The 72,089-nt window shown below is 39.1% G+C and overlaps 2 protein-coding genes across 4 annotated transcripts; both read left to right on the top strand.

Annotated features, from left to right (window-relative positions):
• Positions 1–30,886: 30,886 nt before the first annotated feature.
• Mmp8 (matrix metallopeptidase 8) lies at positions 30,887–41,341 on the top strand. Its single transcript, XM_047517589.1, has 10 exons — positions 30,887–31,063; positions 32,439–32,683; positions 33,340–33,488; positions 33,575–33,700; positions 36,700–36,861; positions 38,388–38,505; positions 39,206–39,339; positions 40,048–40,201; positions 40,907–41,010; positions 41,174–41,341. The coding sequence occupies exons 1-10, from the start codon at positions 30,953–30,955 to the stop codon at positions 41,281–41,283; spliced, it is 1,413 nt and encodes a 470-aa protein (XP_047373545.1). The 5' UTR covers positions 30,887–30,952; the 3' UTR covers positions 41,284–41,341.
• A 5,010-nt stretch (positions 41,342–46,351) lies between these two features.
• Positions 46,352–55,150, top strand: Mmp27 (matrix metallopeptidase 27). Of its 3 annotated transcripts, XM_047517555.1 has the most exons (11): positions 46,352–46,398; positions 46,853–46,983; positions 47,777–48,015; positions 49,142–49,290; positions 49,383–49,514; positions 50,213–50,374; positions 50,553–50,673; positions 51,920–52,050; positions 52,853–53,012; positions 53,582–53,685; positions 54,618–55,150. In XM_047517555.1, exons 2-11 carry the CDS (start codon positions 46,882–46,884, stop codon positions 54,854–54,856), a joined length of 1,539 nt encoding a protein of 512 aa, XP_047373511.1. In that variant the 5' UTR covers positions 46,352–46,398; positions 46,853–46,881; the 3' UTR covers positions 54,857–55,150. The 3 variants fall into 3 exon arrangements, with proteins under 3 accessions (XP_047373511.1, XP_047373512.1, XP_047373513.1); XM_047517556.1 differs by lacking the exon at positions 51,920–52,050 and having other exon boundaries at positions 50,553–50,669; XM_047517557.1 differs by lacking the exons at positions 50,553–50,673; positions 51,920–52,050.
• Positions 55,151–72,089: the final 16,939 nt, after the last annotated feature.

Here is a 72,089-nt window from a genome sequence, read left to right as displayed (position 1 = left end):
AAAAGTCACAGAGGAGCCCAACAATAGTAGCATGGATGGGGCAATAGTGTCAGAAATCTGACCAAAGTGTCCCTTAGGACGATTTTGGTACAGATTGACTTAATAAAGAGAGTTCAGTGACTCACCAACTAGCAAGAAAACCTTAGAGTAGCTTTTGGTTGTGGTTTGATCAATTTCTTCAGCTGTTCTTTTGTCTCTGCCTTCTGAGTGGTGGCTAGATTTCCTCCTAGTGGCCCACCAGCCACAGGCCTACCTTTTTGCCGCTCATTACCTCTATGCACCAAATGATACTTTTCCACCTTCCCCTGACTGGGCTATCTTTGATCATGGAGCCACAATCACTGTAGAAACAAGACTGGTTAGACCCCTAGAGGTGGAGACAAGCTTAATTCTCTCCCCAATCATGTGGTCACTAGTCAGTTGATAAGAAGAGAGTTGACCCTGAGGCAGTATCAATGCTTTCAACCAAGAACAACTGTGTGGTGAGGAAGGAGAACAGTGTGCAAAAGGAATCTTGGGGAAATGTTGGGAAAGCACTCATAAAGTGCTTTCTCCTGTGTTTCCATGCTTGATTAATGGTCCTTAAGAATGCTCTTATTTGACTGGGGTGAGATTAAGGATAAAAAAGAACTTCCATAAATGTATAGGCACCATAAAGTGCTTTATATGTACAATTCATTTGGTCTTCATAACAACCATGATAAATAGCAATCTGTTTATATTACAGAATCTTAGCCTCAGAAGGATGATTTCCCCAAGATCAGCAACCATTGAGCAGTAGCACCAAGATTCTCCTGCAGAACTCTCTGAATTCAAAGATCTTATTCTTCTTGAGACTCACTTAACAGAACATAAATCAGCCTAAAGTAGCTTAACTTTGCCTCTGTTTATTTTCTAGTTAATGTCTTTGCCTTCAAGGGCACAAAAGTTTGATGGTATTTTGGTTCTCTGAGATTATGGAGTTATCTCCCCAGGATGTTTCTCATTCTCAGTCCTTGATATGTGAAAATGTCTGAGGACAGTTAGCACTAAGACAAAACATAGTCTGACTCAGAATCCTGACACTGACTCAGGATTCACCTCCAGAGTTATCAGAAAAGTGCTGAATTCATAGCACTTTTCACATGTTTGGAGACATTAAACTAAAATATTAAGTGTACTCCTTTAGACACCTGAAGCTGGAGAAATCTGATTCTTATGGTCCTACCATCCCATCCACATTATGTGACCTCCCCAGGCTTGTTCCCTCTTCAGTGTCCCTGGTTTAGACAGCAACACCACTTTCTTCTTGAGTCTTCATCTTGAATTCTCAGTCATCTTTGACCTTTTTATTTTCCTCAGTTGCTGTAGCCTGTGCCATGTCTAGAAAGTGAAAAAATAAGGGGCACAGCATGAGAGGAGCAGAGTGGACAAGAAGAAATATATGAGAAGTGTTACTCAGTCCTTATAGTTGTCTCTCTAAGAGTCTGTGCTCACATTGTCTCTATTCTCTCCAACTTTCTTCTTTTTCTTTACCTATGAAAAACTAACCATCTCTCAAAGCCTGGATCATTTTTCACCTTGCCCATGAAGCCCACATAAAATTAACTTCTGACCCAGGTTTAACAAGTTATGGAATCAATTCTGGCATAACCAAGTTCTTAGAGCTGAAGATGTTGAATTAATATCTGTTCAGAACAGGGACTGGGACAGAACTGGAGTCAAGACACTGTTCCAGATTCAGGTGCCAACAAGAAGTGACAGTTGAATGAGCAAAACATACATTCAAAAGGGATAAAAGCAGAGTTCAGTCATAATTGAGTCAAGCAGGTGAGGTTTGAAAATGAGTCAGTGGCAATCCCAGGAAGTGGGAGGAATACTGAGAACCATCTGAGGTGAGCAGGCTGGGAAATCCAGGCAGGGAGGCAAGCAGCATCCAGTTGGGAGGTAAGGGACCCACAGGTAAGAGGGTGGATGGTTTGAGTGAAAATCTGAGTATTTGTGAGTGACAGGTCATTGCTGATCTAGTATCAAAACAGGAATCTCTGAACAGGAACCAAAGCAGAAAATAAGTAACCCAATCTGCCATCTCTGCATACTTTGGGATTCAGCTAATGACCTTTGAATAGGCTTGTAATCTGTATGAAAAATCAAACTGTTTTCTCCTCTATACCCACAATACTACTGACGCCAGACTTATTGGGTTTTTCCCACATCAATCAATTCTCCCACTCAACCAATACCAATTAGATGTCATATAATTCAATTCTGACACTAACTACCTGGAATTAGTATAGACCCTGCAGGTTAAGAGTCCAGTCACATCAGATTGCTCCCCTCACTCAGATACCAGGTGCATATTGGGGCCACCTGATCTTCTGACAGGCCATCTATAAATTAGGGTCCTGCAACACTCCTTATGATTGATAATTTACCAGAACAGCTGACAATACTCAGGGGAACATTTACTTATGTTTACAAGTTTATTGTCACAAAGGATGCAAATGAAGAAGCACATACATGGATCAAGGTATGTGGGAAGGGCACAGAGCTTCCACCCCTTCTTGGCACGCCGCCCTCCCACTACCTGCAAAGAGTCACCTTATTAGAACACAATATGCTCTTATCAACCAGAAAATTCCACGGGATTGGGAGCTCTGTATCAGGAGCTAGGTCAGCAACCAAATATTGACTCATTTTCACCCATATCTACAATGGTATCAGGAACCCTATCTCAGGAACCAGGGCAGAGGCCAAACATTAGAACAGAAAATTCCTTAGCATATGTATCACCCAGAACACTTCAAGGGATTAGGAGCTCTGTGTTAGGAACTGGGGACAGAGACCAATGTGTATATTTTTTCTTATTTCATGAAATCCTACATCAGAACAAGATCAACATTAAAGGCAAATTGATGAGGATTTACAGAAAGAGATAAGGTGGATATTTCAGTGGTTCCTACCTGTGGTCAATTTTGGTTCAGAAATTTGGGAATATGCATGTACAAGAAAGGAACAAAGTTCAAGCCTGGGAGAGTTGGAGGGATGCTGAGAGTTAGAGGGATATGATCTATCAAAATTATAAATGCATTCTGCTGTCATGTACAACAGATTAGAACAAATTTAAAAATTTAAAAATAAAGTTAATAGATAACCAATTTTTTAAAAAAGGCATGGATGGTGATAGTAAAACAGAAAAGAAAGTAAATAAATACAACTTGCATGAGCTTAGAAGAGAATTTTTCCATAGTAAAATTTCCAAATAAGAATGGAACCTAGAGGATAACATTGAGATCCTATGCAGAGGATCCTGATAATACCCAGACTCAAACCTACAGCTATTGAAATAATGTATGTGTGTTTTAATCTGCTAAATTTGTGGTACTTTTCTGCTTAGCAATGGACACCTAACAAAATGAGTGATCTCCTTACATGAAGTCGCAGTCACAACAACTATCCATGTAATTCAGGGCCAAATGCAAATCTGTTTAAGACAGTCTGGAAGCAGAAATGCTCCCTCCCCTCGTGGGGCTCACAGTCTGGCAAGAATACCCTTGACAGAGAGAGACATTACTGTGTCTAAGGTGGGCTTTAAGACTACATTTTGAAATGAGGAAAACAGGCCATCAAGGTTCCCACTTGATTCTCCTATCTCACTGTATTTTACTCTTTTGTTTATTAAGGCACAAAGTAGCACTTGCAGTCATTAATAAAGTTATGCATAACAAATTTGGGGGTGTGTTCCAAATTTCCCTTTCCTGAACTTGACAAACATTAGGTAACATGAATTTAAAATGCTTTTAAGAGATAAATAGATCAGAACAAAACATACACACACACCACAAAAGGAGAGACAAAGTCAGAGGTAGAGAAAAAGAGAAAGAGAAGGAAAAAAGAAACATAGTGGTAAGAACAAGAGTGAGTAATATGTGAACCATGTTTTATTTTTTTAAATTTTTTAATTCTTTTTAGATATACATAACAGTAGAGTACATTTTGACATACATACATGGATTTCATTCTTGAGGTTGTACATGATGTAGTTTCACTGGTGGTGTATTCATATGTGAACATAGGAAATTAATGTCCAATTCATTCCACTGTCATTCCTATTCCTATCCCCCTTCCCTTTCCTTCATTCCCCTTTGTCTAATCTACTGAACTTCTATTCCCCCCACTCTTGCTGTGTGTTAGCCTCCTCATTTAGACAGAACATCTGGCTTTTGGTTTTTTAGGATTGGCTTATTTAACTTAGCACAATAGTTTCCAGATCCATCCATTTACCAGAAAAAGTCATAAAGTCATTCTTTTTTATGGACTGAGTAATATTCCATTGTGTATCTATACCATATTTTCTTTATGCATTCATCTGTTGACAGGCACCTAGATTGGTTCCATAGCCTAGCTATTGTGAATTGAGCTGTTATGAATATTGATGTGGCTGTCTCACTGTAGTATACGGCTTTTAAATTCTTTGGATATATACCAAGGAATAGAAAAGCTGGGTCAAATGGAGGTTCCATTACAAGTTGTCTGAGGAATCCCTATACTGCTTTCCAGAGTGGTTGCACCAATTTGCAGTCTCACCAACAATGTATGAATGTACCTTTTTCCCCACATCTCCAACATTTAATGTTACCTGTATTCTTGATAATTGCCATTCTGACTGGAATGAGATGGAATCTCAGTGTAGTTTTAATTTGCATTTCTCTAGTTGCTAGAGGTATTGAACATTTTTTCATATGTTTGTTGCCATTCATATTTCTTCTTTTGAGAAGTGTCTGCTCAGTTCCTTTGCTCATTTATTGATTGGGTTATTTGTTTTGGGTGTTTTTTTTTTGGGGGGGTTAAGTATTTTGAGTTTTTGATATATCATCTTGCAGATAAATGTGAACCACATTTGAAATGCAGGAAGATGATCCAGGTAAGAATAGACCTAAGAAGGGGCAGTCTTCAAGTTCATGGAGGAAGAGGGAGGGACAAGTTCAGCAAAGAGGGAAAGGATCAGGATGACATGCAGGACTGCATTAGGAAGGTACATTAGGAAGTCCCAGCTAGGAAGCAGCCTGGAAATCAGGTAGGGGAGACTCACCTGGAGAGCAGTTTCACCTTGAACCCTGGAAGCAGAAGATGTGGCAGGGGGATTTTGATGCCCCAATTACCAGGAACAGAAAGAGTTTGAACTGGTCACCCAGGAAGCAAGCTCCGACTGCTCTCTAAGTGGAGAAACAACTTTTGGCATGAAACAGTTTTCTGGAGTTGGATGGCGTTCTACCTCCTCCACACCAACATTCCTCGATTAATTCATTCATTCAGCAGACATCCACGAGGGTCTGCTGAAGAGCAGGTACCCTGCAGGGTCACAGAACTCTACAGACATGGCTCCACTCTTGCAGTGTGTATATTCTCCAGAGGGAGAGGGAGAGGTGAGCAGCCTGTGTGATATGATGATGAGTGTTGCGACCGCGGTGGAGGAAGCAGAGAGCTGTGGGACACCCAGGAACCCTCCGTCCCCAAGGGGAGTAAGGACCTACCTGGAGAAGCAAAGGGCAACACCTTAGGAGGCCAGAGGCAGGGAAGTGGTACATACGAGGAGACAAGGGTTTTGGAGGGTTTGGGACCTTGTGTTCATCAGCGCTTTTCAGACCATTTGCATGAAGCTCTAAGTTTCTTGAATGTCCAATAAATCACAGACCATACTTTTGTAGAATACAGTAAAAAGAAATCAGTAAGAAAATGAAAAGACAATCTTGTTTCTAAATTATAGGGTTCAGTAGACATAAGTCACTGTGTCAGACTGCTGCAAGAGCTCTGAGTACTCAATCTCCATCTTTTCCCCCTGCCTTTTTAGTACATAAGTAAAGTAGGCATTACGGGGCTGAGGAGCAGGAATCGGAGAACTCCACGGCCAGAAGTTGTCTCTGCACATAGCTGGCATTCAGGTTGCCGAAAGTGAGGTTTAGAAATCAATCATGCACCTGACTGAATCGTAGAAATGAAATCCTCACAGCACCTAACAACAGTTGGGATGTTATTCTGGTAGAGACGTTGGAATCCTAGCAACTGGAACAGGGATGGGAAAGCTGGGACAGGAGTTGGGAAAAACTAACCTTCCCTCACTCTCCCTCTTTCAAAGGACTTTTATTATTGCAAATCTTATCACTACTTGCCATAAACCTTTAGTTTGATTTTACTTTCCAATAAACATAAAACAGGAAAACAAACCACAAAAGCTATTGTCCACCCCCTTTCTTCCTTCCTTGCCGCTCACCTCCTCAGGCTTCAGGCTTCAGCTCAGGAGCTACCTTCTTTGAGATGCCCTCTCTATTTTCCTGATTCTGTTGGATATCCAGCTCAAGTGCTCCCAAAACTTACCACACTACACTGTAACTATTGCCTTAAATTTATCCTTCAACAATCTGCAACTTCCTTGAGTTGTGTATCATTCTTAGTCAAGGATGCAATAATTAATACAAAGTGGATGCTTAATTGGTTGTTGAATGAATGGATAAATTTATCCCTAAGCCTAGGGAGGAAGTATGTCTGAACTTGGAGTGAAGAATGAGTTGTCAGGCCACAGTTCTGGAGAGAGAGGGCATCCAAGTAACTCCATGAGCAATGGCAGGAAGGTACTAGAAGACATGCTGTATTCAGGAATTTTGGAGGACATGTTTAGTAGTCAAGAAAAGGGTAAGCAATCTGGATGTGTTTTTGAGAGAAAATTATGAAGAATTCAACTTATTAAGTTGAAGCAGGCCAGAGAACCCCACCCAGAAGATTCTTACCATAATTAAGCATAAACCCCCACCATATTTGTGGCATGTAAGTTCCTCTTCTTATCAGAGAGCTTTTTGCACAGAACATCGGCTATCAGCAAAAATCTGCAGAAGGAATTGTGGCTTGTAGCTTCCTCTTTGTTTATAAATGCCCACTTTGCAGAAAAAAATTGAGAAACTCCTGTCCTCTAGAAGATGGAAAGAAATGTGCTTGTCATATGAACCTCCTAGACTACCCCCACCACTGGGAAGAAAGTTCAAAGATCTTCTATACTCATTGTTCAGAGGAAGAAATCTTAGGCGTGAGCCACCTCTGAATCCTGTAGTCAATAAAATTGCTTCCCGAAAATTCCTCAGGTGTCCAGCCTTTTCTGTCTTACTTCAAAGTCACCACATGAAATTTTATTCAGTAAGTGAAACAATTGAGTTAAATGTCTCCATAAGTTAAAAAGTCTCCATTGTCTGACTTTAAATGTGTAATGATTTATTTGCCACCTTAATTGATTCACTAATCATTTGATGATAGCATCAAATTTGATTTGGAAGCAGGAAGGATGTAAACTGAAAATAAAGAAGGTACTCAGTCAGCTAACAAGCACCACAAACTACCCTTTACTACACGTACACTGCCTTTCCTCAGCAACTCAACAAACATTATTTCACTAAGTGTGGCAGCAAAGGGGTGACCTGGTCATTCAAAGATTCAAATAAGGGAGATTGTCCGGTTATTTATTGCTACATAACAGCAATGACAAAACACACGCATATACACACATTCCAAAATTTAGTGACTTAAAACCAGACGCACCCATGGTTGTGTGGGTAGACTGTTTATAGCTGTGCAGTTCTTGCTCAGGCGCACTTGGGGGCTGCATTCAGAAGATTACTGGGGATGGAGTCATCACCGGCTTCTTGCCTGTCTGACACTTGCTGGAATGGACACAGCCTCATCCCCTGAGCACAGCATCTCCATGCTGGCTTGGGCTTTCTCACGGTGTGTGGTCTCAGCAAAGTCAGACATCCTCTATGGAGGAGACTCAGTGCTCCAAAAGTAAGTGTTCTGAGACTCAAAGTGGAGGCTGCCAATCTGCCACTTTACTTTTGCTAGTTTTAGTGGTCAAAATACTCACAGAATACACCCATATTTAAGAGGAAAGAGCTATTTTTTCAAAGGAGGGGTGATGAATGATAGAAATTTGAGGTCATTTTTTATTTGTCCTAGAGATATTTAAGGATTCATATCAACTTGATTCCTACAAGGTCAGTAGGAGACACAGTTCTCTGGGGACAGTTTTCCCTAGACCATGGACTTGGCAAGTGGCAGACCAGTGGATATCTAGACACTGACATATAGTGATTTTATCAGTATAGACTTCCCAGCATTATTATCAACTGAACCATGGTTGTGCATGTTATGTGACTTATCTTGAAAATATAACATTTCATCAATTATTCTTAGAATCACTTTTAGCTTATGACGATGACAATGATGCACAAATACTTGATCACATGACAATTCCTTGGACAAGGTTTCTAAATTTATACAGGGGGATGATTCAATGTGTGGTTTACCAAGTGGATTCTGCTAAAAATGTTTCTTCTTAAAGTTGTTTTATCGCCTCACAGAGAAGCAATTTCCTCAGGAAATTTACTTTAAGAAGCTGAAATCCACTTCAAGTGATCTTTCCCTGTCCCTTGAATCATTTCTTTTTCCCAAGATTTAATAAAGAGATGGCGGGTATACTGAGGATTGAACTAGGGCACTCGGCCCCATCCCCAGCCCTATTTTATATTTTATTTAGAGATAGGGTCTCACTGAGTTGCTTAGTGCCTCACTTTTGCTGAGGCTGACTTTGAACTCGAGATTCTCCTGCCTCAGCCTCATGAGCTGCTGGGATTTCAGGTGTGTGCCACCACGACTGGCTTAAAGCAATTTTTAAAAATGTATTTTTCAAGTCTAAGACAAATCAGCACTCACTGAGCAATGGGACAAGCATTGAATTAGATCAACATTATACACTTTTTCATTTAACACTCTTGAAACACATTTTTGGAAGATATTATTGTTTTTATTCCTATTTTCCAGGAAAAAAAAAACTGAGCAATAAACCATAGTAATTGTTATAAAAAATAAATCTCTTCGGTGATTCCTCAGTACATTCCAAGATAATCCCCACTGCATCTTGGCATCCATGAACTTCCAAACTCACATCTCAAAATGCCTTATAAGATGGCATCCTTCCTCCACTAACCTTCAATTAATAGATAGGTAAATAAACAAGTACACCAGAACCTCTCATTCTTTCAATGTGTCTCGAACTTTGTTTTCCTGTCCTTATTCATACTTTGTGCTCACCTATACCTCTGCCTCAGTTTGTATACCTGTCTCATTTTTCCTTCTAAATGAAATTTATTTTTATATGATAGATTCTGCTCACTGCAGTGCTTTGTACAAACTAGATGTTCTACGTGGGGAAGGCTAAATTGAATTGGAATGAACTCAACAGGTAGATCATTAATGACTTCATGCAAAAGTGTCTAGAGTTCTTTGAAATAACTGGAGATGAATGCATAGTCAAATTTGAATAAGGCAATATTTAAATCTACAGAATTGTAATATCACCCAACAAAATGACAAAGTTATGATTTTACTATTTATATTATGAAATATATAGGCAAGAATATGTTGGTTAATGATTTCTTTTGATTTTTCTGTCAAAGAGTCAAAAAGTTTACCTAGACATCACTCACTCATTCAGCAAAGGAATGACTGAATGGAAACCCTAGGAGTGTCTCCTGCCTACCAAAATAGCAAAACAGAAGCAATGCTATTCCTGGGAAGAATTAGAGGTTGCTGCCAGCATCGAAGACTTAAAACAAGCAGCATGAAGCCAGGAAGATACTAATGCTATGGTTTTGGACTTTCAGAAGCATGAGACAAAATAAACCTCTTTTTTTTATATCAATTACCCAGTCTTGGGTATCTTGTTATAACAACAGAAAATGGACCAAGACATCCTTGCAGAATTGTACGTTGGTTTGGTAAATCTGGCTATCTTCTCCATAGCACCAGATAATCACCCTCTTTTCCCCATGAGCAGTTGTCAATTTGAGCTGATTTGAGCTAAACTGCTATCTCCTCAATTTTAATAAGTTTAAGAAATTGCAGGAATCTACTACCAAACAAACAAACAAAAACACTAGGCGACCTTAATCATTGCATAGCTGCTGACATACATATGCAAATATCTCCTCATTGGAGGGTGATAGAAATGAATGCAGTGTGAACTGAGTTAATAGGAAATTCCTGAAATCCCTGGGCAGGTGCCAAAATATCTTCATTAGAGTAACCATCCATCCTAATTGTTGAGACATTTCAGTTTGCAAATAGTCTAAATTTAATCCTGTGGACTACTAAGATCATGTGTCCAATTATGAGTACACTAAGTGAATTTCCCTAAAGCATAGACAATGTCATCCAGCATTACACTTTGAGCAAATTCTTGACCCCAAATACAACTTCATGGTAAATGAACATGTAGAAAATGAAATTTGAGCTTTTCATTGGAGTGGAACAAAAGTAAATGCCATCAATTCTCAGTACTCATACTACATTTCAAAGCTACTTCTAAGTCTATATCAAGAAAATTAAAGAACATTGTATCTTCTTAGGCTTGAAGATCTGTGAATCAACACTTAAGAAAGATCTGTCCCCTGTCCACCTGTCTTTCTCTATCTTCCCTTAACAACTCAGTCAAGATGTCTGCACATTCACAGATTTGTATTTCGCATCTAGCTACTTGGTTTGTAATTCAAAGACCTGAGTCCCAGACACTCCACTACTTGCTGGCTGTGTGATCTCAGGGTAGCCATTTAAGTGGTATGAGGGATAATGGAGTCTCCAAGTGTCAAAGGGAACTGATAATTTCTGCCCCAGTTGCTCTATAGGGTTGCTGAAAAAACAGCATGAGATCATGTATGTAAAAGGTGTCAATCCCTGCTCATGTTTAATATTGCTCATTTTATCCAGTGCATCATTGACCAAGAGTTGACTGAGCAAACAAATACCATCAGAGCAAATTGGTTGTTATTCCAAAAGATTAGAGGCAGAGGTGTGAGTAATCCAGAAAAAATAAGAATAAAATGCATAAGAAGCACATGCTTTGCATCATGTAAAAATTTCTCTATGTTAAAAGTAGAGGCAAATTTAGCAAAAGAGAAAATAATCTGATTTGTAATCTGAATCTGATTCACAGAAAAAGGATCTCAAGACAAGATAAATTTACTTTAGAAACACACAAATAAGCAAGTCATAGTCTGAGGATTGCAGCCTTACTAACATCTCATAGGGACTTCCTGAGCAGCTTGCATCTCAGACCCAGGTGCAGAAGAGCTGGAGGCTGGGAAGACTCATCCTGACTGGAATGAACACTATCAGCCTCTCTGGTTTGACCTTTTTGGAAGAGCTGCTCTTGAGAAAGAATGTTGGTTATATGAAGGCTATGATCCTTGTCTGTTATCAGTGTGCCATAAATCTGCCCATGTTATTGTTTCATAAATTACACAAAAGAAGAAATACATTGGCATACAAATGAATAAACAATATAGTCAAATCTAAGGCAAAATGATCTTAGGTCATATCAATGCTTATAGATGTTTCACTCAAAACATCCATTCATCTTACTGACAGACTAAATAATTATTCACCTTGAAAAGGGCAAAATAAATTAATTATAATATACAGATAAAGTATTTTTGCAAACAACTGAAACCGAAGTAGCCAACTTTTCATTTGTTCCTTCATTCAGCCAGCAGTTATAACTTATCTCCTAAGTACCAGGCAGAAAAAAGATGAAGAAAAGAAAAGGATAGAGCTATAGCTTGAAGAGGAAGTATGATCCAGAAAGTTTCTTCTAGGAATAAGGAGGTCAGAGATCAGAAAGGAAAAACAGAGGTAAGTTCCAATGAAAAGAGGTTGTTTAATGATGCAGTAAAGGGGAAAAAAAGTTACTAATCAATGAAGTAAAGTCCCAGAGCAAGTAAAAATATCGACAACAAAATCTTCTATCACAGTGCCAATTCCAGCTAAAACCAAGCCACAGGAACCTGCAGGAACCCTGAGGAGGAAATTGGTTATATAAATGTGGGGGTGGAGGAATACAAACATCTCCTTTCTCAGATGAATTTGTAAGAGAAATCCCCTAACGGGTGAGACAATAGAGGGAGGAAGGAGTCTCAGGGGATTTACACTCTGGACAGAAACTAGTGTGACTCAATGGAAGTCAGTCTTTTGGGTCTGTCTAGTTTGGGCTGTGTCTAGTAGGAGTCCTGTTGGCATCTACAGTGGTGAATCCCAGCATCCTAGACGCAAGCAGCTCCATCCTCAGCACTTCCCGGTGGGATTATTGGGCTTGAGTGGGAGCCCACTCTGAGGGCCCAAGCTCTACCGTAGGGCAGCACTCCTTCACTAAATGATGATCAGAGCTGGGCCATAGTTAAAGAAGTGAAAACAGATTTTAGGAACCATTGCAATAGGGAAAGAGATGTTGGTATAGACCTGGATTCAGTACCAAAGAGCATGAGCAAGTGGAGACTGATAGCCAAGGAGCAGTGAGGGGATCAGTGCATGGAAAATTATTAAAAGGAAGCACAAGAGAAACGGGGGGTTCTGACTAAACCTCAGGCAGTTTTCTTGCTAGTGAAACTTGGTAAGATTTTTGCTGAAGGCAGAGCAGAGCAATTAGATACCAAGGGCAGATGAATGGGTGCATCCGCAAACATAAATATCAATATTTCTCATTAATGTTTTACTGGCCACTACAGACTTTTTCCTCCTGGAAAAAAAAGTTGTAAAACAGAAGTAATAATTCTTTCCTTGAGGAAAGAATGACAAGGAGTCTTAGAGGATTACATGAAATAGGTGAAAAGTGCTCCATTAATGAAAGTCAATATATGATAATATTTACTTTTCTTATATCAGATAGACAAGGCAGAGTAGGGGAAATTTTTAATGATTGGCTACCCAAAGCATATATTAATATAACTAATATTTAAAAACATATCTTAACATTAATTACTATTAGAATATATCTAATATTAAGAAAATGACTGAATTATTTCTGGTCAAGAAGATGGGGATAGAAGCACTGAGACTAGGAGGCCAAACCTATACTTGCTTATGTATTCTGAGTCTAATGAAACCTGGGATGCTATACATTATACAAGGAGAGGCAAGGAGAAAGATTACCATTTATGGTCTGCCTTCCGCATTCCAGTCTTTATGATACATACTTTACAAGTAAGTAACTTCCCCCAAATTTCAACCAAAGTAAGTATAGTTACAAATGCCACGTATTTTCATTTTTCCCTCCTGGTCCTCTCCCCTGTGTCACTACACATTAAGTGTGATTTCTTTTCTTAAGTAACCCCTTTCTCCAAGAGGACTTCATTGACAAAGTCTAAAACCATATCATGAAGAAAAGACCTGATAAGAACTGTAGGATGCAAATGTGGCATCACACCTGGGATGCCATGGTAAATTTTCCCCCTGGTCACACGGGAATGTGTCAGGTAATCTTGCCAATTCTTAGGTCTTATGAAACTCACCAACGAAGAGCAAGACCGAGAATGTGAGCAGGCCTAGAGAGAACAGGACATCACGAAGGCTACCAGAAATCTGAGATCATACTGACCAGGAGACCAGGGCATAACAACTACCTCCAAGTCTTACCTGCAGTGTGATCTTGATTAGTTACTTAACCTCCTTGAACAACCTTCCTACTGTTTTGGGAATGAAGTCCACCTCTATTATCTACCTGCTGAGTACCATAAGGATGAAACATACAAAGTATGCAAAGTCACAGAGAACACATCTGGGCACAGTGGGTGTTCACCAACTGTTGATTATCATGTGAGAACCGTTAACCAAGAAATAACTTTGGTGAAACGATGTGTACTATGCTTTGTCCCTCAAGGGTTCGTGTGTTGAAGATTTGGTCCTCAGAGTAGCAATGTCGAGATGAGGGGAACTTTAAGAGGTGGATCCTAGCGGGAGATCACTGGGGATGCTGTCCCCATAAAGGATTAAGTAGTTCTTGTGGAATCCCATTGGTTCTCATGAGAGAAAGTTATAGAAAAAGCAAAACTGGTCCTCCACCTCTCTTGGACTTCCTGTCTTGGTATATCATCTCTCCTACTTGCACACAGTCCTGCCATGAGGCCACCCACCACGAGGTAATGAGGCAGAGGGTGGAGGGGCTTTCACCAGCATTGGCACTATGATGTTTGGACTTTCATCCTCCAAAACTGTGAGCTGAATAAACTTCTTTGAAGTTTCCCTGTCTTGGGAATTTTGTTATAGCAATAGAAAATGAACTAATACAACACAAGATGGAGTTTTTTTTTTTTTTTTTTTTAAGAAAAAAAAAGTGTCAAATTATTAATGCTTCCAATCAAAGACCATTGGCCAGATCTTCTAAAAATAATTAGAATATGAACTCAAATAACCCTCAAAATAAGAAGGAAACTTGAAATGGAGTATCTGAGCATAAAAGCATAAGAGAATATTAAATGGTTTATGTAGTATTGAAAATGTGGTGTTGGAGGTTATATGAGGGTTTCCACACTGCCACCAGTGAAAAAAGGCAAGAACAAGAAAGGACTGAACTTTATTTGACTATTTAAGGAAATAGCCAACTCTCCAGAATGCACTAATATACTGAGACCAGCAATTATCCCAGAGTCTAGGGCAGAGAGAAGAGGAAGGAACAAAGTTGGAAGGCTATTTTCCCCTCAATGGGATATAAGGAAAGCAGGAGCTCCCACAGAAAAGTAACTTGCACTTGAAGAGCAAATCAGACTCAAGACGTGTTTTGAGCTATTTGAAAAACACATTAATTCCACATATTGGGCAAGATTCCATTTCCAGCTTTCTTTTTTGATTTATTGCTCTCTCTTTTTTTTCCTCAAGAATGACAAAACTTCAACTCAGAAAGAATGTTATAACATATCATATTGTGAGTTCTGCATCCCTAAAAGAATTTCAAGATTATACTTGGCAATAAAGCAAAATTTAATTCAAAATTCATTGCCATTTGAAACAAGAACTTGTTGATAGGCTATTTGACAGATACCACAATCTAATCCAGTTTAATTGAAATGCAATGGAATTCTGAGTGCAACAATCTTAGACTGGGGGACAGAAAACAGTGGTTTTAATTACAGTTCTACTTGCCACTGACTGCATGACCTAAGCAAGTAATGAATCATCTATACCCTTTACCTTATTCAATTGAAAGATGCAGGCTTTGTACTAGATTGGAGATTTCAAATCTATGCTTCTCTAGCCCTTCCAGTTCCCTATATATCTGGTGCTAAGGGGAGAGAAACCAGGACTCAAGATGACCATTTCCACTCTACTTTAATCAGAGCAAATCTTTAATTTGATCTTTAACAAGGACATACACAAAAGTTTTTTGTCTGAGCAAAGTGTAATCCACTTTTAAAAAATTAGTTGTCAATAACTTCTAGGTGTCTTATTGCATGAGTCTTTAGTAAGATGATTTCATCTGCAATTTCTTGCTCAATCCCAATAAACAGAGTGGTGGTGGGTTCCTGATTCAGCAGAAGTCCCCTTTACCGTCACTGAGGCTGCAGAATGACTTGGTGATCCCTCGCAGGAAGCAGCAGAAGTGCTGACATGGTGGGCACTTCATACCCAGTGGAGTTCTTCCTAGTGCTGAGGCAGGGGGATGTCTCTGCCTCACCTTGGTAGAAAACAGCCTGTATTCCACCTGTCCTGAAAATACCTCCTTTCATGAATTCCCCTGTCTCAGCAAGCCTCAGAAAGTGATTTAATTTTTCCTGGAAAATTCATTTACTACAGCTTTTCTGTTCAAATTCATGTCATAGTACACTTAGATGAGCTAGTTGTGGATAAACATTAAATTAACAGAGGAGAAGGAGTTCTTATCTAACAAGTATTGAAAGTCCACACAAGCATCCCTATTGTATACAGGGTAATGTTGAGGTCACTGAATGGAGGACAGAGACTTTATTAAGCCTGTGAAATTCTGCTTAATTAAACTGATTTGGTAGAAGTTGGAGAGACACTTGGCAAAAAGGAGAGAGTGGAAGAATCCAGCATGACTGCTCCATCTCTGGTGTAACCATGTCATGCTCTCGAGGAAAGAGATATGTGCAGCAGACAGAACCAGTCATCAGGCTTGGCAAAACTCAAGCCAGTGGTGACACAGAAGATGACCATATGGATTCATTCCATTCTCTATTTTCATACCTATCTATTCAAATTCACGTGATCTGAAAATTACACCCACATTTGCACAGACATTATTCTTTCCAATGAGATGAACTCTTAAAAGTAAGTGGATTCAGAGACAAATGTGTAAAGATTAAAGGGAGTCTGTAGATCTGACAAATGTCAGGGAACAGGCATGAAGTTAACGAAGCCTGGGAAATGTGGGGTCGGAAGAACTGTCTCCTCTCGCCAACGTCCTCCATGGATGTCTCTGTCTTCTATGTAACCACAGCATTTGTGCAAACCTCTCACAAAACAAACCTAAGAAATGATAAATAATTTACCAGCCCACTTCCTACCTTAAGTAATTGGAACACCAAATGTATTAAGCAAATATCTGTGGACTACATGAATGAATGAATCAATAAATGTTGTCTCTGTGTGGATCAAGTTGTTATCAAATTGTTAAAGAAAAAAATGGCTCCCTCCTAAAGAGGAGAAAGTTCTGGGGTTTGCTGGAGGGAAAGACAGAGGAGACAGAAAGCCAAGTCCTGGTGTCCCTGGGGAGCCCAGCCTTACCATCTTCTCCACCAAGACACCAGATCTGTGATATAAAACTGGAACATCTTGAATGTCCCACCCCAGTCACCATCTGACTGCAGTGACAAGAGATATGCAAAATACCAGTCAAACTGTCCAGCTGAGGTCCCATTGCCATAAAATCATGGTAGATAATCCTTATTACTTTGAAGCACTAAGTTTTTTAAGGGTTCATTAGTCGTGATAGGTAATTGAAACACCCTTGAGAAACTAAATATATAGAGGGAAGACAGTCAAACAAACAGAAATAGACATTCCATGAGAAAGGCTAAGCAAGATCTGCACTGCTCCTAGAATCTACATGGAAGATCCTTCCCCCACATCCAGGATAATAAAGCCCACAATTAAGAGAAAGAATGGCAGAGAGCATCAGTCTGGTCCTCATAGAATATATAAAGAAAAAATACAACTGGGTCTCTAACACAAGAAGTTTGCTTTTCCTGAAAATTTATGAGAATTAATCATCACTTGCAGCTATGCAAAAGGAAATAAAGACTGTCAAGACTTAAGAGTGCTGGTAGAAATGTTCTCCCACTCCTTCCTCCCCCTCACTATCTGGAGAGATGAACTACAGTGGATCAAAGTACAAAATTCTTGAATTTTGTCATATCAAATCGCATTCCATAACAAATCCTGGCATTGTATACAGTACATCAAGCATTCAGCCCTTTGAAATATTCAGGTGTTTGACTTTCGTATGCATGAAATATAAAGGACCATGACCCTACCATAGAAATAACATGAATAATTTAAATTCATTAGATAAGCTAAGGATCTCAAAACAGACTTATACCACATGTACATCCTGAAAATAAGGAGGATTTGTGTTTATGTGAAGTTTTAAACTGCCTTTTGTGAGATAGCAATATGTGTATTTGTGCAAGTATGCTCTGGTTTTATGTTTAAATGAATTGATATTCTGGAGTAGTTAAATGAACAAATGCAGAATCCTTTGTCTAGAGCCAACCTGGTTGAGAACTCAGAGGTACATTCCAACCAGAGGACAGGATTTATAGGCAGTGTGCATCCCTTCCTGCCCATGCTCTCCTGCAGGGTGCCCACCTGTGCTCCTGTACAGTTGAAGTGATCTGATTACAGTAAGGAGGAATGGCTGTCTTGGGTGCACCTCACTTTGGAATAAAACTCTCGATCTACTTCCTGTGAAGTGAACATCTTTGGGAAATCCTGCCTGATGTCTCAAGTCCCTGGTGAACACCCTCATAGCTGATTTTTGGTTGTAGGCAATAAGTCCTGGGTGGTGGAGGAGACTCAGTTGCTGTATGAATGTGGCATCTACGGCTCCTCTGTTTTTCCTGAAAGAATGAAGAATGTTCTCTTAACCATTGCCAATGAGTTTTGGAAGTGAAGACTGACCCTTAGAATGTCAGGGTCATTCATCACCAGTGGAAAGAGAATTACCTTTTAAAGCTGTTCCCAAATTGTGATGACACTTCTCCCTCCTTCCACGAAAGAATGCAGCCAAGCCAGAGCCATTCAGCTCCTTATCTGTGCTCATCTGCTGCTTGGCCTTGAACGCATTGAGTTTTTAAAAGAGACAAAAACAGAGGCAGCAAAAGAACCCAAGGACATTCAAAAAGGAGAAAAATGAAGCATTTCTCCGGGACTGGGCAGAGAATGAATCCCAAAAAAGACTTGGAATCAGATTTTTGTGGTTGACAATATCTTAAAGTTGGTCTAGTCTGCTCCACTCTCCCATAACCTCATTAAATCAAGACACTTTACAATTAAAATTATCATTTTCATGCCAATGAAGCACCTATCCATAATGGTTTTAGGCAGCTACTGAGTTTTTGTATATTGAGGTAAATACAATACCTACTCTCAGATTTATTATGAGGATTAAATGAATTGGCACATGCAAAGCACTTAGAACAGTGATGGACTGTGGAGAATGCTATGACACTGTTAAAGTGTTATTTATTGTCATTATATCGATCCTATAATATATGATTTCTAATTACTTGAGGAAAATATGCAGTCCATGGATGCAGATTACCCCAAAGAGATAATTCATGACTTCACTGGGAGTTGACAAAAAGTTGATGCTGTTTTCAAAATGAAGATAAAGACCATCCAGCTTCTCCAGTTTGCTACCAAATGGTAATATAAAATTAGCATACACACTGTTACTTAGGTGTGAGAGAAAATTATACGCATGAAAATTTATAGTTTTTGGAGAATTCTTATGGAAAACCATTATCTATTTCTCTAATATTATCCTTATCTTAGTTTTATTTCCAGCATTTTTCAATTTTTTTTCCCTGAAGAGGGACAGTACAAATTGGATCCTAATACAAAGCAGATTTTGGCTTTCCTGAAAACTAACAGCTGGTTCAACTGTTGTCCAAAATAACTGATAGTTGACTATCAGAAAGGAGAAAGGGAAAAAAAAAAAATATTCTAATGAGGTCAAGGAAGGTATTTTTTCTGAGTAACCAGACATTTCAGTGTCTTATTTTAGTGTCTTGACAACATGATACTGAGACATATAAATATGATCTTATTTAACCTCAATCTATACATAGTTTATAATAACTAGAATGCATTACTTCATGAATTTACACAAAGTAATTTTAAGCAAGCACTAAGGATTTTCATAAAGACTTTCATAAAGAAATGTTTTTTAACCACAGTCCAAGACCCTAGCCTGGACATTTGTCATATATGGGACGCATGTCTCAGTTCGCTTAAGAACACAAGAGTACTTAGGCTCACCCAAGGAAAAACTGTACAAAAACACTGTGTGGTCCTAACATGTATATAACAACTCTGTCTAATATCAAATAAAATAGATATTTAAATTCAGTATAAAAAATAAGGCAACTTGTATTTGCATATCGTTTGCATACAGAAAAGGTACATACAACACACTAAGTAACTAGAACAAAAAACAAGGAAAAAAGAAAATTACCAGGTCAGAATAGTCCAGGCCCTAACCCTTCCCAGGGTGACCATTATCCTACCTTCCAACATCATAAATGAGCTTTACCTCTTTTAGTACTTAAAATAAATGGAATTATGCAGGCTATGCCTTTGTGTCTGACTTTTTCACTCAATGTCAGGTTTATGACATTTATCCACATATTTGATGTCATTTGTGATAATTCTCTTTGTGGTAGAGTTTTCTGCTCAATGAATAACTCCCACAATTTATCTATCCAGCCCAATGTTGGAGAATAGTTCAGTAGCTTCCACATTGGGACAATCAAAAACAGTGCTTCCATAAACATCATTGAGCATATCGTTGGGACAATCAAAAACAGTGCTTCCATAAACATCATTGAGTATATTGAGTATATACCCAGGAGTGGAACTATAGGGTCTTCATATATACATATGTTAAGCTTTAATAGATATGGCCAGATGGCTTTCCCCAAATGACTATACTTACTTTTCATGGAATTTTAAGGCGATTATTTTTGTTATAATAAACACATTTTCAAATATTATATCTCTAGTTTAAAATGGGAATTACACAAATTTACAAAGCAGTTTTGTGGGGAGGTAGGATTTTTTTAAAGAAGTTTGAGTACTCCCCACTCTCAAGGAATATGCATCATGTAAGGAGGGCTGGTCATTCACCCTCCTCATTGTTTTCATTTTATTTGAGGCTTAGGTCAAATGAGGAAGAGATTTATTGAGTACTGGTAAGGGGTCCTGGAGTGAGCACTGGCTCAAGAAGTTTGAAGAGCATCTCTTAAGGGTGTTTCAACTCATTTGTATGCACAAAATCCAACAAAGCCTCTGACCACCAAGCCTACTTGGTTTTGTTTGGGGTTCTGAGGTGGTGGGCGAGTCATCAGTTCTTAACTCAAGAGGTTGAAGGGTGGTGTGAGCCCCTCTTCCTGGACTGGACAGACACACTGTTAGCACTGCTCCAACCCCAGGGATTCCCTGCAGCCTCATTCTGCACACCATGATCATTGACAAAAGTGAGGTGCTCCATCCTGGTCCTTTAGGGAGGAGTCCTATGAGACACCTTCAACAAAAACTGACTTCCTGGAGGGCTCCCTTCTCTTCTGAGGGTACTTCTGCCCTCACCAAGTCCCTCCACTTACCAAGTAACCTTTGATCTCTGCTTTGATTGTTGCATTAATGAGTTAGAACTTATTCACAGTCTGGTGTCAACAGATGATGACAAATCCTTGCTGTAAACTTGCTGCTGTTGAAGTAATTATTGGAATGGTAGAAATCCAGGCAGTAACAAAGAGGATGATGAAATGATATTTCCCCTTTGAGACTGTAGAGATGGAGAATCCTGCAATCCTTCCAAATATATTTACACAGGCTGCCCACCTTGCATGAGGAGTTGAGAGATGTGGCTGGGCCACAACCTCCCTTCATCCTGGAAGAGCTTCTTCCTTCCCTTTTCAGGGAACTTCCCTCACTCCACTCCATCCTCGTCATTCTAGTGGAATTGGCTAATCACGGCACTTAAACGCTGACCACTGCTGATTCTGGGGAATCTCATGACAAGGCAGGTTGATCATCTTTCCTTGAGAATTTTCAAACTCAGGAAAGAGGGACAAGAACTGTCAAAAAGACTATGGAACATCCATGTTCCCACCACGTAGGAGACACTCTGATTTCTCCATGGTTGGTGCATACCATAGCTTTTTCAGTTTAGAAAACAGACGTGGCTGGATGTGGCTTTGTTAATGTGCTGCCCTGTGATCTCTAACAAGGAGTGCTTCCCACTCAGAAATAACAAGGATTACCCAAAAGTTTGTCTACCACTTGCTAAATGACTGCCAACAAAATGATTTAATATAAACTTGGAATAAAAATTCTTTCTCAATATTTGCATGCCATTTCAGTATGTTACTACATACTTTCCAACAAGCTTAGAAATATATTAGGGAATACTAAACTGAGGTCTCCAGGGGACAATCATTGTTTCTGGGGATAAGGGTTGGGGGAAGGTCATTTTCTCTGTTCAGAGAGACACATTCGAAGCTGTGATGTCATAAAATATATTTTTTTCTTGGCTCTTAACTCCCTCTCCATGCTCCCCATACTGCCTGGATTTCTACCATTCCAATAATTACTTCAACAGCAGCAGACCATGGAAACAAGAATTTCTCTTCCCCAAGGTGGGCCATAGAAATATTCCCCCCACCTATCTGTCTTGGAGTGGGCCACAAAGAAATTTTCTGTTGTACCCTGGCCTGACCTTAGGTCATAAGACGGTACTCATTCCTGAAGGATGCTGCCTGGGGCCCTGGAGGAAGGCCCACTGTGCCCAGAGGATAAAAATAATCTGAATAGACAGGACTTGCTGGGTTTTTTGCGCCCACTGTACTAGCAGCCAGGCCTATGCAATGAAAACGCCATGAAAAAACAGAGCTTCCATGTAACTGGGCATCTGAAGGTTCCTGGAGGATGGTGTTCCCACAAAAGGTAGGGAAACACTACTCCCCTTCCCCTGTGCCTCGCCCTATGTGTCTCTTCATCTGTGACCTTTGTAATAACGGTCATAATAAACCTGTAAAGTGGAGAGGAAAGGAAAGAAAAAAGAAAAAGTAGTAATATCTCCTTTATGACCAGCAGGGGTCGTCCAATGACCAGAAAATGTCCTGTGAAGACACAGGCAGAACTCCCTCATAACCCTAACTTAAAACGGAAATCACAGAGATTGACCTCCCAGGAGTGATGTTCTCTGGGTAAACGGAGAAAACCTCAGGGCCAACTCCAGGGCTCTGCTATGAGCTGGGGAGTGTGGAACAATGGAGTCAGTAGGGGCTGGAATAGAAGAGGGAAGACACCTAAGCGGGGAAACCGCCTTTTAAGGTCAGATGCTACTGATCTGAGTTTGGAGACGCAGGATACAGAATCCAACCTCCAATCAGGCTTCAAGTACAGAATATTAAAAACACTGCCCTTGTGTTTCAAAGGTTGTTACAACATATGTTTCTAAAATTTTTAAAGTTTAGACAGCCAGGTTTTCTGCAATGATTCTTCCATTCTTCCTACAACTCTGAGCTTTCTTTTCTCTTCAATTTCTGCCATAAAAACTGGCGTCTTCATCCAATCTTTGTCTCTTGTTTCCCAAATCATCCTCTGCAAGGATCTTCAAGAGGAGGTATTAGTAATCAACATTACTGAGAGTACTGTGGTGTGCTGTGCCTGAAGCTCTCATTCAACATGTGCATGTCTGAGAACCCTCGAAAGGAATCCATGTGATGTAGATGCCATTTTAAGGCTGGTGAAACCAAGCTTCACAGAGAGCAAAAGAGCCCTGTTTTCCTGATACTCACACTGTGAGTGACTGCAAATTTCAGTCCAAAGGGGGGAAAGGTTATTAAAATTCAACCATTGCAACCACCTGAAGCCCAATCTCATTCTAGGGTACCTCCATTAGCTGGTCACCTTGCTGTACTTACATGTTGCTGGATGAGGACTTACAAGTCCCCATTCTGTCTTTGGTCAACTCTGACCATACAAGCATTCTGTCTTATCATTAGCTGGAAAAAAGCATCTGGTAACTAGTCTTTATTTTCATTGACTGGTACATTTTTCTTTTTCTAGTGGATCAATACAAGTGTATTTTCTTTTTATAACAGTTCTTCATACATTTGCAGTTATTCCAAATCCCTCAATTCCTGTTTTCATCACACCAAGATCTCTCAGAAGTCTTCATTTTATTTTTAAAGGTGGTGTCACTTTCAATCCTTCCTCTGAGTGAATCGCATTTGTCCATGTTCTTTCTAACATGTAGAACCCAGAACACAGGGAGACTGACCAGAAGTCTATCACCTCTGTTCACAAAATACTTGTTATGGTTTAGATATAAGATGTCCCCAAAAAGTTCATGTATGAGACAATGCAAGACTTTTGAAGGTGAAATGATTGGGTTATGAAAGTCTTAACCTAATCGATACATTAATCTATTGATAGGGATTAACTGAATGTAACTGTAGGCAGGTAGGGTGTGTCTGGAGGAGGTGGGTCATTCAGGGCAGGCCTTTGGGTTTATATTTTGTCCCAGGTGAACTGAATATCTCTCTCTCTCTCTCTCTCTCTCTCTCTCTCTCTCTCTCTCTCTTTCCTTAAATTTCTCCCTCCACCACACTCTTCTGATGTCCTGCATCATCTTGAGCCAAGAGCAATGGAGTAGCTATTGATGAACTGAGACCTCTGAAACCATAAACCCCAAATAAAGTTTTCCTCTAAAATTTTTCTCCTCTGGTCTTTTGATCACAGCAGCAAAGAAGTTGACTAAAACAATACTATATTTATATAGATGCCCATATTCTAAAAAACAAATTGTTATTTTTTTCCTACTATTTACATATTTTCTCTTCAGTTTCTGGAAATTATATTTTTACTAGGTCCTTATAATCAGATAAAAAGTGCATGAAAATTGAAAAACTCTGTGTGATCGCTCATAACCAAAAAAAAAAAAAAAAAAACTTCTTATCAATGGTAGTTTCAGTGGTAGACATGGCAGGATTTAACCTCCCAAAACCATAACTGACTTTTCTTATGACATCTTGTACCAATGGTGCTTTACAAATTATGGAGAGCACACCAGGCTGGGTTGCAATGATAAAATTGTCTTTATGTTCATCCCTTGTTGAAGAATTTACCACCAAATTTTTAGCTAGTCACCTCTATATTTTTATGAAAACACACAAGCAAATAAATTTAGATGTATACATTATTAAAAAGTGAAATGCTAATGTCATTGCCTTCTTATGAATGGTTAAGTATTTTTTAAACTACTTGGCTATCCCAATACAGTGTTTAAGAAGTTGGAAAATATAATTAAACAGCATAACAGCAAACAGCAGAGTGGTGGCTGAGTTAATGTTTCTGCTTTCTCAGGAACTCTTAGATTATTATATGAAAATAATCTGGATTAAGGATGCATAAAATGTCATAAAATGTCAATTCAAAGTTACCCAAGTTATTTTATAGGCATTAAAAATACCTTGCATGATAATTCTCAAATTTCATAAATGCACAAAATCTATTTGCACAGATCTACATTAAATTTTAATGTGGCTAAACTTTGTTTGAATGTATGCCAAGATAGAAGTAACAAAGATTAACTTATTTTGAAAATCACCAATTTGATCTTTCCTATTTCTGACCGCATCTAATGAAGAGTCTTCATCAAGACTTCCTGCTTGACTTCCTGAATAAGATTGAATGTCTGCACTTGACTTTCAGACCTTCTACTGACCCAAGGCAAGTTATGTCTTTTTCAGGGTTTCACTTGAGGATACTGAGCCAATGCCTAAAACAATGATCATAGTATTTACATCCTACAGCAGAAGACAGAGAATGCAACTTAAGGAACATTTATTGCTCATGAAGGGAGAGGAGTCATGAGAATGTTAAAAGGATCAAGAGAGGTGGAAGTAGGCATTAGGCATTATATGCTTAAGTATCACAAAAGGAATCAGTGCTGCAGCCCTTTTGAATCTCAGACAAGACCAGCTCTGAGATGGTAAAAATCTCAGCTGAATCAAGAGGACATCTAAACAAAATAGACACCTGTGCCCACCTGAAATCCAGATAAGTGGCACCCTGAATGTATGATTTGAATGTGTCCCCTCAAAAAGCATGTGTTGGAAACTTAAAACCCAATGCAATAGTGTTGGTAAGTGAGGCCTAATGGAAGAAATGTAGATCATGAGGACTCCACTAATGAATTAATATTGATTATATAAGGGCTTGAGACTGCAAGATTGATCTCTTGCTCTTGACCACCTCTCTTTGTCCTCCCGCCATGGGATGAACTGCTATCACCAAAGGACTTTTGTGGTATCTTTAGGATATTTTATATTTAAAAAACAAAACTAAGTCAAAAACTTTCAGTAGAGCCAAGAGAGAATAGTATCCAGCAGGGGCCTACAGGTGTGTTGCTGGACTTAGATGAGTGCTCATGGACACCAACAGTTCCCTGCAGAGTCGCAGCTGGCCACACGGGGGTAAAGAGCAGGTGTGTAGTGTGAGGAAGTGGAGTCACTGGGTTGGTCTTCCAAGAAGTGTGACTGTCACTCAAATGGCTAGCAGGGTAGAGAGAGAGGGCTCTGGGTTTCCTTTGTTTCATTTTAATGGAAATAGCCTATGGACAGAAGGGAATGAGTCACTGAGGGAAAAGAGTGGAGTGAATGCACATGGAAAATAGATTCTGGTGTCAAGGTGGGGAGAGAGATTCTTGGATATCACACTTGGCAGCATAATTGCAACCACCGCATAATCATCACACTTTTCAGTCCAAAAAATTGGTTTATAATCTTTGTATAATCATCACATTTAATAATTCTGTTCCTCATGCTTCCTGAAAGGTAAACCAAGCAGCAACGTGCTCGCCAGGAGCACATGGATGTGCATGTGCCTCCTGCACTGTGAACCTAGTCTAGAATCCTCAGTGTATGTGCATTATCCATGTATTTCCGCCCACTTGTGTGATTTTTTGAAGAGCACTGCAGAACTAACAGCAAACAAATCTTCTATGAGCAGTGTGAGGAAGGCAGTTTGGATCACAAAACCAATGACAGCAACACAGAACCTTCCAACACTGAGGATTAAATTTTACTTCACAACATAGTAGTAAATTTTCTAAAGTGAAACATTTTGACTACAATGCACACATCAATATCTAATGTGTTAACTTTTTTTGTTCTCCAGACCAGAAAAATGTTTGCTCAACTGTCATGAAGAACTCATGTTCAGCAATCTGGACCCTTCAATTTTAAAATATATTCTCAAGTGTTCTGTGCATCCCGATCCTGCACTCAGGACAGTTTAGTAATAAATGATTTTTATGTAATACCAGTACATTTTTTAAAAAGCCTCATATAACAGTAACACCCCCACTTTTTGGCAAAAAAAAAAAAGTGTCATAAAATCTCTGACAATTAGGCAGTGAAATATACACAGACTCACAGAAGGCTTATCAGGAGGGTGGAATAAGCAAAATTAGAGAATATGGGAATTTATCTAAAGTAGGAGGTACTATGCTGTCTTGCTATAACTGGACACAAGATTACAAAATTGAAAGTGGAGAAGATTTAGAAAAGACACTGACTCAAGAAAAATTCAAAATACAACATGCCAGTCACCGAACTGGCCTCATTGAGAAGATGGTTTTGGCAAATCCAGTCAGCAATTTCCTATCCCAGAAACACAGAGCAGACTAGAATGGAAACACCTATCATTCCATGATCTGTAGTTGTGGGTCTCTGTTGTACTGGTTTGTGAACAGTTATTAACTAACAGTGGGTGGTTTTGTTCATTCTGTCTTATCCTCAATAAATACCCTCCAGCTGGAAGGTGAGGAGAAGTGAGGGAAGAAATATAGATGTTTTGGGCAGAGTCCTCACTGAATGGACTGGACCCTCAAAGTTAGAGGGTAGACTGTGCCTACCTTCTAACATGCAGGATATCACAGTTGCCCAGCCTGCCTGTTGTCAGGCTCATCTGCCTGTTGAGCTCATTACCACGGCTTCCACCATTCTTCTGCACTTCCTTCAAGTTCCACTTGTCATCTCAAGAGAACTCTTCCTGTTTCCTAGTATAGATTCCCCGTGTGTTTCTGGGATGAATGGCTGCTCCTTGGAGACATGTAGAATGACAACCCAGGTTTCTTTCTGTCCTCCTTGACCTCATTTCTTCACTATCCATCTCGAAGCTTGGGACCAGGTCCCTGAGACCTTTCACCTCATCTCCTACCTCACCCTTTATTCATACTTATAGCCTTTCCCCACCCCAGTAATCCTAGATACTATGACCAGGTTAGCTTTATCAACTCAGCTTAGATTGCGACTTGGCCCAGAAACTAATGAAGGTTGCTCATTGCCGACCTTTTGACATTTAATTCCTGCCTCTCCACCACCTGACTGTAGCCTACCATTCCAGCTCACTTCCCCTGCTATATTCTATGTGGATTCTCCCAGAATTGTGTTATTCCCCACATTTAACCCAAGGTTTCTCATCTCATTGCCTTTGCCATGTGTTTCTTCCAGTCTCACCACCATTCACTTCAATTTCAATAACAAAATTCAATCTGCCTTTCAAAGCTCACCTCAAGGGTCCCTTCTTTCATGAAGGCTCTACTGATTTCCCCAGTAGGAGATGAGTATTCCTTCTTTTAAACCATAAAGCCTAGATTTTTAAAAATTCTCTTGTTATTTACTCTTTATCTTTCCTTACAATTGAGGTTCTCAGCTCATTCTCAGTACCAAGTGGGATACTCTTTAAAATATGTGTGCCATGCCCCACCTCAGACCCTCTGACTCAGTAGCTAGAGTAGAGTTGTCATAGTTCTGCCCGCTCTAGCAAAATACCATAGACTGTGTGGCTTACAAATCACAGAAATTTCTTCTTCTCTCACAGTTCTGGAGGCTGGAAGTTCAATATCAGACTTCTTAATATATCCTCACATGATGGAAAGGGGCAAGAGAGCTCACTGGGGTCCCTTGTACAAGAGCACTGATTCCACTCTTCAGGATTCCACTCTCCTAATGTAATTAGCTCCCAAAGACTCACCTCCTAATACCATCACCTTAACAGCTAGGACTTCAGTAGATGAATTTGGGGTAGAGAGATTCAACATTTGGTCCCTAAAAGAAGACTACTTATTTGTGTTGTTAATCTAGATTCTGATAGAGAGTCAAGGTTGAGAACCCTATTTTGAAATGTCCTTGAGAGAACAAAGGGAATTACTAGGAATGGTAAATGGAAAGGTAGGTTTGAACCATATCTCTGAAGCTCAAATTCTTTATTTTTAAAATGTAGATAAGATTCCCTATTTCCCTGGGCAGTTAATGCAGTTGAAGGGAGATAGTAAGATATTGAACATCTAAGACAGATTCCTATAGAGTATAGACACTTAATACATGTTTCCCTCACTTGATAGGAGAGACTGCCAGCCTGACAGGGTGTTCAATACTTAATGGTTTGTGAGATTTGTACTCTGTGTAAAGAGAGTAAGTCACACACTCAAGTTCCCAAGTTAAACTGAGCACCGAGCAGTAAAGGAAACTCATGGAAGTTACTTCACCATATGGTGGCTTAACCTTGAAGTACACTTCTTTTTAGAAAAGAGGAACTTTCAACATCGTTAACTCATTCACAGAATGGACACATGAGCTAACACAGATATAACTCAACCGTGTTCATAATACAAAGGGGACACCACATTGGAGAGCTTACACAGAGCTTTTCCAGAGATGATTGCCTCTAATTCTCCTGATGCCCTAGGAGGGAGTTGCTAAGATACCAGTTTTACAGATGTAAAAGATAAGTCTCAAAAGGATTTAGATTTACCAGAAAGTTACACAAGAAGTAGCAAGACTACAGTTGAAACCCAGTTACTTTAATTTCAACTTCAATGCTCTTCATCCTTCATCACACGTGGCCCCAACAATTATCCTGTTAACTTGTTCAGAATGTGTAGACATCTATCCTGTACATAAGAGCTCAAAAAAGCATGAAGCAGAAGACATTTTGCCTTGGTTTATGTGAATCAAATGAGAGTGGAATGAGCCTGAGCTTCACTGGGTAAACTTCAGTGGCTAGTGCACATCTGTACTCCCTCCTACTGGATCACGTCACCCACTGGCAAATTCTCACTCATCCTTTGAGATTCAAGCACATGTCCACTCTAGCTCGTTGGAGCCACTCTTTATTTTGTATCTAAAGAGAAAATAGACTATATCTATGCACCCAGTTTCATCTTTTCAGGACTAAGAAGTAAAACTGAGCTATAAAAATTCAGTTTGCTATTCTGCTGTGCAACGGTATATCAGATGATAAGAACAGCCTGCTGTCTTCAGGGCAGGGGTGGGAGGGAGCTGTGTCACTCAGCTTCTGGTTGCTATGACTAAAATACCTTGAAAGAACAACTTAGAGGAGAAGCAGCTTATTTTGGCTCATGTTCGGTCCATGGTTAGCCAACCATGGTTAGCTCTGGGCCTGAGATGAGGCAGAATATCATGGCAGAAGGGTGTGATGGAGGAAAGCTGCTCAGCTCATGTCAGCCAGGGAGAAGAGAGAGGAACCAGGGACAAGATACCCTCCAAGGTTCCCAGTGACCTACTTTCTCCAGCTATGCCCCATCTCTTAGTTACCACCCAGTAGCTTATTCAAATTATTAATCCATCAAATGGATTAATCCACTGATGAGGTTACATCTCTCATAATCTCTTTCACCTCTGAACATTGCTGTTGCCTAACACCTGAGGTTTTGTGATCCATTTTTAGATCCAAAGCATAACAATGACCTAGTATTAAGGAGATAGAACTTTCCTGATGGCCTTGCATGTTTTCTATTTAAAACTAAATTTCCTCTGTCTTCTTCACTAACTTTGAAACTGATGCTACAGGAAACAGTCTTCATTTTAAAAATTTGTTAACTTGTTTTTTCTAGTTAGAAAACTATTTAAAAGACAAATAATCCCTAAGTTCACAAGGAGGTATAAATGACTGACAGTTGATCTTTTGGTGAGACAGCCTAAGAGAACTCTGGGTCTCAGGCACAAGAAACAGTGAGTCATCTAAGACTCTCTGGACTTGATTTCATCTGTAGGATGGAGATAATAACAGTGTCTTCTTCCCCAGGCTGAGTGAAGATGGACTGAGGTAATGTGTATACAGTATGTATGTCTGGGGTATTGTAAATATTTATCAAGTATCAGCAGCAGCAGCAGCAGCAGCAGCAGCAGCAACAGCAGATTTCTCCTTCTATCATTTCTATGGGAAATCCAGCTCACAGATTGGGAATTTTCTATTACGTTTATGCCAAAGCCACATCCTCTAAAAGTTGCTCTGGGACCTCCATACAAAGCCTACTTTGAGACAACACATTCAGGTACACAGACTCCCCACAAATAGCTAACACAGGTAAGTACAGAGATTCTGTTGTGCTTCTTAATCCCAATATGCCTATCACTAATCTAATAATATCCCCCTGAATAAACTAATATGGCCTCAGCATCTTACATAGACAGAAAATGTAAACAATAACTTCAGGATTAGTCTCTTGATCCTTTTTCTTGACCAATTTTGCAAGAGTAACTAACTAAAAATCCCCAAAGCAGAGCAGCAAATTATACTGTCATTTTTCTGTTGAAAGCCTCACCCATTTTGAGGTACTAAATCACATTTTTAAATTGCAAAAATTGTCAGAGTGTAATTAACCTGTGTTGCTTCATATTCCTGATGCAGCAATTGTTTAGGACATAGCTTTATAAGGGACCAAAAGAGAGCAGTGAGTGACACGTGATGCTGAGAACTTCAGTGTACCCATCAGACCCTACCCAGAGGGGCAGAAGGGAAGGTCAGAAGTAGAGTTGAAGAAAAGGTCATGCTGGGTTGGAAGACATTTCCATTTCTGTTCTTACTCCACATGCAGCTCACCAAGGCCTTTCCTGTACCTTCTGAATACTCAGAAGAGAAAAATGCAAAAATGGTTCAGGTAAATTAACTACTGATTAAGTGGGTGGTTGATTTACTGATTATTAGGAAATTGCTCAGGTTGATTTCTCTTTAGTCTAAACAGCCTGAAAGAAATGATTCAAGTGATTTGCTTGAGGTTCCACATCTCCTCCTCCTAGTGATTTGAAGAGTTCCAATCTGGCAAGGGACTCTAAAATCTAGACAGGAAAACAAACTGGGCTCTTCAACTTGAGAAAATAGTGCAGCTGCCTCCAACTGAAAATTCATTTAAAAGGGGTGGTTAAACAATGATTTTCTTTCTTACCTAAGATTTTTGTCTTCCACTATTTCCGTAATCCAGGTAGTACATGTCTGCTGCTTCCGATATGGACGTTTCTTTGCATCCCAAAGTAGATGTAGAAGAAAGCATGAGGATTATAATGGACTAGAAGTAGCACATGGTGCAATCAGATTTCCCAGCAGCAACTGCAGAACACTTATAAATTCTTGGAAGCATTTTAAAAGCAAAACCAATAGCTTTTCCCCCATTGCTTTGCAGTATGAAAGTCAGGACAAATGTTAATAAATCTAAGGGAATGTTAGGTATGTGTTTCTCACACACATTTTTCTTAGCATTACAGTTATAAAATAGCATTGTTTTTGTTGTCTTTTTGTGGGGTGGGGTGTATTTCTTACAAAGGTAACTGTGACCCTGGGGTTAATGTCTAAAATCTACCCATTGCTTACTTTGTACAAGGCACCTGCTAAGTTTGTAATAGCCCTGTGGGGGGAAATTATTATTCCCATTTCAGAAACAAAAGTAAATCTTAAATCAGATAAGTAATGTGTCCAAGCCTCACAAATTAATCCATGGCAGAGCTAAGATTCACCCAACATATTTGGATTTCTTTTGTAATGATCAATTCTCACTTGAGAGGCAACATGGTGAGTTGGGACCTGCATTGTGCCTAACTTCTCTGCGTCTTTGCTTCTTTGTTAAACCTCATCTCCAGTAGTGAAAAAAGGATTAAAATGGAAAATCTGCACTGGTGCAATTAATGCCTCAACAGAAGCCAAAAAAAAAAAAAAAAAAAAAAGCTAGATCTGATTTTTTTAAATAAAAGTAAGAAGGCAGTTTCCTGACTATAGTAACACTTTGCATGTGTGTGACTGAGTCCTGGTCCCTTGTGAGACACTGATTTTTATGCCTGGACATTTGTGCACTAAACGGAGGGAACATTCTTTCTAATAAGCATTGTTCCCTCAAAGTCCATCCATGAATATGAGTTACTATTCCTGTGGCTGTCAGACTATGGGTTCTGGTTGAGCTCTGTATTAATTTAGAAAGGATTGCAAAATGCCCAGAAAACTGAAGGCAATTTCACAGCAAAGACCCATATGCTTATTTTGTCCAGAATTACCTAGAAAAGTTCTACCAACTACCAACCGACCAAAATCGGTCTGCAAGGAAGAACAACAGTAGCATAATTGTTGAAAAGCTGAAAGAAATGCAGCGATTTTTCGGGTTGAAAGTGACGGGGAAACCAAGTGCAGAAACTCTGGAGATGATGGAAAAGCCCCGCTGTGGAGTGCCTGATAGTGGTGACTTTATGTTGACCCCTGGAAACCCCAAGTGGAAACACACTGAACTGACTTACAGGTGATACTTCTAGAACTTCAGAATTCACTCACCCAGCACCTAAGATATGCCAGGCACAAATGGGTAAATATCCCTGCCCTTGCAAGAAATAAACAGTGGATGAGTCAGGTATGAAATGGGAACAAGCATGAGAATGGCAGGGTAGGGATCCATGGATCTTTACTCCGAAGCCTACCATTTTTGTCTTCCTTCTCCAACAATTTAAAGAGGGCTATGGCAATGTGAGGCTGTCTCTTGAGGTACTGACTTTAGGACCAAAAGATAAAAAGTCTTAATCATTGCCAGAGAGGATCTGCCCTGACCTTTCATACATCTTGGTAGAGATAACAATAATACCTAATATCTGTGGAACACTATTTTGCCAAGTAGGGAACCAAATGTTTTATGTGTATTTAATTCCTGCAAAAAAAAAACTATAAGAGGGGGGCTATTTTATCATCCTCATTTTATGAGTGAGGACACTGAGGTTTAAGGACATGGCATAATTTGTCCAGATCTCTGTCTGCTTTCAATCCTGAGACTCATACTCCCTCCTCATCCCCTTTCCAGTGGTAACATCTCACATGTACCATTCACTCCAAAAATCACAACTTGTCTGCCAATGCAAGACTGTTCTCAGCAATAATAAATCCTGTATGCTTCTTCTCATTTTGAAGGATTATAAACTATACCCCGCAGTTGTCACAGGCTGCAGTGGAAACCGCAATTGAGAAAGCTTTTCAACTCTGGAGTGCGGCATCACCCCTGACCTTCACCAGGGTATCACAGGGAGAAGCAGACATCAATATTGTTTTTGCCCAGAGAGGTAGGCTCAAAGAACTCATGCTCAGTTCTGCTTCCCTGGCTAGCCTGAGATGTGAAAAGGACCTAACAGTAATTGTCTTATTTCAGATCATGGTGACAACTCTCCATTTGATGGACCCAACGGAATCCTTGCTCATGCCTTTCAGCCAGGCCAAGGTATTGGAGGAGATGCTCATTTTGATGCAGAAGAAACATGGACACAAAACTCCAGAAGTAAGTTAACCAAGATTATGTCCACATGCAGCTTCTGAATTAACATTTTCCACATTAGAATGTGCATACATGTATGCATGCACACTCTCAACTTATTGTAATATTTCAAACTCTTGCAAATAGATCATTTAAAATTACTGCTACCTCAAGAAACTAAGTCCTTCTGGGTTTTAAAAAATTCCAAAGCTAAGTATTAACCTTATTTCTGAGGGTACTACCTTAGTCTGTTTGGGCTACTAAACAGAATATCTAAGATTGGGTAATTGATAAAGAAGAAAAAGTCTTTTAAAGGTTAGGAAGTCCAAGATCAAGGTGCTGGCGTCTGTTGAGGTGTTTCTTGCTGCAGCCTCACATGGTTGAAGGCAAAAGGGCAAGTGAGGAAAGAAAGAGTGAATTCATAGACTTTGAACAAGAGTATTAATCTAAACTTTCCGTTAGGCCCCATCTCCCAACACTGTTGAAATGGGGATTAAGTTTGTATCACATGAATGTCTGAGTGACACATGAAAACCATAGCAGGCAGGGTCAGAAAACTACAAACTGTGGCTAAATCCTGCCTGGCCCCTGTTTATGTAAATAAAGTTGTATTAGAGGAAGGCCACACTCATTTGGCTATGTACTGTCTAAGGCTGCTTTTACTGTAACAGCAGAGCTAAGTAGTTGTGACAGAGACTATTTGGCTTGCAAAGCCTAAGAGTTTACTAACCACTGCTTTAGGTCATATCTCTTTTTTAATATTTCGAAATGTAATGGTGTTTGAAAAGGCCTATTTTCCAAATTTTTGGAAATTCAGAAATAATTTGGTTCACTTGTAAAGTTATCCTATTTAGAAAAGAGTAGCCACATTTTCTCATTTAGTTTCATTTTCATGGACCTCTTTTTCAATGGTCTGTTCCTAGGCAGCAATCCACTCCTTTCAGGAGATTCCTCATAACTAGAAGAACAGGGTTCCCTGAAGAGAAGAAAAGCGCTAAGGACAGGTGTATCCAGACCATGTGGGATTTAACAAGGCCATGGGGTTACAATGTGCTGGAGAGCACATTTAAGAAAATGATAGGAAAGGCTCCTTCTACCTTGTTTGAGATTTGTTCCTCTCACCATTTTCTCCACATATATGTTGCAAGTGTCTACTCAAGCCCCTGTGCTAGGAGTTGTGTGTACCCAAAGATAAATAGTAACTCTCCATGACACTATTCATATAGCTCTCCCCACTAGTTCAGGCGATCATCACCTCTTAACTCCACTTCATGATTCAGATTCCTAACTGTGCTCCCCACCTGCAGTCTCTGCTCCCTCTAATTTTTCCTGGGATTGCAGCATGGTCTTTTTTTGGAAAGCCCATCTTGGATCACATTACTCTCCTGCTTAAAAGTTTTAGTGTTTACATAGTCTGCACCAAATCTGGTCTAAATACCTTCCTTGGCATTGAAGGCCCTTCATGATTGCACACCCTCATGTATGACTTGTCTTCACATTTCAAATATACCAGCCACACTGTGCACAGACTGTTTCTAGAACACATCCCGTGCTTCCCATCTTCCCTACACCCTCACATTGCTTTCTCTCTTTGAAATGTCCATCTTCATGCCCTAAACCCCACCTTTAAGAATTGCCCTCATCTATCATGCTGTGGCCACTTTCTAGCTTATTTTCAGCCAGAGATGAGGGCTTACACCAAAGATTCCTGACAGCCTTTGTTTCTCCTATGTGTTCTCACTCATTTTTCTGTGCCTTCACGTTGTCTGCACACATATCTTCTAGATGATGCACTCCTAGAGAGCAAAGAACCCCTGAAAATCCCACTCTGCCCCTTGCTCAGTACCCAGGTACTCAAAATGTTTTTTGAATTGTACTTCTGAGTGCACAGATGGAAGGATGTGAAGCCGAGAAAGCAAGTCTTGGAGGATGGGTAGAATTTTACTAGAATGAGAACAGGAAGTTGAGCTTTGTGGTAAGAGCATGGGTCTTGCCATTATACCTGAATTTCACCCCAGATCTACCACTTACCACAAAGTAAATCACAAAGTAGGTTACAAAGACTAGTAATAGGATATTTAAAAACTATGGTTTAGTTCTTTTACTATAAAAACATTGCTAATAAAACCGCACAAAAATGTTGTGAGTATTGCTATTGACCTGCCTTAGTTTATGGTAGGTACTCTACGACTACAATTAATTAAAAAAAAAAAAAGAGGGGGACATTTAGGAGCAGGCAAAGTGTACGCACAGACTGACTGGACTGAAGGAGTCACGCCAGGAGTCCAAGTCTCAAATACCTGCTGGAGCCAGCTGGGGGAGGTCTTGAAAGCCAGGGAAAGGTGCTTGGGCTTTGTTTGATGGAAACTAGGTTCCTTGGAAATTTTCAAGTTCCTTGTTATGAAAGGAACTATGCTCTTGGAAGTTAGAAGATGGGGAAAGGGAGCAGTGAGAAGGAGGCTTTGCCTCTTTCCAGTGGAGAATTCCTAGAGCTGCTTGGAGAGCCTGGACACAGGGAGAAGCCATGCTACTCACTAAGGAGCGAATGAGAAACATCCCTCATCTGAGTCTCCTCTACTGCCTGGAAGCCTTCTTTCCTAACTATCCATTCACTAAGACCCTACTAATGAGCCTGAAGGGCCTGGACACTGTAGAGGCGGGTGAGGGAGCACGGGAGGACAAAACTTCTTAGGGGCACGAGATCCCAGCCCAGCCTTCCTTTCTCCAAGCCTCGGTCCCACGTCCACAAAGTATGGAGACTGGAATAAAAGCAGTGTTCCTAGTTCTAAGACTTGATAAGAAGCTCAGATCACCTACTCCCCACTCTTGACTCTTCCCTAGATTCCTCCCACTCCACATTTCTTCAGGTACTTAAGATATAAAAGGTATATCTTAAGTAAGATAGTGTCACTATCTTACTTAAGTGTAAGTGTCACTGCCCCTGGCAGCTTGGCTCGGAGACTGCATTCCTAGAGATCACGTTTCTTCCATGTGGAGACTCGCCACGCCTGCTTGTATTTCAGATTACAATTTGTTTCTGGTTGCTGCTCATGAGTTCGGCCATTCCTTGGGACTCTCCCACTCCTCTGACCCTGGTGCCTTGATGTATCCCACCTACGCTTTCAGAGAGCCCAGCACCTACTCGCTCCCTCAAGATGACATCAATGGCATTCAGGCCATCTATGGTAAGGTCACCCAAAGACCCATGCAGCACACAGTGGGACTTGGAGATAGGCCCCCAATAGACCCAGTACCTGAGCATCTCTCTGTGGACTTCTATCAAATTCTGTCCTCAGGGCAAGCTCAAACAGAACTCTGAAAGTCATCAGCAATAAATTTGGTGTTAGTAAAGGAGGCTTTGGGAATGGAGCCTCTATCACTGTCTTAAAAAAAAAAGTCTGGGAAGAAACGTACCATGATTATTCCCAGTCATTGTGTCTGGATGACGGGGAGTTTCTCCTCCTTATTTTTTGTGTTTCCCAATTTATGTATTCTAAAAAGGCAGGACTGTCCCTTTTCAATACTGAAAACCTTGCTTCTAGATGTGCTGATAAAAAAATTCTCACATAGATTCTAAGTAGACACATAGCATGCTGAGGATGTTCGGTGAAGTCCTGCTTGTGGTGGTGGGAGTTGGAGGGCACCTAGCACCACAGGAGGAAACAGAATTAAATGTGCATATGGCAACAACATAAAATGGTCTTTAAAGTTTTGAGCTTTGTGAAGAAGAAAGAGAATGACACTACTCTATAAGATATAACTTAAAATACACAATCCATGACTCTACATAGATCTAAAATGTATATAAACAAAGGAAGGTATTTTCAAGAAACATGCAAACAAAAAGATAGACAGTGAACATATTAGACTAGTTGTCTGAGGGAGAAGCAGGGATGGAAGTGGAATGTGGAGAGGAAAAGCATATTTTTCAGGAAAGGGGAGCAGGAAACATTTCCCCAGTCCTAAGAAGTTCTCCCTGGGTAAAACCACAGCATCTCTGCTCCTCTTGCCCTCCTGCTCCAAGTGCAATGGAATGAAGTGAAATGGAAGGGAACCGAGAGGAGAGGAATAGAATTAGGCGAAGCACTCTCCCCTCTCCGGCAGAAGAGCATCATAAAATCAAGCATGCAGGGTACAACAACCAGGCGACTTTTTGTTGATAGTGGAATTCCCAGGAATGCTGAACACTAATTCAACTCCCTCTGTACCTAATTCTCCATCTCCCATGCCAAAACACCCTCTTCCTTTGCTCCTGTTTTACATTCCCTTAACTATTATTATAGCCCTTCACCTACAATAAGAAAAGACATTACAATGTAAATTCTGATAGAAAAGATACTGCTAAAATTTGATCTAGATTTTCACTGTGAGATAAAAGACTGTATCAGCTACTTTTCTGGATGTGGATTTTGATGGGAAGGAAGTTGATACTGAATGACCAAAAGTATCAGAAGGGGTAACCAAGAAGGGGGAGACAATATTAGATTAAAGGCAGAGTGGAATTTTACATTTCTTTACTTCCCAACTTAACCTGAAAAAAATTCTGAAAACCATTATTACTCTTGTTAAACAAACAAAAACTTCAAGAGGGTCAAATGTATAGCAACTTCAATGCCTTGTGGGAGAGACCCTTCACCTTCCTGAGAAATAGCTCAAGTAAAAAGCTAAGAGTGACACTGAACTCATGCTTATAAAAACCCTTTTACCCCAGGACCTTCAAACAAGCCTATTCAACCTACCGGACAAACCACGCCCACAGCCTGTGATCCCCGATTGACATTTGACGCTGCCACCACACTGCGAGGAGAAATAGTCTTCTTTAAAGACAAGTATAAAGTTGAACCGTTCCTTCCTTTGACTTTTCTTACTCACTGCCTGATCTTAAAACTGGATTCTATTTAAGTCTAATTATTCAGCTTTCCCTTTGAATTCTACACATACACACCTCATTGGAAGTTTAAGTGTTTTCTGGGTAACTCAGAACATCCAAGAAAAGAAAAAAAAAAAAACAAAACAAAACTAAAGCATTCAGATATTTGGTGGTATAAACATACATGGACTTTATTTGCTTGGGAACTCCATAACTGTGTTTAATCAACACCAAAACATCATTCAATTCATCCAAAATCAGCCAAGTAAATGGAAGCTATCACTTAGATAGCTGTGAGGCAAATCCCCTAACATTACAATTTTCATTTTTCTACTATTTGTGACTGTGGAATTGCAGGTTGTATGACTGTGTTGTTGCTTTTGTCAATGGCTACATATTCTCGTATTTAATGAGTACAGTAATGAAAGATTAGTGAAGTAAGATCTGTTCATGTGGGAGGACATTTAACTGCATTTGGGGCAATGCCATCATTACAGAGCCTAGCCATGTGCTGATCACTGTACTAAAAACTGCGTACATTATTTAGTTATATGCTCCCAGCAATCTCATGATGGCCATTACTAGCCTGAGAATCACAGAAACTGACCACCGAGACTATTGTGTATGTTTGTGTGTGCACGTTTCCTGTGTCCTATTAGGTACTTCTGGAGACGGCATCCTCAGCTCCGACAAGTTGAACTCAATTTTATTTCTCTCTTCTGGCCATCCCTGCCAAATGGTATTCAGGCTGCTTACGAGGATTTTGATAGAGACCTGGTTTTCCTATTCAAAGGTAGATTCCTAAGGTTTTTTTATTTTAGTTCTTCCTGACAGGAGGAAGCAAGATTCTTCGTGGGTCATTGCAGGTTCGGAAGGGTAAGCCGCAGAGAGCATTGTGCTGGTCAGGCCTTTGCCCAGACACCAGGGCAGGCCCATCTTGGTCACTACCCACCATGTGAATTTGAACAGGCCATGCTCTCTTCAGGCTTCAGTATTGTCATCAAGAAACTGAGAAAACCACATTAGACCTTCTTTAGTATTTTCCATCCTCATCCTAGATATAATTTTCTAACATTTCTCAAATTTATAATTTAAACGCTATACAGAAGTCACATGAGATAGGACATCCGATTGTGGGGCCCCAAATGTCAGGCTAAGAAGTTTGTATGTTTTATAGGTACAGGGAGGAACCACTAGGGCTCTTACACCCTTGAAATTAAGTTTGCCACTCTAATCTCTCAAAGACTGTTTTTTTTTTTTTTCCATTTAAAGTTCTTTTTTTTAAAGTTGTCAGTGGATCTTTATTTTATTTATTTATATGTGGTGCTGAGAATCAAACCCAGTGCCCCACACATGCTAGGCAAATGCTCTACCACTGAGCCACAACCCCAGTCCCTATTTTCATTTCTTCATGGTTAATTATTCAAAGACCAGAGAGGAGTATATATTAATTTGTAGGAATGGAAGAACTTTATTTAACATGTAACCTGAATCATGACAGGCAACCGATACTGGGCTCTGAGTGGTTATGACATTCTGCAAGGTTATCCCAGAAGCATAGCCAACTATGGCTTCCCAAGCACTGTGAAAGCAATCGATGCAGCTGTTTCCTATAGAAGAAAGACATACTTCTTTATAAATGACCAATTCTGGAGGTAAGATAAACATTTTTCAATTAAAAGTTGAAATCTGAGTTTCTCCACCCTGTCAACAAACCACTAAGAATCAGACATCTGAAGGTTTGAAAGGAGTAAGATTTGGTAGGTTTTCATGAGACTCTATTCACTTTCATAAGATGACAGATGTTACCATGGCTTATGAAAATTTTATGTTTATAAAATTAAGATGCTTGCACAATAGTATTGAGAATTTTGTATCATGAAACAGAGCACATTTTCATAAAACACTATGGTGAGATGCAAAGCAAGACATAGGCTAATTCTCATTAATAAAGTCTGACAAGCTCAAACAAGCAAATGTTCTCTAGATCACCTGCAGAATTTGGTGCCCAAGATGAACTCATTATTTACATTTATGTATACACACATACACATACATATACATATACGCTATGCAACAATTAAGTAAAAATCCTTAGAAAATATGAACTCTTGTTTTGGGGAATAACCTTGTATCAGCAATCAGAACCCTGTTTTAGAATTAACAGTACCCATATGTTCAATAAATAAGTGTGTACCCTTAGAAATTAACCATTCCTAATCTCAGTCAATAGAACATAGTGAAAACTGAAAGAGGAAAAGTGTGAGAAGGCACTTTGTAATGTTTTAATTGTATAATCAAATAAAACTGTTATTATAGTCTATGTTGGTATTAAATCATATGACATTTTATTTTATCAGGTATGATAATGAAAGACGATCCATGGAACCAGGTTATCCCAAAAGCATATCAAGTACTTTTCCAGGATTAGAAAGTAGAATTGATGCAGTTTTCCAGCAGGATTGTAAGTATAGGGGGAAATCTACTAATACATTTATTTATAATTTTTAAATAGCACTTTTGCATTTGGATGCTATATTGGGACAGGAGGGGGCAGGGTTCTTTAACTGAAGATGTTTGATGTCTTTTGCAGGCTAATTCAAGAAATTATCTTTTTTTTTTTATAGACTTCTTCCTTTTCTTCAGTGGACCAAGATATTATGCATTTAATCTTATTGCTCACAGAGTTACTAGAGTTGCAAGAAGCAATTTGTGGCTTAACTGCAGATACAGTTGAAGCAAAATCAAATGTGTTTGTATCCATTTTCCTAACATGGAAGGAAATACAACTTGCATATTCCTCACATTGTGTTCTGTTTGTATTTTTCTCAATACTAAGTAATATTACACATGGCTATATTCATTTGTCCTAGCCTCGGGGAAAATATGTTTGGAATATTATATGGCAGACCTAATTCCTTTCCTTCACATCCCATCCAGTAAATCCATCACAGAGAGAAGGAAAGTAAGCCATTTATCACCTCAATATTCTGTTCACCTCATATGTTATTTGTTTACTTGCTTATCTGAGTTTTAAAAATCACTATTTCATTACTTGCTTATCTGACTTCCTATCTTTAAACATGGCTCACATGTACCTGCTACATGCAGTTTAGCCCTGGATTTTGATTAGAAATAAGAATTATAAACAACACACAGTACCTTTTATCTTTACAGAAAATGTGGTGCTATTTTTTCACTCTAGGAATGAAATAAGGATAATATGTTAGAGGTTGAATTGTCTCTCCCCCAAAAAATATGTTGAAGTCTTAACATAAATAGGAGTTTAACAGTTAGGTGCAGTGCCACACACCCGGAATCCCAGCAACTCAGGAGGCTGAGGCAGGAGGATCGCAGATTCAAAGCCAGCCTCAGCAAAAGCAAGGAGGTGCTAAGTAACTCAGTGAGACCCTTTCTCTAAATAAAATACAAAATAAGGCTGGTCAGTGGTTGAGTACCCCTGAGTTCAATCCCTAGTGCCAAAAAAAAAAAAAAAAAAGTATATATATATATATATATATATATATATATATATATATATATGTGAGTTTATCAGGTTCTTTGCAGATAAAATTAAGTAAAGATGATGTCAAACTGGATTAGGATGAGCCCTAAAACCATATTACTTGTATTCTTATAAAAAAGAGGTGAGGGCTAGTGATATAGTTCAGGGGTATGGCACTTGCGTAGCATACACAAGACCCTGGATTCAATCCCCAGCACTGCCAAAAAGAAAAGGAGAGATAGAGGAGAGACATGGCCACACAGGGGAGAAGATGATATAAAGATAGAACTAGAGATTACAGGGTGCATCTACAAGCCAAGGTAGGCCAAAGATTGCTAGCAACCACCAGAATCTGGGAAGAGACAGGAAGGATCCTCCCCAGTAAGCTGCGGAAATGGGGCTCTGGCCCTGAGATACCTGCCAGTTTGGGACTTCTTAGTCTTCAAGACTGTGAAAAAATTAATTTCTGTTATTTCAAGCCACAAGTTAGTTGAACTTTGTAACAGCAGCCCTAGAAAGTTAATACAGTTCACCGGAACTTAAGAAATGGAATCAATACAGAATGTGGAAGTTGAATTCCCACTGAGGATTACAAGGCATCTTCCCAGGAAAGCAGCAAAAAGTAGAGTCTCACTTCCTCTCCTGCCTCTTTCCTGTATTCTCCTTCTAGAATCCTAACAAAGGGGCCAGCTGGGTCTGTTGTTGCCTAGTTCATTACTCTCTGGTTACTCAGGAGAGCACATTCTATAGATGACTGGGGTTTTCTACACAAACAGAACAGTGTTGGGTACAACATTTAATAAATCTTATTAAATTGAACTAAATGACATCAATACATCAATTTGCTAAGGATCTTTTCTATTAAGAACTTTAAGACATTGGGTGCCTTGATGTGTAGCACAGTCGCCAAAATCATCATAACATCAAATTTGCAGATATTAGAATGCAAAGCAGCTTATTACACAATAAATCCATGAATTGAAAAATATATTTCTAACTACTAGCACATCCTCTTTTATTCTCTGTTAAAGTTTTTAAATTAACATGGCATCTTATTCTGATTCATAATATCTATGAAATAAATTCAAAATAAAGGTTTTTATGTTAAATGACTGGAGATCTAAATTTAATTTCTTGAAATGCCACCACATAGTTTATGCAAAGCATTAAAAGGAATAGAAAATTTTAGATATATTTATTATTACTTTACATGTATATATTAGGTCCTCAGAAAATCTCTTCAAATATATCAGCACATTATTTTCAACTTATTTTATAAGATTAAAAAAAAAAAAAAGAAGAAGAAAGAAACCAGGCTAGTATATACCAACATTCTACTCATTGATTCATTCAATTTTTTTTCAGCAGGAATTAGTCACCTCAAGTTCCTGGTGCTGTGCTGGGGAAAGTAAAAGAGATCTATAACTAATTCATTACAAGTACAAAAGGACCTGTAAGAGCTGCACATCCTATTTTTAGCTGTAGAATCAATTTCAGACTGCTATGCTTTCTAAAATTTCCTTTGATTTTATATGCATGAAAAGGAGGCTCATTTTCTCAGAACACCTGTTCATCTATACATTTTGGAGATGAGAATTGAGTTAATCATTTCTCATTGTTTTAACTATACTTCACAGAGTCACAGGAAGTGAACAGCAATATGAAGTGTAATAAATAATTCAAAAAGTATTCCTTTCCCCACCCCTTTAATTCTCTTCTTCACAATGTGTGGTATTTTCTGGCTGCCCCATTGTTGTTTTATGTGACTATGTGAAATATAAGAATCTAAGCTTAGGATTTAAATGAGATTCCTTTTTATTTAGGTTGAGTTTATTCAAAAGCAAAGCCTAAGTCAAGACCTTCGTGCAATTATTTATGGGGGACAGGCATGGTTCCAGAAAGCAAGAATGAGGTAGCAAGAGGAGTGAGACAGGGAAGGAAGAAAAGCCAGTACAGTCCAGGTATGGGTTGTAAAGGTTTCTGTATGGGCAATTGGTGATTCCACCAGGGCCTCTGGAGAAGCCAACAGAAACCCTTTCTGAGGTTCATGATTCAGTTAGACAAGAATCTGGAACAATCACCCTTTAGCTCCCAGTCCCTGTTGGGTGAGGACTGTCCCTGAAAGTGTTTACAACTTACCCTTCTGGGCTGTACTCTCAATTTCACAGAATCTCTGTGTCAGAAAGCAGAAAGACACACACATGTGCTTGTGGTTGGACTTTGTCAGAGCAAGGTGAGTTACACAAACCTGCCCACCTGCAGCAGTTTACTCAGAGGTGTGCAAGGCACCAGAGGTGAGGCAGCTCCTAGAGTTTTGTTTCAGGGAGATTTAAATTGGAGGAGTCTTCTTGGAGAAACTTACCAGTCCAAGAAAAAAGATTTATAGTTACTGACACTGGAGAAATCTCAACATGGCAGAGGCCATTAATTACCAACACTAATATCCATTCTCTACTTCCACTTTTGCAGTGAGTCCTCAATTTCATCAGAGATAACAATACATCCAGCTAAAAGACTATGCTTTACAGTCTTGCTTGCAGTTAGGTGTGGTCATATGTTTAATTTCTACACAAAATATGTAAGTTAAATGTTGTGTGGAGCTTCTCAGAAGAGACTGAATGTTTCCTTTTTCTTTTTTCCCTGATGCCTATAATGCAGATGCAATGGCTAGAGCTTGAGAAAACACCTGGACCATGAGACATTGAAATAAGAGAGTGGAACAACAAGGTAGATGTTCCCTACATCCCTGATGAGGAGCTGCTGCAGAACCATGGATCATGGAAGTTGGGCTTCTTTTATTTGAAGGAAAAATAAATTTTAATTTCATTAAGTCTCTGCTATTTGTTTATTTTTGTTGTGTTCAACTAAATCTCATTCTAATACACCACACAAAATGTGGGGGGCCTGCCCCACCTCCCTGCAGGGAAAGTCCTCAATTTACCAGCCCAGTCTATGTACATGAGAGCTTCCAGAGTCCGCTTTCTTATCTTGAATTCTAACAGATTGTACAACACAAAGTTACCAAGCATTTGAAAAAAGACTCCAATGTAAAAAACAGAGACCAAAAAAGAAACTTTGAGAAAATAGAAACAATCCTGGGAGTAAAAGTAAATGTCAAAACATTACATTCTCAAAAACAAAATAAAAGAAAAAAAAGATAATATTTTACTTCCAAAAATTGCCTAAAATGCAAAAAAGTAAAAACAAATGTAAACAGTTACTCCAAGAACTGAAAAGAACTTTTCAAAATCTGACAGTGAAAATATTCAAGAGGTAAGCTGGAGAGTAAAGTTGGTGGGAAATAGTAAAGGGCATATCAGATATCAAAACCCAGTTTAGTAGGGTCAATTGAGGCACATTCCAGGAAAATAAAAAGAGAAATTGTAGGAATGAATTATAGAAGAAATACTACAGGAAACTTACTTCTAATAGAATTTTCCATAATGAAAAGGCTCCTTTACTATCCAATATCAACAAAACACCCATATCAACAGACACAATTATGAAATTTAAGAATATCTTAAGGTAAAGAGAAAATTTCCAAAATTTTTCAAATTATCAAGAGTCCTAATAGAAGACTTCTCAATTACAACACTGCACCCTGCAAAGCAGTGGAACTTTGCTTTCAAAGTTCTAAGGGACATTGATTCCAGCCAGAGATTCTGTATAGAGCCACACTCTCAATCAAGTGTGAGGATGGAGTAAAGGGAATTCTTAGGCATGAAAGTATTCAAAATATTTGTTTTCCTTGCATTCTTTCTTAGAAAACTCCTTGGAGATAAACTCCATCAAAACAAGGAAGCAAGTGAAAAATGGGTAGAAATTAAATCCAGAAACTAAGGAACTACACAGAGTCACAACAGGAATTCTCTGGTTGATGACAGGATGACAGTTTTGCTACAGGTCCAAATTGAAGGCGACAAAATGTCTTCAAGGGGGGATATTCTGTAGTGTTTGATGATGATGATGATGATGATGATGATGATGATGATGATTATTATTTGTACTGGGGATTAAACCCAGGGGCACTCAACCACTGAGCCACATTCCCAGCTCTTTTTAAATTTTATTTAGAAGCAGGGTCTCGCTAAGTTTTTTACAGCCTTGCTGTTCCTGCTGTTAATCATTCCTATGGACTCTCTCCACCCATACGCCTTCTCCCTTCCTCCATGGGATTGATTCCTACTTTCTCCAAGAATCCATTGCCAGCCCCAATGTAAGCTGTTACCCAAATGAGGCCTCTGGGCCACGCCCATCAGCAGTGATCTGTCGGCTTTTGGTCCTTCTCAGTCTTGGTAATCAGACTGTGCCTCCTCTGCCTCTGTTTTATCCAACCTTCGTATTTGTGTAAGTCCAAGTTCTCCAGCCTGGCTGCAGTCACAGGGATAGGCAACACAGGAGCAGGCGCTTGATAAATATTTGATGTTTACCTTAGTTAAATACACAGTATGATTCCTGCCTGACTCAATTGCCTTTTCGGAATACCTCACTACCAAGATATTTTGAGTTTCTTCAAAAGAGAATCATTTTATAAACTCTAGAATTTATGAATAGAAAAATTACTTTGCAAGGAGAAAAGTAACTTGGAGTTTCACTGCACAGCGAATTTAATTCAATAGCGAATAATGTGTTTACCAAATAATCACCAAATGTGATTGTGAAATCAAGTCCATTTCAGGGGGAAAAAAAGCAAGTCATGACACACTTCATGGCAAGTGTCCTCTTCTGTTATTAATTAAATGATGATACAAGCCAATTCATGCCACGTCTCACTATTACTTTCTGAATTCTGTACAAACAGGAACAGGATTTAACTGAAGAGAAAGAGGAATGAAGAGCCTTCTGCCTCTATGTTTGCTTTTTGTAACATTTTCCTCTGCATTTCCTGCAGATCAAGAGGTGGAAAATGAGGAAAACATGCACCTGGCTCAGGTACTGTCTCAATAAATGTTACTAACAGCTATCAATAAAAAGTTCATTTTATTGCTTATCTCAGGACCTAAAAAGAGAGAAAATTCCTACAAGAGAGTTCAGAAATTTCTTGTAAGAAGGAGGTACCTGGCCTTTGTCTAGCTTTAAGGACATCAAGGGACTGGGTGAGAGGCAAAGGGCAGGCCAGGGTGGGGGAAGCAGAATTTGCTACAACTTTGAAGATAGTGAAGAATAGTGAGAGGAGGGGGTGGCCCTGCCAGGAGTGGAGATCTCCAGAGATGCATTTTAAGACAATTGGTAGGACCCAAATCTACAACTCAGAACCCCTATTTCTATATAAGTGAAAAGTACATTCCTTTAGAGATTTCTCCTAAAAGTCAGTCCAGCTTATTTGTTATATTTGCTTAAATCAAACAAATTTGAAAAAGGGATAATCGCCTATCTGTTCTAGAATTTGTTTTAAGGAAATACCAAAATGAAGATAATAGCAAAACTATGTGAGATGTGTCTCTATCAGGTAGAGGTTTCCTTCTGTTCTGTGGAGGTCTGGTCTTTTATGGGCTATGTGGTTTGGCTGATTCTAGTCACTCATAAATCAACCTATTCTTGGCATTGAAAGAACAAGGGTGACTCCTTTCTTTTCTCTTTGCTTTCTTCCTTTCATCTTTTCCTCATTATTTATTTTCTTGTTTTCCTCTCTACTGCCCAAAAGAATTTCAGGCCACCTTTGTCTTATCCAGAGATGGAGATTTGCTCTCCGGTAGTCTGTGCCTTTTTCTGTCTTTTTGGTCAGGCATATCTCAACCAGTTCTACTCTCTTGAAATAGAAGGGAGTCATCTTGTTCAAAGCAAGAACAGGAGTCTCTTAGATGGAAAAATTCAGGAAATGCAAGCATTTTTTGGATTGACGGTGACTGGAAAGCTGGATTCAAGTACTCTTGAAATCATGAAGACACCAAGGTGCGGAGTGCCCGATGTGGGTCAATATGGCTACACTCTCCCTGGATGGAGAAACCACAACCTCACATACAGGTAATGCATCTGCCAACGTAGGTCCACCTAATCAAAAGGAATATGAATATAAACCTCCAAGGAATGATAATAACAATCCTTTATTTTATTGTGCACCCTCATAAGCATGTCACTTAGAGGTGACCTATGCCATCCTCCCAACAAGCCCATGATGTAAGCACTACTATTACTTCCACCTTACACACAGAGAAACTGAAACAAAAGGTTATTGACCATAGCCAGGGTTACACAGGAGACTGGCTCCAGCAAATATACTCTAACCTCTAGGCTCTGCCACCTCTGTGAACTCAGGACCAGAAGCCCTGCCATCTAACTGCAGATGCCTGGGGGCAATGGATGAGTATGTGCAGAGAAAATGGGAAGGCACTGGAGCAGAATCACTCATGTTAGAGGTGTGTGTGTGTGTGTGTGTGTGTGTGTGTGTGTGTGTGTGTGTTGTTAAATCTCTGATGGGTCCCAGTGTGAATATGGGGTTTCCCTTTGACTCCTCAAAGAATAGGGGGTCATCCCATTGCCAGAAAAGGAACGATGTGTGTCCCCAATCTGAGAAAGTGGCAGTGACTTTGACCACCACTCTGGAACCTTTCTGACAAGTTCTTCCTTCATCTTACTCAGTGTTAGGACTTGAGATATAAGCTGGTTTCGCCAGACAGGAAATACAAACAAGTGAAAAATCTTTTCCAGAGTAACTCTTTGAGGGTCTTGAGTAAGAGTCTTAAAATAATGATATATATACATAAGACTGAATTCCATAAGACATTCAAGAAAATAAGTCTCAATTCTTTAAGAACATATTTATAATAATTCATATACAAGCAAATGCATGCATGAGATTAATGCCGTCCCACTGAGGGTGTGATCTTAGGGAAGTCATTTAATCTCTTTGTGCTCCCTTTGTTAAAGTGTTATAATACTACCTCATTCATAGAGAAGACGAAAGAATTGATTTAAATAGTATATGGAAAAAGTACTCCATTTAAATAAAGTAGTTTACAAATGTAAGAAAACAGTACCACACCAAAAATAACTGCAGCTCAAGATTGGTAAACCAGAAATGATTTTATAGTATGTGGGTGGATACATATATGTTTGATCAGGAATTGCTCAATTTTTGTTAATTTTTCAGAATAATGAACTATACTCCAGATATGGAACGAGTTGATGTGGATGAGGCCATCCAAAAAGCTTTAGAGGTATGGAGCAAGGTTACTCCACTAACATTCACCAGGATATCTAAGGGTATAGCAGACATCATGATTGCCTTTAGGACTCGAGGTAAGCCTTTCCACAGAGAACAGTGTGGCTATGTCATCTCAGGAGATTTTGAGCAGGCTGATCTCTCTCCCCCTGGATTGTATCTCGCTCAGTGCATGGCCGGTGTCCTCGCTATTTTGATGGCCCCTTGGGAGTCTTGGGCCATGCCTTTCCTCCTGGCCTGGGTCTGGGTGGCGACACTCACTTTGACGAGGATGAAAACTGGACAACCAAGGACACATCAGGTGAGTCTAATTTTCTTTATGAACCAAGCCAAATTATTCTAAAGAATATCTGAAAAGAAGAGCAGTGCAACGAGTTCCTTGTCCCTGTAGACTTCCCATTTCCCCACAGTTTCCCACATTCCAGGATGGATTGATGGAAGTGCGCAATATCTCTTCAGACAATGGTGCTCGTGATGTAAAGCCTTATCCACATAAAGTCTCTAGTCCTGCTGTGATCATTCTGCATTTATTCACATACTCCTTCATACCTCCACAATGCCTAAGGGTTCACCATGTGTCTAAAACTATACCAAGTGTTGTGTGGACCACACACAGTTGGCAGAAATTTCCCAGTCCTTCAGTGGGTCATGATCCTGTGTGATGTATAAGGCCTGTACCCACAAGCACACCTTAAAAGGCAGAACACATTATGTGTTGTATCAGTTGTAGAAGTCATCTCCTGCTTCCAAGTGCTATAGTATTTATTTATTTTATTTATAGTACCATCCATTTCTCAGTCTCCAGTTCAGTCCTTTTACTTATTCTGGATTAAATTCCCTGTGATATTATGAGTGCCAATTATTAGTATTGAAATATTTCCCAGATATAATGGTGCCTATATTATAAAAATTAACTGTTGTGCAGTAAGAGTTTTCTTCATTCCCTTCTCTAATCTTAGATGCAACCACTCATGTATTGACCTTTTCTATTTTATTAAGGGTTCAACTTGTTTCTTGTGGCTGCTCACGAATTCGGTCATTCCCTGGGACTCTCTCACTCCAATGATCAAACAGCCTTGATGTTCCCAAATTATGTCTCCATGGATCCCAGCAAATACCCATTGTCTCAGGATGATATCAATGGAATTCAATCCATCTATGGTGAGCAAAATTATCACTTTGAATGTATGTGAACTAAATAGGAAGTTTTTCAGAAAGGAAGTTGAGAAAAGGGCTTCTTGAAATATTATGAAGCAAAATTCACTTAGGTAAGGTCCTTGTGTAGGCCTGTTTCCTCATACCTTCTTAATTCAGTGTGGTATTTCTATTCTCATCAAAGGAGGTCTACCTAAGGCACCTGCCAAACCTCGGAGGCCCAGGGTACCCCATGCCTGTGACCCTGACTTGACTTTTGATGCTATTACCACCTTCCGCAGAGAAGTAATGTTCTTTAAAGGCAGGTAAACCCATTCCCTTAAACACCTCAACTTCCTAGGAAGAAATTTCTTTTCAAGGTTTTTTGGGGAAAAGTGGGAATCATGGGGATTGTGAAAATGTGTGCCTCTTACTTTAAAAACATTTTATCACTGCATGTACTAATGGAAGGTTTTACCACATATTTATCATAATCATATTTGATACACTAATTTTAAATACTTAAAGCAATTTTTGAATTACCATAATATAAGGAGATCAAGTAGAGTCTACTTTCAGTGACTTCTTGGCCAAAATAAAACACTGATCCCAGTGATATGTGGGAAGCAACTCATACCTGATTTCAGGAGCCTATTATTAAATTGTCAGGAATTCTGTAAACCAAATCATATTGGTAACTTAAGCTGTCTATAGCCAGAGTGATTACACATTGGAAAGCAGCAAATGTTCAAATTCAGAACTTTTCCCTTACCTGGAGAGCCAGTTGTTAGATATGCATTTGCACACCACTGACCATTTCTTAGTGTTGCATCAACAAAGTGTTAGCTGTAGTAGGAAATCTCTTTTTTGTTTGTGATTTATTGGATTTAATTGTAGCATTGTGTGTCAGTTATGTATAAATATGTATGATCATATTTTCAGAGAACAGTATCACAACATATATCATTTGATAAGGACATGCAGGCCAAAGGAACAAATCTTTGAGATTGGACTCTAGCTCTGTTATTACATGCCATTGTTACCATGCTCTAACCACCAGAGACTGACAGACTACCTGTTATGGATAACAGAGAGGAACTGCCTATGAGGGGAAGGGAATGGAAGACAGGAGCTTCTCGAGTATTATTCATAGATTCAGAACTTTACAGCCAGAGGGAAACTCTGAGGAAATATTTTGCCATGCCAATGATAATATCTCTTCATTCCACAAAACATTAGCATAGAAAAGTTCCTACTAGGGTGCTTGGTGTTAGCTTAGAATGTTGGGTGCTGCTGCAAAAAAGAAAGCACTCAACTGTTTCTACAATTATCACCAGTTGTTTGCCTAAGTACCCAAGACTGTGGATGAAAAAGTGGGTCCTGACCCTTGTGGTCCAAAGGGTAGAACTAAACTCACAACCACATAAATTTGCTGGGGAAAATTATGCTAATTCTCTAAATTATGTGAGTAAGATGCCAACCAAGTAAATAAAAAGCAAGCCTAAGATTGCAACATTTCCATCAACACAGATTCATAGGCTACATGTGTGAAGTGTTTCTTGTTCAACACAGGCACTTATGGAGGATCTATTACGATATTGCCAATGTTGAGTTTGAATTAATTGCTTCTCTTTGGCCATCACTGCCAGCTGATCTTCAAGCTGCATATGAGAACCCCAAAGATAAGATTCTGGTTTTTAAAGGTAAAATTGTCCATTGTGATTCCTCTGCTCCCTCTAGATGCCTGAACTAGACAGTGGGTATTAGTGTAAGAAATATAATCTTCCTGCATGAACCAAATGGATGGGGGTCCTGCACTAATATTAGGTTTCTGCCAAAAAGGACAACTATCCAAGGATTCTCTGAGGCTGTGAAGATAAACACCATACCAACTGCATAGGGACTAAAAGAAACCTGTGCGATTAAAAAAAAAGGAGTTAATCCATTAATCAATCTCTCTTTTATGTTTCCTTTTTGTAAGGTTGTCAAATTTGGCAAATTAAAATCTTGGATGCTATGAATTTCAAATAAACAACAATATTACTTTTTGTGATATGTATGCCCCCTGCAGTATTTTAGATATGCCAGAAATTAGTATTTATTTGAAATTCAAATTTAGCTTGTATCTTCTATTTAATCTGTCAATCTTACTTTTAACATGGACTTCATCTGATTATTACCCTTTGAGAGTATGTGGGGGTTAAAATTTAGGAGAACATGTCTAAACGCACTTGATAGTTTTGATAGAGTTGATTAAAAGCAATCAATACAGTAAAGCCAGTTGATAAGGATATACATATTATTGGCCTCAAATATTATTTATGTAATATTAATGAAATAAGCAGCTAAAACAGTGGTAAGAAGAAATAGAGACATGAAATTACCTAGTTTCTAAAGCACTGAAGCTGAGAGGAACCAGGCATTTAGTGATTTTCAAACTTCTTAAGATACCTACTTCTCCCTCTAGGAAACAGATCCAAAGATAATCACTTTCTCTGTTCCTAGATGAAAATTTCTGGGCGATCAGAGGGTATGCTGTCTTGCCAGATTATCCCAAGTCCATTCACACACTTGGCTTTCCAAGAAATGTGAAGAAAATCGATGCAGCCGTCTGTGACCACAGCACAAAAAAAACCTACTTCTTTGTGGGTATTTGGTGCTGGAGGTAAGTTTATAGACAATTGATCCTTTCCTTTTATTATGAAGAAAATTGTCCACAATAGCATCACTTTGATAAGACAAAAATAAAATGAATCTAGTCTTCTTTAAGTGAATTATGTCAAAGGCCATCTCTGGTCAATGCTATTTACCAAAGTAAAGGATGTTTCAATGAATCCAACAGTCTTCTCTAACTTAAAAAATAAACATAAAGTAAAATAATAAAGCTGGTGATGTCGACCAAATTGCCAATGACACAAACATATCCAGTCAAAATCTGGAACAGCTCCAAGCTGAGCCCTCAGTTTAATTTAACAATTCCTCAGAATAGCACCAGTCTGAAAAATGATATGGTCTTTTTCCCTGGTAATTTTTGTTTGTTTGTTTTCATGATACTATAAACATAGTATTGACCAAACATAATCTTGGTCATATTTTTATTATTAATCCCATTAGTTTCTTTCTATCAGGACTACCATTCCCCCATATCTCTGCTTGACTCTAAATTGAGCAGTAGGAGAATGACGCTCTCCCAAACAAACATTCAGTAGAAAACTTTCAAATTCATTTATGCAGGTATGATGAGATGACCCAAACCATGGACAGAGGATACCCACAGAGAGTGGTAAAACACTTTCCAGGAATTGGTCTCCGAATTGGTGCTGCTTTCCAGCGTAATGGTAAACATCAACACCTAAACTATTTAGCAAACTTGGGAGATTGTATTGACTGTAAGAGAAGGTAGCACAAAATCTTACACATTTTGATTTTAGTGTAAATTTACTATTCTTTAAGTACACACATGAAACAATAACATTAACCCTGTAGACACTGTATCACAAAGTCAGTAAGTGTTGAACTATTCTCTATGATAATATTTCAAACACATGTCAGAAGTACCAAAATTAGTTTTACTCATCATTGATTCAAGATACTCCCAAAGTGTGAAAAATAACTAAGCACGTGAACTGAACGATGATTCTTGGACTTCGATGTATGTACTTTAAGATACATAACTCGGGGTTCATGAATGAAAATGACAAATTCCACTTCTCTGAGAAAATAGAATCTGAGATGAGACCCAGGAATCTATAATTTTTAAAAGAGCCTCAGGCAATTTAGTGTGCACAGTCCAACTATTATATTTTCAAAGACAATGGCCTAGACCATGGCGTAATCAGGAGTCTTTGAGTGACACAATCTGTCATTACAATGATATCCAGCACAGAACCTCAAAATCTAAAACAGATAAATGTATAACAGCTTTAACAAAATGAAGATGTAAAGCCCAAAGCCAAACACACAAGGGTCTTCTTCTCCTCATGAGAATATTTTATTGAAACCTAGTTTAAGAACCCCTGGCATAGACCACAGTCTGGCTATAAAGGTAATAAGTCCCTTGAAACTTAAGCTTCATACTTTGGCTTCCTCTTCAGGAAAATTAAAATAATAGGGTTTTTTTCACATGACAGTAGAAAAGTAAACTGTATCTACATAATTCCACAAGTTTCTTTGTTCTTTGATGTTATTTGATTCTACATTCATAAAATTTACAACTATGGAAACATTATGTAGTTATGCACAAAAACTAATCCCAATTCTCTGTCTCTAGGTTTCTTCTATTTCTTCCGTGGATCAAAGCAATTTGAATATGATATTAAAGCAAAGAACATAACCCGAATAATGAGAACCAATACTTGGTTCAAGTGCAAAGAACCATTAGACTCATCATTTGATTTTAGTATCAAGGAGGAAGCTCATTCAGGAGGAGTAAAGATATTGTATCATAAAAGTTTAAGCTTGCTTATTTTCAGTATTGTTCATCTGCTGAAAAAAAGGTATAGTTATTGACAAATTCATATACTCCAAATACACTTCAAGAAATCTCTTAATCAGAACCATTCCTCAACAGAGAATAGGACCATTCTTGAACATCAAGTTACCAAGTTATCCCAGTTCTAAATGCCTTTGAGGTTGAGATCCAACATCTTGAGCTACCTGATCCTTTTAAGAGGACATTATTAGGAATAAAGAAAATCTCTGACTGTACTTCAAGCCTTTTTCATGATTTGTGGATGTGAAAAAGTAAGGCATTTTTTATAACCAAATACTAAAGACATTTATTAAACCATTTGCAGCATTCTATTTGGTCTGGTTCTTTGGTATTCGAGAGACCCAATAACTGCATCCCTCATCCCTATGCACATTCTGAATTCACCAATCAAATAAGTTATTCCACCTCCCAAAGAAAAGGGTGAGAAATTGGGCAGACACAGGATGCATAACACTAGAGACAATTCCCCAACAAGTAAGGCTCTAAGAAGAGAAGGATAGAAATGTTCCCCCTACTCTCCCAAACATTGACCATTTAACCATTCCTTAGAGAGGTTAAAACCAGGTTTTGTGCACACCAACCTCACATACAAAAAATGTAAGGCTCTCTCCCTTGTGTCTGAAATCTGTGGGTGGCCCTTGAGTCTGGGATAGAAAGTTCCTGCCCTCTTTGTTCCATCATGTATTCATCGAGTTTCTAAATTCTTATGATAAAGTTTTACATTTATAACCTCCATGCTAATCAGTTAGCAAAACTCTTCATGAAGTTTCTCACCCAGAAGATGAGAAATTGTCAGTTGAATTTGATTCTGAAGGGGTGATATATTGAGTGTGTATTAACCAGTACAAATGAATATTGAAAATCTCATGAACGATAAACGTAACAGACAATTATCTTGTCCCTTCTGGTTCTCTCAAGGGCATGTGACCAGGTCTGGAAAGAAAGCAACAGCTTTAAAAATAAGCATGAACAAGTCTACACTGACAAGTGTCATTCACTTTGGAGATCTGAACAGCTGAGGTGGCACAGAAATCAATTCACACAGAGATGATCTATTTTAATTTTTCTTGCCTGATGACAAAGAGAAACATATCATAATCTTTCTATTGTTTTTCATGGGTGAACTCTCTTAAAACACTCACCTGAATGAATCGTTTGTTTCACAGAAGAATAGGGTGAGGTTCTTTGGTCTTGAAGTTATTTGAAACACACAACATATTTTCAGTCCCCCGTTTGTCTTCAGGTATAGAGAGTTTTAAAGAGGGAAAATGGTAGTTAAAAAATATCCTTTCTGGATGCAATGGCACATACCTATAATCCCAGCGGTTCGGGAGGAAGGAGAATCCCCAGTTCAAAGCCAGCCTCAGCAACTTAGCAAGGCTCTGTCACAAAATAAAAAACAAAGGGGGCTGGGGAAGGGGAAGTTCGATCCCTGGTACCAAAAAAAATTTTTATATATATATACACACACATATACACACACACAAGCACACACACATATACATATATATTATATATATACATACAACTTAAGTATGTTAAAGCTCTTTCTCTCTAAATATATATATTCTTAACATACTTACTATATTGGCAGAATATCCTGAATTTTAATTCTATATTCACTTATTATCCAAAAATCTATCTGTAATCATAGGGAAATCAAAATCCAGAAGTTACTTTGAGAAATTCCTTAGCATTCAGTCTCTAGGAGAAATCAAGAAAATATAAACAAGAGTCAACAATGAATGTAGACCTCTTAAAGTGAAAATTTTTCAAAATGGAGAAATGTTTCTGTCTGATCTCTATTTATAGTTTGTCATAGTGTTTATTGCTTAATTAGTCATAAAACCAGATTTGATTTTAATCTTAAGATTTAATAAATTAGTTTTGCCCATTTTTTTGGACTATAATGTTCAATTCTATCAGTAATAAATAGTACAAGCACTTATTTTATTTAAAAAAATTTTTTTAGTTGTCAATGGATCTTTTATTTTATTTATTTACATGTGGTGTTGAGTATTGAACACACGGCCTCACACCTGCCAGGCAAGTGCTCTACCACTGAGCCACAACTCTGACCCAATTTTCAAAATTGCTTTATTCTTCCATTTTTTACTTTTATTTTTCTGACAGAGTTCAAAGTTTCAGATTTTCTGAACTGTTTTTTTTTTTTTTTTTCATTTATTAAGCAAAAAGGAACCCAGTAGGGGCATTTCAACTGGACAAATTCAGAAAGATCAGTGGAAATTGCCAGAGTCTAAAATCACTCAGGAAATAGCCTAGGGATTCAAAAGAATCACATATTAAAATAAATCATAAATTATAGGGTTACCCAAATGAATGTAACCTTCAGAGTCATGAGATGATAAATATCTGTTGAGAGAGACTCAGTTAAGAGGGCATCTTGTTTTTCAGAAAACAGCCATTTTGGTATTAAACTGCTGCTCAGCCTCGTTCATTCAGCAGATATTCACTCACTGCTGACTAGAAGTCAGATGCACTGTCTGCTGAGACATATTTGTTCACTCAACAAACCTTTTGTGAATGCCAGGCACGGCTTCAGGGGCTGTGGATGCAGCAAAGCCCCTGCCTTTGTGGATATGACATTCTTCTCAAGTAGAGAAGCTGCAAATTCATTAAAAATTTCAAATATATCAAAGACGATACATGTTCTGAGGAAAAACAAAGCAGACCATGCCAGTGCTGGGCCTGTCTGCCCTCAGTTGGGTGCCCAGCACTTCGGGGATCTGCAGAGAGCTGGGTGTTGGTGCTGCCCCCTGCAGGCTGAGTCAGGCCTCTGGGAGTTCACCTAAAGGGAGGGTCGGGGAGACTGGAGGAAGGGAGCAGCGGGTGTCTCCCTCTCCATCCCTTGGCAGCATCCATACTGGGCCTGTGTCTTTTCACTTCTGTAGTTTCTGCCTCAAAGACTGTGGTCTCTGTTCACACCAGGTAATCCCAACGGCTTCCTCCTTCCTTCCTGCAGAGAGGAGGCTTGTAGAGTCCCACTGGTTCTAACTTCCAGGTTGCCTCACTCTCCATGTTTGGCTTTTCAGCCCTTTCCTGCATTACATTCCCCCTGCTTCAAATACTAAGAGTGTCTCCCCACACCCCGCACCACCCGCACTGACACTTCACTGATACTTAGGGGAAGAGAACAGAAAGAGAGAGAGAAAAACCTGGTGTGTTCTAAAATGAATTACATATACAGAGCTCACGGTGAAGACTCGAGACCTATATGTGAAAGAAGTGAGCAAGGAAACCATATCTGGGGCAAAGAGCGCTCCAGGGAGGTGACAGTAAGTGAGAGGGCCTGAGGTGGGAATGTGCTGTGCCTAGCCGAAGAGCAGAGAAGAAACGCCTGTGGCTGGGAGAAATTGGGTGAGGGACAGAGTAAGAGGGATGGAGAAGTAGAAGTGTCAGAGACAGTTCATGTCAGGCCTTAAAGGCCCTTATATAGACTTTGGAGTCTAGAGAGATTTTATCTGAAACAACAGTATTTGACTTGTATTTGGGAATGAGAGGGCTGGCTGCTCTGAGGACAATACAACAGAGTAATAAAATAGACAAAGGAGCTCCATTAGGAGGCTATCACAACAATCCAGGCAGTAGATGGTGAAGCAGTTAGAAATAGTCTTTGGGCATATTTTGAAGGGAGGGACAATGGAATTTCTTAATGCATTGGATATGTGCTATCATATAAAGGGAAGAGTCAGCTGTAACCCAACTTTTTATTCCAAACAGGTAGAAGAAAGAAGTGTGCATTCACAGAGGTGGTAATTCACTGAGGTGTGTTCACAGGGAGGGAAATAACTTTGAGAAGAAAATCAAGATGTCCAATAGGCAGTTAGATGTATATGTCTTCCCTGTAGGGAAGAACCTGGGTATAGAGAAAGAAATTTGAGAGGGGGCCAGGTGCAGTGGTGCATGACTGTAATCCTAGCTGCTTGGGAGGCTGAAGAAGGAGGATCACAAGTTCAAAGCCAGCCTCAACAATTTAGGGAGACCCTGAGCAATTTAGTGAGACCCTGTCTCAAAATAAAATATAAAATGGTTTGGGGATGTGGCTCAGTAGGTAAGTTTCCCTGGGTTCAACCTCTGGTACCAAAAGAAAGAAAGAAAAGAAAGAAGTTTGAGAGTGATCATTATGAAGAAACACAGAACATGCGACTGAAATAGGTGACCTACGTGATGAGGCAGAGAGACAAGAAGAAATTGAAAACTGATTCCCCCATCATTAATTTTGTTGTACATTTTTTATCTCCACAACAATCCCTTTTATGCATGTGGGCACATTCTTCCACGAGTCACTGAGCTCACTACTTCACCCTGCATGACTTACCAGGGCTCTCCTTCCTGCTAATGGAGTCTTCTGCCCCGGGCATGAGCATATTCTGCAGGAGGAATGGAGAGGCGGAGGGCACTAGTCCTAACTTCCCTGATTTAAATACAGTAGGACCCCCAAAAGTAAATCATCCATGTCAACAATATAGGCTCAGGTTTTATTTAGTAATCATATTTTTAAATCACACATTTCTTATAATGTAGAAACATTTACAAAATGAGAAAACCTCCATTCTTGAGAAAATTATTATCTACAATGTGGAACTCTTCCTCACCTCCTGCTAAATGGTATCCACACTGAATTCCTGACTTTTTGTATTATTGAGACTTTATTTGAATCAACATTATAAACATTATTAATATTTTTCTTTTTCTATAAGAATAGGAATCCTTTTAGGAAGCAACAAGAAGTCAATTCAAAAATTTTACCTTAGAGTTGGGCACGGTGATGCACACCTGTGATCCCAGCAGCTTGGGAGGCTGAGGCAAGAGGATCATAAATTCAAAGACATCTTCAGCAACTTAGTGAGGCCCTAAGCAACTTAGTGAGACTCTGACTCAAAATTAAAAGGGCTGGGACATGAATATTTATAGCAGCTGAATTCACAATAGCTAAGCTATGGAACCAACCTAAGTGCCTATCAACAGATGAATGGATAAAGAAAATATGGTATGTATACACAATGGAATAATACTCAGCCATAAAGAAGAATGAAATAATGGCATTTGCTGGTAAACGGAACCAGAAACTATCATGGTCCATAAATAAGTGAAATAAGCCAGTCCCAAAAAACCAAAGCCTAAATGTTCTCTCTGACATGTGGATGCTAATACACAATAAGGGGGAGGAGGGAAGAAGAGAAGCTCATTGGATTAGACCAAGGGGAATGAAAGGAAGGGAGGGGGAATGGGAATAGGAAAAACAGTGGAATTAATTGTATATAACTTTCATATGTTCATTATTGAATATACCGCCAGTGAAACTCCAAATCATGTACAACCATTAAATTGGGATTCTAATTAGAATAAGTTGTACTTCATGTATGTATAATATGTCATGTATATCTAAAAAGATAAAATAAAATAAAAATAAAAAGGGCTAGGGAAGTGGCTCAGTAGTCAAGTGCCTCTGGGTTCAATCCTAGGTTCCAAAAAAGTTTATATTAGAGGTAATATTTCTTTAAAAAAATATTTTCCACCTCAGTCTTGCATTCAAATTAAGAAAACATCTTAACTATTCAGATGCAACTCCTATTGGCAAGAATAACACAGTGTCAGAAAGAAATAGTTTCTTTGTGACAGATGCTCAAACAGCCCATTAAAGACTGTTCTAAGCTAGCTCTACAAATAATCACGAAAATAATAACCATTTCCTGAACACACACGATATGCTACTGTTACATTATGGTGTCTCATTTATCCATATAACAATCTTAAAAGGGTATTGTTGCTATTTTACAAATGAAGAAATGATGCTTAGACTATTTTTCTCACCCAACATCATGTGGTGAATGTTGGAATCCAAATCCTGTCTCATGTATTTGCACTCTCCATCTCTCACCAACTGTGAACGCTCTGTCTCTCAATCATACCCTGTCTGCACCACTACCACTAACAACAACCAGAATGGAACCCCTGCCATACATTTATCTTTTCACCTCTGAGCACCTGATTCTTCTGTTCACCCTCAAACCCGCAGCTGCACCCAGCAGGTTCTATCGCAATGTACTTACTGGTTCTTCTGCAATGTATTTCACCAAAGTTCTGATTTCACAATTGCTGTGGTTTATTTTCTCAATGTATGTAAAGGAAAAAGGAGGAACACACTATATTGCCCATTAAGCAATCCTACAACACAGCAAGTGACAATTGATGGTGACCTAGGTCATGCAGGGCCCACTGGCACCTGCATCCGTTCCTGCAGACATTTCTGCAAAATGCAATCATCAAAGAGGTTCTGGGGAACCCAGCTACGCCTCAACTCTCCACCCTCTCAGCCTGAGATTCCCTTAATTCACAGTAATAACAGTGAGTAAAATAACTGACTTGCAAGGTGTTTGTATACAGCGAGACTATGCCAATAATCTAGTGACATTTAAAGTTTATATTTCACTAATTGTTTTCATGTCCATGACCTTATCTGTTTCTGAAGATAACTTTTAAAGGAAGAAAATACAGTAGATAATAAATCCATTTTATCACTTACAGAGAGGAAAACCAAGATACACATTAGCTGATAGTAAAGGTGGAATTCATACTTAGATACCTTGGCAAATGGTCCTGTGTTCTTTTTATGACAATCCTTTTATATATGACAATCTTTGCCTTTCAACTCATGTTTTTGTTGTTGAGAACTATTTGTTTTAGCCTTCACAACCCCATTCTTAAATGTAGGGACCATGAGTTAGGCGTCTTTGTATTCAGGGTAGAGTATAAAAGCAAGGAGACCTCAGAAGTGCATGTTGGATTGAGATAAGCAATTTTATAGTGATACCCCCATGGTTTTGTCTGGGCCTTCATTTCCCTGTTTGTTTGTTTGTTTATTTATTGGTACTGGAGATTGAACTCAGGAGCACTTAACTACTGAGCCACATCCCCAGCCCTTTTTTGCATCTTATTTAGAGACAGGGTCTCACTGAGTTGCTTTGGGCCTCACTAAATTGCTGAGTCTGGCTTTGAACTCATAATTCTCCTGCCTCAACCTCCTGAGCCATTGGGACTACAAGCATGTGCCACCATGCACAGCAGTTCCCTGAATTTCTTCCATAAGACACCAACCTAAGGTGTCTGTGGTTTGGGGAGTATTAAAATACAACTTGCTGCCTGACATGATTCAAAGAAGATGCACAGACTGGAGGGATAGCACAGTGGTGGAGTGCTTGCCTAAAACGCATGAGGCCCTGGATTCAATTCTAGGTTCTGCAGGAAAAACAATAACAAAAAAGCATGTAGTCATTTTAAAACTTTACACCCAAACACATAACCACCAGGTACTCCAAGGACTGTCAGACACTGGGAGCAGGTCCTAGTGGGAGCAGGGTTCACAAAACACAGAGCCACTGCTTCCTTAGGATTTCACATCATAATGCTCAAGTCTCTGATGTTGTTTCCTGTGAAGTGCTGCCATCTAGTGGGCGGGGCCAACCCTGGACCCTTTCCTGCAGGGAGTGCGTACTGGGGCCTTTCTGCTGCTGGCTCACCTGGTCATACACTGTCTTCTCTCGCTGAGAGGGACTTATCCCGCTCTTTTGTTGTAGGTTGTTGATCCTGGGCTTGGTGGGACTTAAATTTGGACTGCTGGGCCCTCTTTTCTTATTCTACAATTAAATTCCGCATGACTTTCAACTCCTACTGGGAGTACCTTGATCTTAGTTCTTTGTTTCATTGCCCTGAATGAGGGAACCTGAAAACATGATTAACTGATGTCGTTGCACTTCCAACTCCTGACCTAATTCCTTGGGCCTTCTAGTGTTGACGCTTTGAACTCTCCTCTCTTTGGAGAAAGGTATGAGAGCTGAGCTATTCTAACTGAGCTCCAGTGACTTTACAAAGGAAAGTAACTCATGCTTTGAATATCTGTGAAGAAAGGACCATATTTTCTCTCTGCATTTCACTATTTGTTTCTTAGAGCAGTAATTCTCAAGTCTAGATATACAATTAGAATAATATGAAAAGATTTTTAAACTACGAATAATTGGGCTCCTCCACTCCAGAGCAATTACATCTTAGGAGAGTGGAGCCTGAGATTCTGCATTTCTTTTTTTTTTTTTAATTTATTTTTATTGTACACAAATGGGATACATACTGTTTCTCTGTTTGTACATGAAGTAAAGGCATACCATTTGTGCAGTCATACTTTTACATAGGATAATAGTGTTTGATTCATTCTGTTATTTTTTTCCCTTCTCCCCACCCCTCCAACCCTTCTTTTCCCTCTATACAGTTCCTCTTTCCTCCATTCTTATTTCCTTCCACCCCCCACTATGTGTCATCATCCACTGATCAGGGAAATCATTTGTCCTTTGGATTTTTGAGATTGACTTATCTCACTTAGCATGATATTCTCCAATTTCATCCATTTGCCTACAAATGCCATAATTTTATCATTCTTTATGGCTGAGTAATATTCCATTGTATATATATACCACAGTTTCTTTATCCATTCATCAATTGAAGGGCATCTAGGCTGGTTCCACAATCTGGCTATTGTGAATTCAGCAGCTAAGAACATTGATGTGGCTGTATCTCTGTAGTATGCTGATTTTAGGTCCTTTGGGTATAGGCCAAGGAGTGGGATAGCTGGGTCAAATGGTGTTTCCATTCCAAGTTTTCTAAAGAATCTCCAACTGCTTTCCAGAGTGGCTGCACTAATTTGCAGCCCCACCAGCAATGTAAGAGTGTACCTTTTTCCCCACATCCTCGCCAACACCTATTGTTGCTTGTATTCTTGATAATAGCCATTCTAATTGGGGTGAGATGGAATCTTAGGGTGGTTTTGATTTGCATTTCTCTTATCAATAGAGATATTAAACATTTTTCCATATGTTTGTTGATTGCTTGTACATCTTCTGTGAAGTGTCTGTTCATTTCCTTATGTATGCTCTCTCTTCACATTGATGATAGTTTCCTTTGCTGAAAGAAAGCTTTTTAGTTTGAATCTATCCCAGTTATTGATTCTTGCTTTTATTTCTTGTGCTATAGGAGTCCTGTTAAGGAAGTCTGATCCTGGGCCGACATGTTGAAGATTTGGACCTACTTTTTCTTCTATAAGATGCAGGGTCTCTGGTCTGTTTCCGAGGTCCTTGATCCATTTTGAGTTGAGTTTTGTGCAGGGTGAGAGATAGGAGTTTAGTTTCATTCTGCTGCATATGGATTTCCAATTTTCCCAGCACCATTTGTTGAAGAGGCTATCTTTTCTCCATTGCATATTTTCGGCACCTTTGTCTAATATGAGAAAATTGTATTTATTTGGGTTTGTGTCCATGTCCTCTATTCTGTACCATTGATATACCTGTCCATTTTGGTACTAATATCATGCCATTTTTGTTACTATTGCTTTGTAGTAGAGTTGAAGTTCTGGTATTGCAATACCCCCTGCTTCACTCTTCCTGCTAAGGATTGCTTTAGCTATTCTGGGTTTCTTATTTTTCCAGATGAATTTCATGATTGCTTGCTCTATTTCTGTAAGGTATGTCATTGGGATTTTAATTGGAATTGCATTGAATCTGTATAGCACTTTTGGTGATATGGCCATTTTGACAATATTAATTCTTCCTATCCAAGAACATGGGAGATCTTTCCATCTTCTAAGGTTTTCTTTAATTTCTTTCTTTAGTGTTCTGTAGTTCTCATTGTAGAGGTCTTTCACCTCTTTTGTGAGATCGATTCGCAAGTATTTTATTTTTTTCGAAGCTATTGTGAATGGGGTAGTTTTCCTAACTTCTCTTTCCATAGATTCATCACTTATGTATAAAAATGCATTCGATTTATGAGCATTGGTCTTATATCCTGCTACTTTACTGAATTCACTTATGAGTTATAAAAGTTTTCTGGTGGAATTTCCTGGTTCCTCTAAGTATATAATCATGTCATCAGCAAATAGGGATAGTTTGAGTTCTTCTTTTCCTATTCGTATCCGTTTAATTTCTTTGGTCTGTCTAATTGCTCTGGCTGGAGTTTCGAGGACAATGTTGAATAGAAGTGGTGAAAGAGGGCATCCCTGCTTTGTTCCAGTTTTTTGGGGGAATGCTTTCAGTTTTTCACCATTTAGAATGATATTAGTCATGGGCTTAGCATAGATAGCCTTTACAATGTTAAGGAATGTTCCCACTATCCCTATTTTTTTTATTATTGTAAACAAATGGGATACATGTTGTTTCTGTTTGTACATGGCGTAAAGGCATACCATTTGTGTAATCATAAATTTACATAGGGTAATGTTGTTTGATTCATTCTGTTATTTTTTCCCCTTACCCCCACCACTCCCACCCCTCTTTTCCCTCTATACAGTCCTTCCTTCCTCTATTCTTGCCCCCCTCCCTAACCCTAACTCTAACCCTAACACTAACCCCTCCCACCCCCATTATGTGTCATCATCCATTTATTAGCGATATCATTTGTCCATTGGTTTTTTGAGATTGGCTTATCTCACTTAGCATGATATTCTCCAGTTTCATCCATTTGCCTGCAAATGCCATAATTTTATCATTCTTTATGGCTGAGTAATATTCCATTGTATATATATACCATGGTTTCTTTATCCATTCATCAATTGAAGGACATCTAGGTTGGTTCCACAATCTGGCTATTGTGAACTGAGCAGCTATGAACATTGATGTGGCTGTATCTCTGTAATATGCTGATTTTAAGTCCTTTGGGTATAGGCCAAGGAGTGGGATAGCTGGGTCAAATGGTGGTTCCATTCCAAGTTTTCTAAGGAGTCTCCATACTGCTTTCCAGAGTGGCTGCACTAATTTGCAGCCCCACCAGCAATGTAAGAGTGTACCTTTTTCCCCACATCCTCGCCAACACCTGTTGTTGCTTGTATTCTTGATAATCGCCATTCTAATTGGGGTGAGATGGAATCTTAGGGTGGTTTTGATTTGCATTTCTCTTATTACTAGAGATGTTGAACATTTTTCCATATGTTTGTTGATTGCTTGTAGATCTTCTTCTGTGAAGTGTCTATTCATTTCCTTTGCCCATTTGTCAATTGGATTATTTGCATTCTTGGTGTAGAGTTTTTTGAGTTCTTTATAGATTCTGGAGATTAGTGCTCTATCTGAAGTATGATTGGCAAAGATTTTCTCCCACTCTGTAGGCTCTTTCTTCGCATTGCTGATAGTTTCCTTTGCTGAGAGAAAGCTTTTTAGTTTGAATCTATCCCAGTTATTAATTCTTGCTTTTATTTCTTGTGCTATGGGAGTCCTGTTGAGGAAGTCTGGTCCTAAGCCGACATGTTGAAGCTCTGGACCTACTTTTTCTTCTATAAGATGCAAGGTCTCTGGTCTGTTTCCGAGATCCTTAATCCATTTTGAGTTTAGTTTCGTGCATGGTGAGAGATATGGGTTTAGTTTCATTCTGTTGCATATGGATTTCCAATTCTCCCAGCACCATTTGTTGAAGAGGCTATCGTTTCTCCATTGCATATTTTTGGCTCCTTTGTCTACTATGAGAAAATTGTATTTATTTGGGTTTGTGTCCATGTCCTCTATTCTGTACCATTGATCCACTTTTCTATTTTGGTACCAATATCATGCCATTTTTGTTACTATTGCTTTGTAGTAGAGTTGAAGATCTGGTATTGCGATACCCCCTGCTTCACTCTTTCTGCCAAGGATTGCTTTAGCTATTCTGGGTTTTTTATTCTTCCAGATGAATTTCATAATTTCTTGCTCTATTTCTGTAAGGTACATCATTGGGATTTTAATTGGAATTGCATTGAATCTGTATAGCACTTTTGGTAGTATGGCCATTTTGACAATATTAATTCTTCCTATCCAAGAACATGGGAGATCTTTCCATCTTCTAAGGTTTTCTTTAATTTCTTTCTTTAGTGTTCTGTAGTTCTCATTGTAGAGGTCTTTCACCTCTTTTGTGAGAATGATTCCCAAGTATTTTATTTTTTTTCGAAGCTATTGTGAATGGGATAGTTTTCCTGATTTCTCTTTCTGAAGATTCATCGCTTATGTATAAAAATGCCTTAGATTTATGTGCATTGATCTTATATCCTGCTACTTTACTGAATTCACTTATGAGATCTAAAAGTTTTCTGGTGGAATTTCCTGGTTCCTCTAAGTATACAATCATATCATCAGCAAATAGGGATAATTTGAGTTCTTCTTTTCCTATTCGTATCCCTTTAATTTCTTTGGTCTGTCTAATTGCTCTGGCTAGAGTTTCAAGGACAATATTGAATAGAAGTGGTGAAAGAGGGCATCCCTGCCTTGCTCCAGTTTTTAGAGGGAATGCTTTCAGTTTTTCACCATTTAGAATGATATTAGCCATGGGCTTAGCGTAGATGGCCTTTACAATGTTAAGGAATGTTTCCACTATCCCTATTTTTTCTAGTGTTTTGAGCATGAAGGGATGCTGTATTTTATCAAATGCTGTTTCTGCATCTATCGAAATAATCATGTGATTCTTGACTTTAAGTCTGTTGATATGGTGAATGACATTTATTGATTTTCGGATGTTGAACCAACCTTGCATCCCTGGGATGAAACCCACTTGATCGTGGTGCACTATCTTTTTAACATATTTTTGTATGCGATTTGCTAAGATTTTGTTGAAAATTTTTGCATCAAAGTTCATTAAGGATATTGGTCTGAAATTTTCTTTCCTCAATGTGTCTCTGTCTGATTTAGGTATCAGGGTAATATTGACTTCATAGAATGAGTTTGGGAGGGTTCCCTCCTCTTCTATTTTATGGAATACTTTGAGAAGTATTGGAATGAGCTCTTCTTTAAAGGTTTTGTAGAACTCGACTGAGAACTCATCTGGTCCTGGACTTTTCTTTGTTGGTAGGCCTTTGATGACTTCTTCTATTTCATTACTTGAAATTGGTCTATTTAAATTGTGTATCTCCTCCTGATTCAGTTTAGGTAATTCATATGTCTCTAGAAACCTATTGATATCTTCGAGATTTTCTATTTTGTTGGAGTATAGATTTTCAAAATAGCTTCTAATTATGTTTTCTATTTCACTCGTGTCTGTTGTGACATTTCCTTGTTCATTCCGAATTTTAGTAAGTTGGGTTTTCTCTCTTCTTCTCTTTGTTAGTTAGTGTAGCTAAGGGTTTATCAATTTTATTTATTTTTTCAAAGAACCAACTATTTATTTTGTCAATTTTTTCTATAGTTTCTTTTGTTTCAATTTCATTGATTTTAGCTCTGATTTTAACTATTTCCTGTCTTCTACTAGTTTTGGTGTTGCTGTTTTTCTTTTTCTAGGGCTTTGAGCTATAGTGTTAGGTCGTTTATTTGTAGATTTTTTTCTTCTTTTATTGAATGCACTCCATGAAATAAATTTTCCTCTAAGTACTGCTTTCACAGTGTCCCAGAGATTTTGATATGATGTTTCTTTGTTCTCATTTACCTCTGAGAATTTTTAAATTTCCTTTCTGATATCTTCTGTTATCCATTCATCATACAATAGTGTATTATTTAAGCTCCAGGTGTTGGAGTAGTTTCTGTGTTTTACTCTGTCATTTATTTCTAATTTCAATCCATTATGATCTGATAGAATACAAGGTAGTGTCTCTATCTTTTTGTATTTGCTAACATTAGCTTTGTGGCACAATATATGGTCTATTTTAGAGAAGGATCCTTGTGCTGCTGAGAATAAAGTGTATTCGCTCTTCGTTGGATTATATATTCTATAAATGTCTGTTAAGTCTAAATTATTGATTGTTTTATTGAGATCTATGGTTTCTTTGTTCAATTTTTGTTTGGAAGATCTGTCCAGTGGTGAGAGAGGCGTGTTAAAATCACCTAGTATTATTGTGTTACGGTCTATTTGGTTTCTAAAATTGAGAAGGATTTGTTTGACATACATGGATGAGCCACTGTTTGGGGCATAGATGTTTATGATTGTTATATCTTGCTGATTTATGCTTCCCTTAAGCAGTATGAAATGTCCTTCTTTATCCCTTCTGACTAACATTGGCTTGAAGTCCACATTATCTGAAATGAGGATGGATACTCCAGCTTTTTTGCTGAGTCCATGTGCATGGTATGTTTTTCCCCATCCTTTCACCTTTAGTCTATGGGTATCTCTTTCTATGAGGTGAGTCTCTTGCAGGCAACATATTGTTGGATCTTTCTTTTTAATCCAATCTGCCAGTCTTTGTCTTTTGATTGATGAATTCAGGCCATTAACATTCAGGGTTATTATTGAGATATGATTTGTATTCCCAGTCATTTGGTTCATTTTTTAAATTTTATTTATTTATTTATTTATTTATTTATTTTTTGACACACCTTGGTTCCTCCTTTATTTGACAGTTCCTTTAGGATAATTCCTCCCTTTGCTGATTTGCTTCTTTGTTTTTCATCTGTTCCTCATGGAATATTTTGCTGAGAATGTTCTGTAATGCCGGCTTTCTTTTTGTAAATTCTTTTAGTTTTTGCTTACTATGGAATGATTTTATTTCATTGTCAAATCTGAAGGTAAGTTTTGCTGGGTATAAGATTCTTGGTTGGCATCTGTTTTCTTTCAGAGCTTGAAAAATGTTGTTCCAGGCCCTTCTAGCTTTTAGGGTCTGGATTGAAAAATCTGCTGATACCCGTATTGGTTTCCCCCTGAATGTAATTTGATTCTTTTCTCTCGCAGCCTTTAAAATTCTGTCTTTACTTTATATGTTAGGTATTTTCATTATAATGTGCCTTGGTGTGGATCTATTTTAATTTTGTGTATTTGGAGTCCTATAAGCCTCTTGTACTTGATTTTCCATTTCATTCTTCAGATTTGGGAAATTTTCTGATATTATTTCATTGAATAGATTGTTCATTCCTTTTGTTTGTTTCTCTAAGCCTTCCTCAATCCCAATAATTCTTAAATTTGGCCTTTTCATGATATCCCATAATTCTTTTAGATTCTGTTTATGATTTCTTACCATCTTTTCTCTTTGGTCAACTTTGTTTTCAAGATTAAATGTTTTGTCTTCAATGTCTGAGGTTCTATCTTCCAGGTGTTCTATCCTATTGGTTATGCTTTCTATGGAGTTCTTAATTTGGTTTATTGTTTCCTTCATTTCAAGGATTTGAGTTTGTTTTTTTTCAGTATCTCTAACTCTGTATTGAAATGATCTTTTGCTTCCTGTATTTGCTCTTTTAACTGTCGATTGGTGTGATCATTCAATGCCTGCATTTGTTCTTTCATCTCATCATTTGCTTCCCTGATCCTTTTAATTATGTACATTCTGAACACCCTTTCTGTCATTCTTCTGCCATGCTGTCATTGGATTTTATTGATTAACATCTAGATTTGTTTGGGACATTTTCTTCCCTTGTTTTCTCATATTGTTCAGGTATCAGTGGATCACTGAGATATTGCAGATTTCCTCTATTGACTTATAAAGTCCCTGAAGATTGCTAGTATATCCCCTCTTATCCTTCAGTAGCCTGAAGTCTTGGAGGAAGTTGATAATGCGGAGCTCCACAAGGAAGCTGCCTCTCTAGGGGTGGTGGCCTTCAGGTGGGATTATTCTCTGCTAGTGGGCAGAGGTGCCTCCACTTGTTGACCAATGGTCATCCAAAGGGGAACTAGGCTGCGGACTGAGGCAAGGCCTGTTTGGGCCTGTGTCTCTGGTTTTACCATCCTTGTGGGAAAACTTCGCCCTGCACGGAAGACTCACCCAGTGGGGACATCTTGCTGTTCAACTCCCCTCCTAGAAGTTCCCCTCAATCCACAACTACCGCCTGGGCTGGGCAGCCTTCCTCTGCAACATTCTCAGGGGCCGGGACCTACCTCCTGGGCCTGGGAGCCTCGCCCTGCCCCGAAGAGTCTCTTTAGGCTGCCCCTCCTCAGAGAAGCTGCCCGCAGTCCTGGAACCTTCGCTCCGCCCCTAAGCATGTCTCTGTGCAGCTCTTCCACCAAGAAACTACCTAGGTCCTGGGACCCTGCTCTGCACCTAATCATCTGGCTGTGTGGCTCCTCCTCTGAGCAGCTGCCTGGAGCCCCGATGCAGTCACTCCGAGTCCAAGCGCTGTGCTGAGCGGCCTCCTCTACAATGCTCCCAGTTGTCCAAGTTCACTGCTCGAGCGGGGGGAGGGGTGTCTCGTTGGGTAACTCTACTTCACAGAGTTCCCTGCTTCCGGGACTACTGCCCCATCCAGGACACCTCCCCAATGGGAGAAACTCACCCAGCTGCTTTGAGTTGGTTCCAAGTCTCTCAAAACCTTGTCTTCTTGAATCCTGAGTCCTAGAGCAACATGAAATGCAGCCACCCTCTAGTCCACCATCTTGAAAACTCCTGAGATTCTGCATTTCTAACAAGTTCCCAAGTGCTATAGTTTGGATCTTAAATGACCCCCAAAGGCCCATGTGTTAAAGGATTGATCCTTAAAAGGTGCTATTGGGAAGTAGTAGAACCTTTAAGAGGTGGGTCCTAGCAGAAGGAAGTTTGCCACTGAGGGCATGCCCTTGGAGAGGATATGGGGAGCCCAGACCCTCCTTCCTCTGTTTGCTGGTTTCCTGGTTGCCACGATGAGAGCAACTTTGCTCTTCTGCCATTAGTTCCTGCCATGCTGTACTGACTTGCCACAGGCCCAAAAGCAAGAGTCAGCCTACCATGCATTCAAACCATGAGGCAAAATAAACCTTCCTTCCTTATAAGCTGACTGTCTAAGATATTTGTCACAGTAATGGAAAGCAGACTAACACACCAGGCTATGCTCAGGAGAGTACTCCTTGCCACTGTGATTTTTACTGTCCCACTCCCATTCCATTTTGTCCTTCTCATTCTATTGTGGGTACAGTGGTGAAGATCTGGGAACATGGACAACAAACCAAAGAAAATAGGTAAGGAGTCCTTAAACCTATGACCGTTCTTGCATCTGATTCCATATTTTTAACTTCAGGATTTGGATGAAGGCAGCTAGCTCCCAACTATGCAGTCTCCACTAACAGTCCCTATGTCTGTGCCACTTGTGTATCAACTAGCAGAGACCTCACATTCATCTGGGCTTCTTAATAAGCAGCCACTCCATCCTTAAGAAAATAAGCAACTCCCTTGGCTGGTACTGAGGGCTTGGAATCCTAGCATGAGTGATTAAAATGAGTTGTGAAATATCTTTCCCAGAAAAGACCAACACCCACCTGCTCCAAAGGTTCAGGAATCTGTCTGGAGCGTATGGACCATCATTAAATCAATTGACAAACTACTTGGAAAGATAATATGCTTAAAAG

Source organism: Sciurus carolinensis, chromosome 11 (genome assembly GCF_902686445.1).
Source record: "Sciurus carolinensis chromosome 11, mSciCar1.2, whole genome shotgun sequence".
Lineage (NCBI taxonomy): Eukaryota > Metazoa > Chordata > Mammalia > Rodentia > Sciuridae > Sciurus > Sciurus carolinensis.
The sequence above is the reverse complement of the archived record's forward strand: the minus strand, read 5'-3'. Positions and strand labels throughout refer to the sequence as shown.

Excerpts from the sequence above, each read along its gene's own strand:
- Mmp8 (XM_047517589.1), top strand. The coding sequence starts at position 30,953 with ATGCTGGGTTGGAAGACATTTCCATTTCTGTTCTTACTCCACATGCAG. Across the intron at positions 40,202-40,906 it reads ATAAATGACCAATTCTGGAG|GTATGATAATGAAAGACGAT; the intron begins GTAAGATAAACA and ends TTATTTTATCAG. Across the intron at positions 41,011-41,173 it reads TGCAGTTTTCCAGCAGGATT|ACTTCTTCCTTTTCTTCAGT; the intron begins GTAAGTATAGGG and ends TTTTTTTTATAG.
- Mmp27 (XM_047517555.1), top strand. The coding sequence starts at position 46,882 with ATGAAGAGCCTTCTGCCTCTATGTTTGCTTTTTGTAACATTTTCCTCT. Across the intron at positions 49,515-50,212 it reads GACAACCAAGGACACATCAG|GGTTCAACTTGTTTCTTGTG; the intron begins GTGAGTCTAATT and ends TATTTTATTAAG. Across the intron at positions 52,051-52,852 it reads TAAGATTCTGGTTTTTAAAG|ATGAAAATTTCTGGGCGATC; the intron begins GTAAAATTGTCC and ends CTCTGTTCCTAG.